The sequence below is a fragment of the Sebastes umbrosus genome, chromosome 18 (genome assembly GCF_015220745.1).
Source record: "Sebastes umbrosus isolate fSebUmb1 chromosome 18, fSebUmb1.pri, whole genome shotgun sequence".
In the NCBI taxonomy this organism is placed as follows: Eukaryota; Metazoa; Chordata; class Actinopteri; order Perciformes; family Sebastidae; genus Sebastes; species Sebastes umbrosus.
Genome location: NC_051286.1, coordinates 20788816 through 20853664, shown reverse-complemented (window position 1 = coordinate 20853664; position 64849 = coordinate 20788816). Strand labels below are relative to the sequence as shown.

The window sequence follows — 64849 nt, the reverse complement described above, 5'->3', positions numbered from 1 at the left end:
CACATGTGCTGGGGTTACATTTTTGGATTTACCTTTTTCTCTGCTGTATTAATTTATTCAGCCTAACCTAATCCTGCTACTAGAAAACCCCAAGCAAGATATTACGTGAGAAAAATTTATATTTTCTTGGTAAGTATGATGTGTGTATGTGTAAGTATGCACCCTCAGCCTGGATTTGCTCCAAAATGACCTAAAAAATCAAGGAGCTGGTATCATTAAATATTTTTAAATCTAAAATGAACTCTTTAGAAGCAGACTAAGATTTTTAGCCCCCTTGTTGTACAGCTGACTCCCAGAAAAATTCATTTTTGTCCCCCCCATTTGTCTTTAGATAGATCTCTTTTAATGCAAATTTTAGTGTTTTTAGTGTTTGTGAATTGTATTTTATCTCTATTTGTGTCTGCAACTTTGTGTTCTTGCTGCTGACCGTCTTGGCCAGCTCTCCCTTGGAAAAGAAGTTCTTAATCTCAATGGGACTCACCTGGTTAAATAAAGGTTAAATAAAAAAAATTAAAAAATGATGAAAATATGCTATCCCCTATAATATCCACTAGAGGGAGACAATGATTTACTCTTGGACCTGCATGGGCAACCACGACTGGATTTTTTTTTACACAGCAGTTTGACCAAATGATTCAATTGAACAATCAGTACAATGTCTATAAAAAGCATTCTTCTGAACAAGGCTTAACATCACAAACAACACGTACACACATTCTATGAATAGTTTAAGATACTATCTTGAATGTGCACTTCATAGGCTACTGGATTTGTCACATACCTGTTTAAAAAGACTATGTGGGTCCTATGTGGGTCATGGCTTCAGGCTTCAGGGCTGTATTGCACTCAAATGGTTTGAGCAGGTAGCTCTATAAATGAATAGAAATGTGCCCTAAATATATAGAAGCATATAATTATTATTACACACATATGCAGAGGTGCTTAATTATTTGTGGAAGGATGCAAAAACAGAGGGAGTGAGATTAGAGAGTGATATATTACACAAGCAGCAGCACTACAAATAAATCAAAATAAGTCACAGAATGTTTATTTGTTTTATGTTAGAGAGGTCTATTTTTTTAATTTTTTTTTAGATCTGTTATAGCCTATATCATTTGGGAAACTATGTAATGTAAGGTCTTTGTTAAAAGGGAAAAAAAGTTTCTGGAGCAACAGATTTCCTACGCTCTTTGAATACTCCTACATATATAAATAGAAGCAATTTCTTCTTTTTTAATCTTTATAAATTAAATAAATCAGACTTTCTAATCATTTCTGAGCCTCATAGTGCAAGGTGCTATAGTTAGAATGAGACTGACGCAATACCATAGGGTTTTCTTTTTGGTCTAATATCTTAAGATACACATTTGTGTCACTCCAAAAATCAGATGAATGTGACTGAGAGTTCAACATAAAAGGAATACCACGAAAACATTGCCTCGTTTTACAAGTACATTTAACATGTTACAGCCAGTTGTGACCATGAATTAGACTTTGAGCTAACTAAAAGAGGAATAATTAGTCTAAATCATTATTATCTATATGCATGTAGGCTATGAAATGCAGAAAACCTACAAGTGTAGCATCTTTTGCAGAGCAAGGTCGCAATACAGTGCAATAATCTTGTAAAAACATGAATTTAATGGTTGCAATTTATGATTAAAAAAAAAAAAAAAGAAGAAAAATATCACATTTCTTCCTTCACTCATTTTAGTCTTTTAAACTCGATATGAACAAGAGCTCATGGTAATCATCATCATCGCCGGCTTCAAATGTTCCAGCATTAAGAGCAGACTACAAGTAGCCTGTAACATCTTGTGCCCTCTTCATTCCCCTCCCATGCAGTCTCACTTCTGAGGAAAGCCAGCATTGAATCATTTACTTGGTCCAAATTAAAATTTGGAATCTGCATGCATTATATATTCGCCCGTGCTCGGACAAATCCTCTTAACTGTGGGAGAAATTGTCAGGATGTGTCCTGTAGAAAAGTAAGAGCCTTGTCTAGTTGTATTGCCCGTAGCAAGGGAGCATCTCAATCTGTCACTCAAGTCCACACACACACACACACACACACCAACCACAGTAAATCAGCTTATGAATAATATATACTTGTACTTTCTTTATTAATATTAAACATTGCATAATGAAGCGCCGACTATAAGCAAATCCCAAAGCAATATTCATATTACCGTGAGCTGTCCTGGAGTGGACCTCTCATTGTTTATGTCAGTCCTGTTGTGCTTAAACACATCAAAAATGGCTACTACTTAACCTCAACACTTAATCCTTTCTTTGTTCTTAAAAACTCTATTATGTTCAGTGCTGTTTTTTTCCTTGTATATGTTGGTCCATTTTAAAGACATTAAGGCAGTTTTGAGTAAAGAGGTGTGAAAAACGGAAGTTGTGATGAAGGTTGTGACCAAGAATTAAGGCCAGTTAAGTTGCATGTATTGTCCACTGATGTGCAAGACCTTTGTCCCTGGGCTCATTTTTATGATTTAACATAAATTATAGGTGCCTGGAATTTTCTTAAATCCTGAGTCATCTTGGGAAAAAGACCTAAAATGTCAACATAATGTTTCTTGCTGCACCCGATTTGACTGTTATCAGGCCATTGAATAGGCGTTACCGGTCGCTATAAGCACCATAGATGTGAGTCATTAGGGGATCTATTACACCTACTACGTTGTTAAAGTGAAAGTGAAACTTAAAAGCAACACGTTATAACACATGTTATAAAACTGAATGAAATTTCACGTTTTTAACACAAACAAAAAGGCTTCTTTAGGTTTAGGCAACAAAACTGCAACTTCTTTAGGTTTACGCAAATAAACAGTTAGGTTTAGGCAACAAAACTACAACTTCTTTAGGTTTACACAAATAGGATAAGGCAACAAAACTATGATTTCTTAGGTTTAGGCAACAAAACTGAAACTTCTTTAGGTTTACGCAAATAAACATTTAGGGTTAGGCAATAAAACTACAACTTTTTTAGGTTTAGGCAATAAAACTACAACTTCTTTAGGTATAGGCAACAAAACTACTACATCTTTAGGATTACGCAAATAGGTTTAGGCAAAAAAAAACGCTTAGTTAAGTTTAGGGAAAATCTTTGTGTTTTGGGTTAAAATAACACAGACAACTACACATTGTTGGTTTCACACGGGATGGGTCATGTTCTTTTATACCTTCTTTTGGTGATCTACCATGTGAATTGATGATAAAACCCACCAGTGGGTATAATAGGCGATAGCCTGGATAGCCTGACAACAGTCTAACCGGCTGCTTGTTGGGGACAAAACTTTAATTTCTCCTCATCTCTTTGTGTATGTGTTGCCCTGCGGTGTGTTCAGGTATCTCTGATTCAGCGGTACCACTTAACCACGCGAGATACATGTCTCCTCAGAGGCAACACTTTGGACTTAAAACCTTTCCTGTGTCCACAAGCGGGGGCATTTGTGGTGTATTGGCCCCGTGCAACCCAGTTTAAACTGCCTTTGCCCGCAGCCAGCGGATACAAGCTATAATGGAGACGTTGATGTATTATTGAGAAACCCATGGGTGAGGATCAAGGAGCTGCTCGCAGCCAGCAGGGACAGCAAGAGAGTGCGTGAACTCGGGAATGTAATGTTTTCCTTCAGCATCCGACGTGTCCACGACTGCTGTTGCTCTCTTAGCCCTTTGCAGAAAACCGAGACATTTCATGTAATATCACATGCCGAATTTATGCGCCCCAGTCAAAGCAATATGCTCGACAACATGCTCGGGCCTATCGGTGAAAGATAGCTGTTGTGCCGTAGTGTTTCCATGCGGAGTCTGCCGAGGTTATGTCTACTTGAGCCAGAGCCGAGATGACATTTCATTTATATAAATAATTACTGTCCTGAAAGTCCCCTAGGCCTGCCCCGAAGCAATCAAACTTCTAATGCTCTTAAAATTGCCCACCATGTTTTATTAATGGCGGACTATAAAATGCATTGCTATATAGCTGCACACTTCCCCGCTGATCCACGAGGAAACAGTGTCAACTTTAAATGGCCGCTTTTTATATTTGTATTCGACAATGTATTTCAACCAAATTATAGCACGGGAAAAGGGTTTGAATTGTACGGCGAGGTAAGGGGGGGGGGGGAGAAACTTGAGTGTGTTCTTAGCCGAGCTCCACAAAGCACTTATCTGTGCATACACTGATCTAAATGAATACAGTGAATTATGCGCGGAATGATTGCCCATTAGTGCCATTAATTGCCTCCGAGTGAACCTGAGCTGCTCTTCAAGGACTCTCTCGGATTTTTGAATTGTACAAATGGCAAATTAAGGAGGCTTCATTCTAAAAATAAAGTATAAGCAAGGAAGGCAGCGTTAAGGTATCACCCCACATCTAAACAGGTTTAATAATGTGCCCTGACTGTGCCAACAGAGGGTACTGTTGCCTCACAACATGCTTAAATGAGCCCCAACAACAAAAGATGCAGCCATGCTGTTTGGGGAGGAATGTGAGGAAATAAGTGTTTTTATATATTTATAACCATCATGTTCTTTACGCATTATTAGATCATTTTACACAGCTTAGAATATGCCACATTAATTTAAATTAAAGGTGACCTATAATTTCATAAATTAAAGGTGACCTTTGAACCCAGCTTGACCTATATGGTTTATTTAATCTGATCTAGGTGTGGGTGGTCCTGGATGTTGGTCTGGTATTCCAGCTGGCATTATATGAGAGGAAAAAAATGTAATTATAACAATCAGTGAACTGATTTAAACATGCAGGAAGAAAGGGGAAAGACTCTTGGACATCTTTAGGATGTAATGACCATTCGAGGTGACACATGTGAAGGTGAGATGGAGTGATTTTGGGTTGGTAACTTCACTGATTCCAAAGGCAGTGTCTGCAACAACTGATGAATGATAGTGACTTTGTGTATGGAGCCCATCAGCAGCAGAGCTCCTGTTAGTGTCCATGCTTGTTGTGTTGTCCGGCGCCTTTTACGCGTCTGTGGTGTCGTCACGGACGCACTTGAACTTGAATCCCCATCCCACTCCACTGGAGGCAACCCAAAACCACACACACAAGAAAAAAAACACAGGCTGCTGCTGCTGATCACACACACACACACACACACACACACAAAAGCGAGGTCCTCCCAAGCAGAGCGGCTTTTCATCGTGTGAGTCAACAAGAAGAAGAAGTAGCCTCGACACACTGTAGGAAACTAGGAAACATTGGACCTCTGCTTGTTGGACGAGGAAGGAGGAGGAGGTGTCTTGTCTGCCCGCCTGCTCTCTCTCTCTCTCCCCCCTCTCTCTCTCTCTCTCTCTCTCTCAATCAACGAGGCTTTCTGCCACCAAGAGCCAAGAGTTGCCGTTCCGCGCACCGATGCCAAAACGCGCAGGAGGAGTCAGTGCCAAAGGGTCATTTTTAGCGCACCACTGCTGAAAATGGAAGGACTGTAGGGAAATCCTAGAATAAAAACAGCAGCCCGTTTGACCCCCCACAGATGATATAATCATATCATTAAAACTAAAGAGAAAAAAGGAGAAAAGAGCCAGTGGAGTGCTTCATCATCTGTCACCACCGCGGTCGCTGCTGCAGAAGGTGTGCATGGGCACTCCAGGATTTTTCTTTTTTTTTTAATCTGCAAAACAAAAGGTCATTTGCAACAACAAAAAAAAACATATACCTGCGCACATAATCAAGCTCAAGCCGCTTCCTAAAAAAAAAAAAAACTAGCTTCCTCAATCCAGGTGTTGCTGCAGGACATTGTGGACAAACTGGTCTTCCATCCTTTATTATTGCGTCCGACTCCTCACCTTTCCGAGCGCGCTTCCAGCAGAAGAAGTTGCAGCCGAAGACTGTGAGCAGCATATAGAGGGATTAGGAGGAGGAGGAGGAGGAGGAGAGAGGAAAAGTTGTTCACCTGCGAGCCAGAGAGGACCGACACCACGGTCCAAGCCGCCGACTCCTCCAAGTGCCGTTCACCGGGCGATGCCAGAGTAGATGCCGCGGCGATGTCCCGCCGCAAGCAGGTGAACCCGCAGCACTTCTCGTTGACGCACCGGGAGACAGTACGAGGTGAGTTCACTTTGCAACACTTCTCACTTCATATGACATGACGTTTTTTTTTTACTTGTTTTTATTAAATGATTGATAGTTTATGATTATTATTATTATTCATTCTAAATTTCTAAATTCTAAATTCTAATTCTAAATGTTTTTTGAGTCTTAAATGCGCCGAATGAACAATGGGAGCTGATTACTGACAATAAGTCTGATTTATGAGAATACATGTTATCATGTGATAACACTTGTGCACATTGTAACACTTATTAGACTCAATTTGAGTAATTATATAGGTTGATAATAAGTTGTTTTACACCTTTTAAATTTCATTCACACAATTCTGTGATATTACAAATGACTCTAGAGATGATCTTATGACATCTCCATTTGGACTGTCTGGCTCAGTGTGTGTGTGTGTGTGTGTGTGTGTGTGTGTCTGTGTGTGTGTCTGCATGTGCACGTGCGAGTGTGTAATGCATTTTATCAGAACAGAATTTAGATTTTTATTCTCCAGCATATTTCAACGTGGCACATTGTGTATATTTATGTGCACTTTGTTAAATACTTTGTTTCATATTTTTTTTTCATTTTATACAGTTGTTTGTTTTATGACTTTGCTCCAGGTCACTTGTTTCTTAATTTAAGTGTATTTTTAATTATAATTATTGAGTAATAATTTAATTAACTTTCTCTCCCGTTCTTATTCTCTCTATAACACACACACACACACACACACACACACACACACACACAGTCTCTTAAAATTATTTTCCCTGACGCATAAAGGCCTTTCTTGCACTTTAAGTTAACCTTTGAAACAACAACTCTAATTCTGTACACACATAAATTCAGTTTGCAGTCATACCAAAAACGCCACACACGAGGCAACGACAATGTCAACATACTAATTACAAAAAAAAACAAAAAGGGGTCATAACTTTGAAGTTGTTCAGAGCTGCGACCAAAATAAAAAAAAAATATTGTGATTAAATTGCGCAGATTTAATCTGAGGCAATATTTTTTTTCTTCTTCTTTGTGATTAAAAAGTCGCATAATCCAATTTCAAATCAATTATATCAATCTAACCTTCATCTCCCCAGCGCTCTGCTTTGCCTAAATCCAATTTCATAGAGGCCTAATCTGGCTAATTCATTGCAGAAGTTCATGATGTAATCTTTGGCCAATCTGTTTTGTGTTGAAAAGGAGGTTAGACACATTCCGTCCCACCCGACACATTTAGCATTTAGACTAATCATTCACCCCTCTCACTTTGTCTCTCTATCTCTCATGTCGCTGGCTGTCCTGTTGATCTTTCACTTCATATAATGATGGTAATTTTAAACCTAAAGAGCAATCTCAAACCTAAATGTTTGCTTTAAGCAGTGTTTTTTTTCTAATTGACAAAGTGTGGTGCATCCTCAGCAGAATTTATGGCACATATTGACCCAGCTTGAATATTGATCTGACAGTTTATTCTCTCTGCTGCTGTCACAGTCAGTTCATTAAGGTTGTTACCCCTCGATACCTTTACAAAATTCCACCTCAGGCAAAGTGTGTGTCTGTTCAACATTTACCTGCATGAATTATGACACATAATTGCAACATTTTGCACATTTTCATTTGTCCTCAGGGGACTAGTACAAATTTGGACTAACTGTCAAATATTTGCCTTCTTCCCTCCTTCCAGTCATGGGTCACTTTGTTTGACATCTTTTTTTTTTTTTTTTTTACATATTAGTTACATAAAAACTGGCAGCACCTGCTGCTGTACAGTCAGCACAAACTGAAGGTGTTGAATGGAGATCATTCTTGCATAATTAGACTGATAATTACGTAGGTGTCACAGATTACCTTTTAAATTCTTTAATTTACTCGTCCGAGCTGAAGTGCATACTGTTCTCGCCTGAAGCTTTTTAATGACTGCTTTTATAAGAGATCCCTTTTTAATCGCCGCTGACCTGTCAGCAGAGACGTTCAAAGTGTCAAAACTTAAGTTGTCAATTGCTGACAAATGTTTGGTGTTGGGCTCGATCATTCGTGAGGTCAACGCCGTGCCAAAGTGGCTATTAGAGCAAGTGCAGTAGGATGCTACAAACGCTGGGGCCGCCATCTGGGCCTGAATCTCGTCCTACCTGTTCTTTCACATGATACACACACACCGTCTCCTGCTTGCTGAGTTTGGCCTCAGTGACCTGAGAGGCACAAGTGCAAGATTAATGAAGGACTGGAATAGCAGGAATTTTTTTTTTGATGCTATCACGGAGATCAAATGCAACGGCGAAACTGGACTTTGAACAGATGAGCAAAAAAAAAAAGATTATTTCTATCCAATTGTTCTCTCACCCCAAGAACAATGTGTTCTCGTAGTCAGTGTGTGTGCACAGATGCACTCCTATTTGCATAAAGCGCCTGAGCCTTGTTTACCATACGTACATATCTTAATAATGATACCACTCCTCTTGCCTGTGATGGACGGAAGGCTATTTATTGTACCTATCATTCAATGGCTGGAGGCTGCGTGTCGCTGTGGGCTGTTTCCTTAAGCTGGGTGTGGGTCAGGAGAGGACCAGGATCACACCTCAGGCTGAAGGGAAAACCAAACTGTAATTTGATAAAGTCAACACATATATTGAGAGCTTTTTGCATAATACATGTACGGCGTTATTGTCGGAGGACGCTTCACAAATAAGTGGACTTTAATATTTTTTTTTAACATGACCTCGTCAGACATGTCAGCTATCCACACCGGTCACGAGGCAGCACAAGTAATAATGTGAAGTTTGTGCAGGTGTGCCAGCATACATCAAGCACATGTCAGATCAGGGGTTATCCACTGTAACTATACACAGCCTTGTGCCCTGCAGCCACGGAGCTCATAGGTCACACTCCGAGAACCTGAATATCAGCATATTTCTGGATAGGCTTTTAGTGGAAGACTATGTCCTGGAGATCTACTTGCCAGGCCAGATGTCAAGAGGGATGTACAAAGTGACTGTACCTGCAGCGAACGCACACAATGCACAAGTATGCGCCAAAGAAAGCAGGCACACACACACACACACAGCATACAGTTTATGTGCACTTATCACCCTCAAAATGCATGACCACATATGCAAACTATGCTCACACACGAACAAATCACATGTAACGAGCTGTCTAAGTTGAGTTTGACCTTCAGTTTACAGCTCGTCCTTTGTTTTCTTAAGAGTCTTGCAGACAAAAAGGCAAACAATCCCCTCTGGGCTTTATTTTTTTTTTCAGTCAATGCTTCAGTTTGGAGTCAAAATCCATGACAAAAGATCACTGGAATATGCTTATGAATTACTCACACTTGGTGTTTTTAGTATCACAGGCCTTCCCTTGTTCAGTATTTTTCTATTATCAGAATTATTCCAGAGTTTTTCTGGACGCAGCCGTGGAAATGCCTCGCGATAACTGTTTACTCACAGAATTGGCATGCTACTTGTGAAACAGTTTATGTTTTCGTCTTTATTCGCACCATATGGCTTGTCAAACGCTGGGGTGGGGGGAGTGGGGGGGAAGAAACCCACCGTACGCACTGCAACGCCACAGTAAATACTCACACACATTGTGGTAACCGGATGATAATCTCACAGGAGATGATTGGTGAGCGACGTGTGATTTACTGCGAGACAGCTTGTTCTCAGATTTTCTTTCTATATTTCAATATTATTGAGCACGTTTAACCAATTTTGCAACGCTATAAAGCTCCTTCATTTTTATTATTATTATATCTCCTAAAATTGTTTGGCAAAATTTGATTTATATCCCCCCATCCCCCCCCGAATGTCACGCCTCATAGCGATTTGGTGACAGTCAGCCTGCAGAGTCGTATTTTTGCTCACTTTCAGGCTGATAATCTAAGATTTACGATAAGAAATGAGACTGCTACAGATTAAATGGTGATAAGATAATGAAACACACAGGCCCGGCCTTACACAACGCACACTGTTGCAGCTCTCCTTGGCAATCGCGAGCCAAGGGGGAAAAAAAAAAAAAAGGGATAGGCTAAGCGAGGCCGCTTGTTGTTTGAATTTTTGATTGCAACCATCTGCAACGTTGCTGGTGTCATTTATTTTCGATGACAGCGTGAATCTTACCCCGACTTTCCCTGTGGGGCTTACACGTGTGAGTGTGTGTGTGTTTTTAGCTCAGCAAATGGAAAGGGGGGAAAACAAAGAAAGGGATACAGGTCTGAACCCATACAGTATATGGTTGAGTGTCATATGAGCGCCCCTGGCCTTTACTCTGCCTTCACCAGCAGAACACAGTGTGCAGCTTGTGTTTAAAAAACGTTGTGTAAGGTCAGACGTCAACGGAAATTAGTTTGACAGTTTTAACGCATCAAATTATTAAATAAAAACAAATGTTTCACATGCAGCAAAATTACATTTCTCTGCAGTTTCTTATTGGGCAGAGCAGAACTTGTCAAGCCACGTTGGACACTTTAATTTTAATCTTCACCTTCAGGCAACAATGAAAACAAAAACACATGTATAAAAGCGTACAAGGACGAACACAGTAATTAGAGATTAGTGGGTAATTAATGTTAAGAGGACATGAGAGGCATGTTTCACTTTACCTGGCTGGCTTTACCTGGTCACTCACAGACGAGGGCGTCACATTTAACGCATCATATACCAACTTTGACACTAAAAATTACAACTCTAACCCAACCGTCTGGGAAACATTTAAATATTTGCAACAAAAAAAAATCCCAGCTACAAATGAAACAATTCCTGACAACAGTGTTTTTTGGCCAAGGCATTTGAATATATTTTGCGACCTTTTTACACAACTGGAAATATTGGTGAAAGAGGCCCATTGTCTTCAGCTGTGTCTCCCATCTGGTACATATTGTGCAGCGGCAGCAGCAGCAGCAGCAGCAGAGTGACTGACTGACTCTCTCCTCATCAAACTGATAGGGGGTGCTCTAAGGCTGCCTGACTTAACTCACACTTGATAAGGCAGAGTAGCAGCACTGTCATTGGGTGAATATAGCTCCCTGTGTGTGTGTGTGTGTGTGTGTGTGTGTGTGTGAGAAAGACAGAGACAGAGAGAAATAAAGTATGTGTGGTATCACGTTAGACAGCTGGGTTTCACCGCTATCATCACGCCTTCTCGACGGCGGCATGTTTGACAGTGCGTCTGCTATGCTCCCTTACCTATCAAGCATGTTCCTCTCACATAGGAGTTTATACAGAGAGAATTAGACACTGTCTGTCACGATGATAGGCTACATTAGTGTGTTATTCTTCTAGTGTGTTTGTGTCCACGGTGGATTTTTTTTTTTTTTTCCCCCTGCGAGCATTCCATGTTCAGTTCCTTCTTGCACCTGGTTTTTTTTCTCACACAGGTGAGCCTCGGGATAGACGGGTGAGCGGGTTTCAGAGAGGGGTGCGGCTATTAGAAGATGTCCAACTGATATTCCAGTGGCACGATGACAATGCCAACGCCTATTGATTTACTGCCTTCTGCCCCCAGGCCATGTTACCCAACCATATGTTAACAAACAGGGCCTTTCTCTATTTGTCTCTGGCAGAGATAAAGCCTAATCCAACTGCCCATGGTGTCTGTGGTCTCATTGACTCCATGTTGTCTTTTAACTCCTTTACACAACACGAGGATCTTACGCCACCTGTCTTTGTTTTCGGCGTCAGAAAACGAGAGCGCCATATTGTCAGCACAGATCTCCTGCGCAGTCCTACTTATATGCGTCGCACATAACGCACACACGCACGCACGCACGCACGGTTTCTCGGCTCTGTGTGAACACTGCGGAACATCGCTTCATGTGAATCGTGGTCACAAGCTGTGAACTGTAGGTAAATATGTGTTTGTGTTCCTTCCTTTGCCGCCAAAGATTATGAGATGGAAATTATTTGGCAGGCATCCAGGAACCCATCTCCATTTAGAGAAAAGATATTTGGCATCGGATCATCACTCCAGGGCGAAGAGAGGGGACTGGAACGTGTGTGTGTTGGGTGTTCTTAAGCAAGGGGAGGTGTGGAGGGGGGGGTGATTCATAGTTGCGAAGAAATATTTGAAATAATGAAAATAGTGTGCAACATTCAGCCGGAACTCTGCCCGAGTTTAACGGTTACGACTGGGAATTTGGAGGAGCAACGGCAGTTTGAGATGGATGATAAGAGAGTTTAGGATCTCTGCTCTGATAACTGCACACCGACACACACACCAGCGCACACCCTCTTTGTCTAATCTTTGCAATTATTAGGGTGTCATGTGTGGAGAAAGAGAGAGAAGAAGAAGAGAGGCAAAGAGGAGGGGGAGGGCTGCGGGGGGACGGGGGGGGGACAGGGGGGGGGGGATGCGGGTGCTAGAAGTGGAGGAGCAGCAAAGACAGGCAGGCGCTAGCTGTGCTCCTCTCCCCAGGCATCAACACCTCTCCCTGGGCACCCGCTCGCTCAGACACCCCTAGAGTCTCTGGAGCTTCCTCCGGGCTTTTTAGAAGAGGACACATTTTCATACCGGTACATCGGGGTAGTGTTTAAAAAAAGTGGAGGTTGTCCATGAGGGATTTACGTTAAGCTGAGGGACTCAGTCTACGCCATAGGGGAGGTGGTGGTGGTGGTGGTGGGGAGAATGTGTAATGGTTATTAATGACCGTGTCAGATGTGTGAAGAATGAGATTTACTCTCTTAACAGGACCCCGGGTTTGGCTTTATAGATTTTCTGTCTGTGGAGAATACCGTGTTCGAACTCACCTGTGTGCTGCTCCATTCACACACACTGAGACATCTTTTTTTTCCTTTTCTCTTCTGTCTTATTCTGTGATAACATGAACACACACACACACACACACACACACACATGCTGGTGTATGTGGCCTCTGCTCCGCTCCACTTTGTTCTGCACAAGCTGGGGCTCCCACGTGGTGAAGGCAGCCGTCTAAGCTATGACAGCTCAGTGTAGCGAAAGGCCCTCACCGGAAACCCAGCCTGCACTGTGAGATGAATAGCTTCCTGGCCACACACACACACACACACACACACACACACACACACACAGAAGAAGCACAGACACACATATATATACAGAGTATGTGCTGCGTCCCACCCACGCAGATCTCTCCTGGATAAGCTGTGCAGGTGTTTGTCTAGGCGAAGCGGCATCGCAGCACCGTTGTTTTATGCCATGAATGTGACACAATTGTGAATGTAATGATCATCTCGTGTGGTGGGGAGAGGTGGCTTTCATCAGGTAACGTTATCAGGCTTAACTAAACCTCGCTGTGTTTTTTTTTTTGTCTCTCGCTGTCTTTCGTTTTGCTTTATTTAACTCTAAACACAACTGATTTGCATCTTTCTCTTCTCTTTTTCTGCAGCAGAGGCCAATCATGACTCAGGGGCGGGATCTCCATCTCCGGAGCCGTCCACCCCTAGCCCTCGGAGGGTGGGCCCCGGGGAGCACGACATGCTGACCTGCGGCCAGTGCCAGACCAACTTCCCTCTGGGCGACATCCTGGTCTTCATCGAGCACAAGCGCCGCCTGTGCCGGGGGCCCCGAAGTGGACCGGGGTCCTTCTCCAAGCCCGGGGAGGCTGGCGGCATCCCGGGCATCCCCATCTCCCCCAGGGTTGGGTCGCTGCAGCTGGGTAGAGGGTCCATCCCGGTGGAGGTGGGCATCCAGGTGACCCCCGGCAGAGAGGAGGATCTGGAGAGGAGGCTGACGCCGGCCAGGGGGATCTGCCCCAAACGGGAGAGCGGAGGTACGGAAACCGGAACACACTCCACATTTAAATGAGGATGCAGTTAGAAGCAGCTCAATTCTAAGTTTTGAATAGAGCTCTTGTCAGTATAGATGCACATGTCTTAAACACACACACACACACACACACATCTCTCACCTGTCCAAGACAGATAGCTCTCTTTAAAGAATCCCAGCTGCTTGTTATTTTGACAGTGGCCTTCAGGAGGGATTAATGTAGCCTGGGATGATTTCATTAGAGTGAGCGAGAGGCGCGCTGTACGTCTATTCTGTTCCGTTCTAAGTAAAACATCACACACACACACACACACACACACACACACACACACACACGTACACAAAATCACACACACCAAACAAACTGGCAGGCCTGAAGGACTTCTTCAGCTGAAACCAATTGTGAAAGGCGAGGAAGAAGGTGATAGAGGAGCCGCCCCCAGTGTGTGTGTGTGTGTGCGTGTGTGTGTGTGTGTGTGTGTGTGTGTGTGCGTGTGTTTGTGTTTTTTTTTTAAGTGCACATCACGTGTCTGAGCGTTTGTAAAGAAATCCTGCAGCATATGAAAAAAAAAGAGGTTAAGAAAGCTGATTAAAATTCATCTGTGTGCGTGGTGAGGAGAAGGGGATTAATAAAGCAGCAAGGCCGTTCTATGAGGGTGGTGGGGGGTGGGAGGGGGTGAGGCCTGTAGACTGCCAGCGCTGCAGGGAAACCAGTTCAAAGTTATCAGAGGAGACAGTCACCATCACACCCGAGAGCTGGGAAGGCTATCCAGGATTACACCGACTCCAGTAGACTAAGAGGGACTCGGTTAAGAGGAGGGAGACGGCAGCGTTGTAGAAGTTACCAGAATTACATGTAAAAAAGATTATAGAGTTAACACAGAAACTGGTCACCACAGTGTCATCAAACTGGTATGGAAAGTAGAGACGCAACGATTAATCGATTAGTTGTCACCTATTAAATTAACCGCCATGTATTTCGATAATCGATTTGAGTCATTTTTTAAGAAAAAACAGTCATAAATCTCTGATTCCAGCTTCTTAAACGTGAATATTTTCTGGTTTCTTTACTCCTCTATGACAGTAAACTGAATAACTTTGAGTTGCGGACAAAATAAGACATTTGAGGACGTCATCTTGGGCTTTGACATTTCTACATTTTTCATAATTTTCTGACATTTTATAGACCAAACAATGAATCGAGAAAACAATCGACAGATTAATCGACAAGGAAAACAGTAGTTATTTACTTAGACTTAACAGTAAAGGGTAGACTTTTATATGCATTATACCATGTATGTACATATAATGCATTATGAAAGTCTTAAAAGGTCTTTAAAATGAGTAGTACTTAAAAAAAATGAATGCTATAAAACAGTAAACATTGTTATGCTGGATTAGTTGTAGTACAGTACTGGAGACCTGTAAAATTCACACATTAGAGAGAGTTTTCATGATATTCTAGTTATTAGAAACATAAGAGAGAAGCTTTATACGTTAGATATACTGGTGCATTAGGATAAACTCTTAAATTTAGTTTATTTGAATGTAGTTTTGTATGTCACACATGTGGGTTTCTATAAGATTAAGCTGCTCTGTGAAATATTGTTAAAAAAAATCTACAAAGTTTCTGGGACACAGAACATTATAGACTTGAACATTTTGTTGATTTCAGAATCAGAGGTTACGAGGACATCTCTTGTCATCACTACAGAAAGTCAGCACATATTGCATGCACGGTTTCTGTGTGTGGCCGGCAGCTGTGTGTGGTCACCATCTTTTGCAGTGGGGAAAGATTTATTGCAGGAGATCACAACCAGCATGTGACAGACAGCACCGTTTTGGATGTCACAGCTGATATTTGAAAATAAAAAGATTTTTTTTGCAGAAATCCTTCAAGTAATTTCTTTAAATCAAAAATAATCAAAATTTTCAGTTGTATTTTGGGAATTTAACGAGCGTTTAACAGCCATTTTTTGCAGCATGGAACTCATTTGGAAGCTTATGCAATGAAAAAGACTCGACACATTTTATGTGGCAGTTTTGTCTGTTAGCTGGTCGGAGGGAAAACATTTAGAGTTGGTGAGTGAGTCAGCCTGTTAGAGCGCCACTCAGTTAGTCACTCAGACAGACAGACCGTCTTATCACTAAGAGAACAGGACATGAAAGCACTCCAAGCCCCAAATGAAAGAGAGGAGGAGAGCTTTGTTCAACACATTAGATTGCCACTCAAGGCAGTCTCAAGTTTCAACCAAATTAGATTACATTATTAGGTCTAATTAAGTCCAACGTGTTAGCGGCACACACCCTCACACACACACACCCATAAGGAAATATCATCACATTGTAGCCAGAACACACGCACAAATATTTGCAGCACAGGTAACACAAACCCACACACACCTAATGTACTCTTGCGTGCATGAAATGTGCTGTATGCATAACCCTTAACCCTCTCCTCCCCTGGATTTTTTTATTTTTTTTCTCTCACCTGGTGGTGTTTTATAACATCCTGTCTGGCCTCTTTGTCTGTCAGCCTGCTTGCTTAAACTGCAAACATGCTGCAAGGCTAGCAGATTCAACCCCGAAAGGTGCAAACACACATGCATGCACACACGGTGTAGATGAAAAATGGCCCTTCTGTGCCCTATTTTTTTTTTTTTTTTTTGCCTTGAGTTTCTCTTGCTGATGCATGCACTCTGCTGTGTACCGGCTTTGTCAGAGTATGTTAATACGTGCGTGCGTCTCGTATGAATTTGTGCATGTGTGTGTGAAGAATGACGCGTGTCACCGGGCATAGCGAGAGGTTGTCGCAGGGGGAGCGTTAGCATGCTAAGACGACCCTGGCCCCGCTTTGAACCCCCCTCCCAGGACGGCCGCCGGGGCCCCCTCGGAGCACTTTAAGACATCCGGTACATGAGGGGCGAAGTCGCATCATGACAACCTCTCTGTCTGTCTCTCTTTCTTTCGCACTCGCAAACACAGTGTATAGAGATCACACGGTAAATATTTCATGAGACGGATGTGAGCGACAGCGACAAACATCTCTCTCTCTCTCTCTCTCTCTCTGTCTTTATCTCTCTGGCCACCTCTGATCTCCCTGCTGTCACTTTTACGGGCGTATCACTATATTAGGCGGAGGATTCTGCATCCGTTTCGTTTGGTGGAGAAGAAGAAGCGCGATTTGATACCGACGCTGCAACGAATTTATGTAATTAAAACGAGATACCCGCCACATTCAAACGGTCACACCTACATGTATTTATTTTTTTGCGGGTGTGAAAGTATGTTAAAGAGCAGGGTTTTTTTCTTGAGCCAATGGGCAAAGAGGGATTTTTTTTCACACCTGAAATGAGTCATGGTGGTTTCTGGATGAAAACCTGCGGTGTAACCTACAAAACGTATCACCTTTGCACCGAAAGAGGTCAAATCCGCAATGTTCGACACTTGTTTCACTGCTGCATGTCACTGAATTACATTCCACACCTCAACACCGGTGTGGATTTGATGGTGTCTCTCTCCTCTCTTCTCCTCTCCCCACCCCGCCATCTTTTTTTTTCTTCTTTTTGCCCCACCACCCAATGCTCCTTTAATCACCTGGCTTGCTCTCATTTCCATATTAAATAGGCTTTAATCATGAAAAGCAATCAGGCTTTTGCATATTCATACCTTCCCCTGTACGCCGGCTTCCCTGTCTCGCTCCAGTGCCAAGCAGCCAGTAATCAGTAGGCAGGCGGCGTAATGCCATAGCCCCGGCCCATCGCATGAAAACACACACACTGTGTGAGTTAGAAATAACTTCACATGCTACTTACGCATTATCTCTACTCCAAGAGAGAGAGAGAGAGATAGAGGGAGAGGGAGAGGGGTAAAAGATAAAAAAAGGAAAGATGGCGAGACTGATCCCCTGATTTGAGCTGCGAATATTTGTACAGAGGCTCAAGGAAAAGTCGATTTGCATAATGACTTTGTAGTTTTGCATTAATCACATTTGCATATGAAAATGCGTTAATTACTCCTGATGATTTTTTTTTTTTTTTTTTTAAACTTGCTTCATTTGATGTCCAAGCTCTGGGGTTGTGATTAGGGGTTACATGGTGGCAGTTGTGTAAGTGGTGTGTGTGTGTGTGTATGGTGTGTGTATGTGTGTGTGCCTGCAAGTGTGTTCATGCTTTTTGCATTTCTGCTGCAGTGTGTGCGCGTTTGTGTTTATGTGTTCTTACATGAGTGTTTTGAATGCTTGCCAGGGAATTTATCTTGTGTCTGCTGTAAGGCATGTGTGTCTATTTTCATTTTCTCATGTGTGTGTGTGTGGGTGCATTTTTTCCTGTTTCTGTGAGTGGCAAATATTTCCTAATTCCTCTGTGGGAAAAAAAAACAGGAGCACATGCCTTCCTCCATTTGAATACACAACTCTTTTTTTTAAATAACATGAACACACACTCATTCATAATACCGTATCTGCTTCTCGTGTCTTTGCACTTTTAAGCTGCAACAGTGGAAAAGAAAAAGAGAAAGTGAAAGACAAGATATGGTGATGTTGAAGGTATTTAAATATGTTTGATAATGTCAACATTTTACTGGACTTCATAGACAATACCGTTGCTTGATAAATAGAATAGTTCACACATTCTTCTTAAATTAGCAAATTAACACATATTTTACTTTCAATTTGCACAGCAGAGACATATCTTTAATTCTATTGTTATTGTATATGTTTTCTTTTATCTAGTTTAAAGTAGTAGTTGGTATCTATCTATCTATCTATCTATCTATCTATCTATCTATCTAGAGGATGCTCCTTTTAAAGGTTTATATTTAATACTTTTTCCTACTGCAATGCCATATACAAACCAGGCTGAATTTTATTTTTGAAACATTTTTCTGCAGTTTAAACAAAAAGAAAACGAGTTAATTACATCCAAGAACAGTCATTTCCATTTTATGCATTTTGTTTTTGTGTATTTGCATGCACATAATTGCACGTGCTTTTGCAGGATGCTGCATGTGACTCGCTCTGTGTAAACAGCTGCAGTCACCTCTGCACAGCCACTTGTAGGCACTGGTTGAAGCAAAAAAAGTGACTAATTCACTGCACGTAAATATTAACCTTATTTGTCATTTTGCAATTTCTAAAGTGAAAGAGCAAGATTTCCTGAGATTAGCACATCAGCAGTGATGGTCATCCTGCGGAAATACACAGCAAAAGAAAGCTTAGGCCTTAAAAATGAAGGTCAAATTTAAAATAAATGTCTGTTTGCAGTCATTAATTCACCAATTGTATGTCTCTGAGCATCTATGAGCATTTGGGTTTACATACACGTCTCTCTGTGTGTGTGTGTGTGCGTGTGTGCGTGTGCGTGTGCGTGTGCGTGTGCGCGTGTGTGTGTGTGTGTGTGTGTGTGTGTGTGTGTGCAATTACAGTATACGTGTCCCTGCCTGTGTATGGGCCCCTAGAGTTGTTGGCCCATAACACCGCGCCTCAGACAGGACCACCCCAGGGGCCGTCTGACTCTGCTTGTGTCTGTCTGTCTGCTATATCCAGCAGGGTCAACTGGGTCTATAAGAGCTGCTAAAATGGCACAGCTGCACATGCACACCGCCACAGCCACCTGACACACACACACACATATATAAAAAAAAAAAGTACATTTATGCAGAAATGCATGCACACACAGATAAGAGCCACACACACAAAAACATGTGTGCATGCCGGAATGCATACAATGACTCCCATCTCACATTTAAGGCCTGCATCTCCCACCACTCGTGCGCACACACACACACACACACACACACACACACACACACAGCTTAAAGGCTCCCACATGAAGGCATCAAACGCTCCACAGCCAGCTTTATGGCACTCATATGGCAGCAGATTTGATATTTTCCTACCACAGCGGGGGAATAAAACTCGCCACTAATTTGGACTGCGAGCGCCACCGCTAACTTTCAGCATGTGCCGACTGACTGTGTCTTCCAGATGTGTGGACTCTTTGCTCCTTAACAGCCTTACTTAAGAGGCATTAGAAACCTCACACCCCGTCCCCGCTGTACGCATGGCGAGTGGTGATGGCGCTTCGGTATTCAAACACAAACACGCACGCTTTGTGTCGAAGCGCTGATGTGAACTTCATGGTCTCGCTGCCATGGACCATAAGTTGTCTTGTGTCAGTGGGGAATCTGTTGAATGTGTTTATGTTCTTTGCATAAATAGCTATAATCAAGGTAATTTGATTGCTTGCACTGTAGTTATTCAAGTTTCCCCTTCGCTTCTCCTCTCTGGCAGTGACATTTGATAACAGGTGTGCTGTCATCAGTGCTGAGTAATGCTGTGCATTTTATAAAGAACCTACTGTAATTACATGTGTATGTACATTTTCTGAATGCACATGCATGCAAGACCAAAGGAGAACCTGCTCAGCAACATGCACACCTTTCTCCCCCTCTCTCCTTCAATGACGGCGGTGCAGATAAAATCCTCATGTGTCTGCGTGTGTTCAGCTATTACGCTGTCTGCCAGACATTAGTGCATAACATATAATACGCCCCTTTCAGGAGTAAATGGGGAGATTTTCTGACCGGGGCGTTCACTCACATTTTTCCATTGAAAAGTAACGCGTGTTTGCCTTTGGGAGGGGAAAAGGGCTACCATTAGTATTTGTGAAAAGGAAAAGAGATGGCGCTTGTTAGCAAGTCAGACACGGGTAATCCTACTTGCTACACTGTTGTTGTTCCTTTTCCTCTTATCTTATTAGCGTCCCGCTCTGATTGGGTGGGATTGTGGGAGAGGAAAATGAGGAGACGGCGTTTATGGCTGTATTTTTTCCTTTTTTACTGGCTGCTTCACCGCAAGAGATATTGAAAGCCTTTCATGGTACACTTACGATTGCCCTTATTTCATCCACTTATTTGTCTCCGGCAATTACTCCGAGAGGGAACACTAGACACAAACACATGATGAACGTAAGCTGCCTTTATGTCGGTTCGTCACTTAGATGTAAGTCAGGGATGTGCCAGGGACAATATTTAGTGTACAAACAACATATTGTATATTGGTACACAATATAGTATTCTGTTATACACGGTGGCTTTTTCCTGTAAGTGGTTAAAGTTGAATGAAGGGTGGAAAAAAAATGGAATATTAAAGGATCACTTCAACCAAAAAATTTGAGGTTTGGTTTACCTCCACAACAATACAAGGCATTTAAAAAACATTTTCAAATTGAAATAGCCACATCTCTTTCCAGAAACAGCGTCACTGTTCAATTTACACAGGAACTTTGTTTTTTTGGTAGTTCCATTTGCAGTGTAAACTGTTAACAGCGAGGTCAGCCTGTGGAGCGCCAGGGACATTTTATTTGGAAAGACACATTGATGTTGAATATTTCCAACATGTTTTTTCAATGCTGTTAGCACCACAGAAATGCATGGATGGGTGGAGACAGAAATATTACACGAAAATCTCAAAACCTGGGTAAAAAAAAGCCAAACTATTTGCATGGATGGATTTTTGATATATGTGTAAACAGTGCACTTTAAATGAAAGGATGCTGACAATGTCCTCCTGGCTTTATTCACTAGAAATATGTTTTTTGGGGTTTTTTTTACTCACTTTAGCTAAAAACAAAAACACACTGTCATGTATGAGAAAAGGGAAGAAACATCTGCTCTGGTCTGCTCCTCGGATGAAAGAGGGCTTGCACTGTCATGTCCATAGATGGCATTGCAGACAGGGGAGTTAACTGCTCAAGGTTAAGGGGCTACACTCTCCCCGTATATACTGCTGTAATTCATATTTTCCAGAAAGCCCTCTTCTCAGTGTCTTTCCCAGAGCCGAACACAGCGAGCCAAAATGAAATAAAGCCTGAGATGTTATCAGGGTGATTGGTGCCAGCGGAGCTTGTCTGGGCCTGTGGTCTGGCGGGGCAGCGCCGGCCCGTACCAGTGCTTGGATGTGTGTGTGTGTGTGTGTGAGAGAGAGAGAGAGAGTGGGTGTGAGTGTGTTTGTGTGTGTATCCTAAAGGCACTGGATAGATGAAAGCTTTCTTTAACCATAAGCTATGCAGGAGCCGTGCCAGGAGCAGGAAATGTATCAGCGTGATAACAGCCAGAAAGACAGAGAGAGAACAAGAAAGAAATGACATAGAGAGAGAGAGAAAGACAGAGAGAGAGGGGGAGAGAGAGAGAGAGAGAGAGAGAGGCCACACGGAACCTACAGGGGGAGGCCTGAGGCCAAAGTCAGTCCCATCACACACACACACACACACACACGTATATGCTGGGTGTGTATGTTGAAAGATGAATCTATGTTCATGTCTGCATTTGTGTGTGTGTGTGTGTGTGTGTGTGTTGGGGGAGGGAGGGGTTAGATGTTCCAGGTTAGATGTTCGAGACAAGCCAAGAGACGGTTTGAGACACACCTGAGTATGTTTCAGGACACATGAGAGGGAACAGAATTCACCCGGAGACATGACCGTTGCAATGTTAATAATGTTGCGCCGCCGGCCTTCACCGGATCACAACAGGCGCTTATAGATGAGAGAGAGAGAGGAATAGATAGACGGAGGGGAAACACAAAGAGAGTCTCATGTCACACCTTATCGTATATAAAAGCTCAAATTGATTCTGTGGATTCATTTGATCATATATGATCATAGTTTCTTTATTATTAGTGGGAAGAGACGGTAAATTAATTTCCATGCGTCTTTCTTTTTAATAGTTTGAGCGTCTCACAGATAGCATCGCTACATGCTACATGAAGGTGGAACTTGAGCCTTTTAGCCTACAGATGAAATGATTCAAAGTTTGACATTTTGTGAAATATTCCCTTTCTTGCCGAGAGTTAGATTTAAAGATTGATCCCACTCTCATGTCTGTGAGGTAAATATGACGCTACAGCCAGCAGTTAGCTAGCTTAACACAAAGACTGGAAACGGGGAAACAGCTAGCATGGCTCTGTTCAAAGGAAACAAAATCCACCTACCATCATCTCTAAAGCTCACTGATAACAACATATACTAACATATATCTACTTGTATTTAGGGCTGTCAAAGTTAAAAGCCACTAATTTCTTAAACGCTTTAACGCAATTTGCGATTTTTATTTTAGGTTGTAGTGGACTCAAGATACTGGCATCATATGAAAGTAGAAAACCTAAAGAATCCATTGGTACCAACCATGTCATACTAGCTTGTCGCGAAAGAGGGTAAATAAAGCTCCAAACTTACTCTAAATCTTGTTTAGAAAAACTATCATGACCATTTTCAAAGGTGTCCCTTGACCTCTGACCTCAAGATGTGTGAATGAAAATGGGTTTTACGGGTACCCATGAGTCTCCCCTTTACAGACATGCCCACTTTATGATAATCACATGCAGTTTTGGGCAAGTCATAGTCAAGTCAACACACTGACACACTGACAGCAGTTGTTGCATGTTTGGCTGCAGTTTGCCATGTTGGGATTTGAGCATATGTTTTATGCTAAATGCAGTACCTGTGAGGGTTTCTGGACAATGTTTGTCATTTTTTTGTGCTGTTAATTGATTTCCAATTATAAATATATACACATGTTTGCATAAAGCAAGCATTTTTACCCACTCCCATACCCTTTTGAAGAGTATTAAATAAAAGAGTATTAAATACTTCCTTTAAGGTACATTTTGAACTGATAAAAAGATGTACAATTAATCACGATTAACTATGGACAATCATGCGATTAATCACGATTAAATATTTTAATGGCGTGACAGCCCTCTTGTTTGTTAAACACGTGCAAAAACTGAGTTGTAAAAACAACGGAACAAGGCTCCAGGAAGTCACCGCTCCGTTGCAAGAAACAGTCCGGTGCACGAAACCCCTGTAAAACCACAACGTCCCGTCTTTACACTTCGGCTACCAGTTTCCCGGATATAGCCTTACATTCAACGGACAAACATCAGAGAGAAAGAGGCAAGCGAATAAACATTTTCACCAAAACATCGAACGGTTGCTTCGAGAGTTCCAAGCATATCACATACCCACATCCTGCTTTTCAAAATGAGCTCCACAGCCTCTTTTCCAAGATCGAGCACAGCAGAGACCTAAATATCTGTGGTCCGTTTTTATTTTTTAACACTCTTCCCTTTTGTGACTCCTGTTTAGGGAAGGTAACACTAATTAGATAGCTTGTATACTGGTGTCAAATGATGCAACACTCCTGCACCCTCTCACAGCCGCTGCTTTGTGTTCAAACGTGAGGAAAATAGCCTCTCATAGCCTTAAGTAGCCACAGCTACATATTAAACTGGAGAAAATGTGGGATAATGGTGAATTAGATCATGAATGTTCGGCCTCTCTTTCCCAATCACTGGAATGCACTCTACGCCATGTCTGAAGCATGTGAGGGGCAAGTTTTATAGCGGGCTGATTGGGTTGGAAGGGCCTGTGTGCTTCATTCAGGGCCGCGGTGGTATTTTCCTGTGGGCTGCTAGTTAAGTGGGACTGGCTGCTTGGCTCCAGTGGGCAAAAGCCAGCTGGGGACCATTACTACTGCTGAAAGAATATAGCGCCCTGTCACAGAATGGTAGATACACACAATGAGCATACAGTAGGCACATACATGCAAACAAATGCATTCACATACATCACAAACAGAGACACAAAATAACTGTCAGGTCTTGTTTTCGTCTTGCATTTATTTGCATATTCTTGCACACAGACGAAAGGTAAACTGATCGTGCATGTGACCTGTCACTGCAGGACATACAGCCTTGGAGGAATTTGCAAAAGGACACATGCTTATAACAGGTTGAGATGAGCACTGCACCTCCATGCTTTTGTTCCATCTAATTCAGTTTGGTTTAGTTGACCATTCGAGGCAAAAACATTCAAAAGAATAACACAATACATTTTACCCGCTGTTTGCATAAAATGATTGATCCGATGAAAAATTTAATAAACCCACAAAACAGAATTCACTCACATGTCAAAGTCGAATTTCCTATTCACTGCCAGCGAATAGGAAATTGACTTTCTGGACAAAGTGAGAGCTCCCGAGGGGTATGACTGGAGCTCATTTGGATGTAAAACCTCGAACAAACACTGTGTGAGTCCACAAAGTCAGGCCTCCATTTCATTGTCAAAGCAGCTTGAGTTTTTGTCTTTCGACGCCATCACCTATCCAAACATTTTGGTGTTTTCGCGGTCGTGTGTTGCATCGGCGGGGACCTTTTCTCTCAAATATTTCACCTTGTATTTATTCTGTTTATAAATGGTGGATTTATCCTTTAATTCAGCATGCTTGTACCCCTACAGTTCTATCAAGTGGTGACTAGGGGTGTAAGAAAATATTGAAAATATCAAGTATTGCGATATTACGTTTTGTGATACTGTATCAATTCTCAAAAACACTGTCGATTTTTAATTAGTAGTTTACATGCAAAGATGAACTCAGTCAATATGTGCCCTCTCAGTGCATGTGTCCTCTCAAAGTAGTGCTATGATGTTGGATTTTACAGCGACTGTGCATATGGTGGTGTGTTCTTTATACTATGACAGTTTTCCTAAAATTAGATTTAAAAAATCCCAATATATCACCTTGCTTACAGTATCGCAATATATTGCAATATATTGCAATATATTGAATCGGAACCCCTGTGTCATGATATCGTATCGTCAGATTCTTGCCAATACACAGCCCTAGTGGTGACGCCATTGCCTCCTTTTTTTCCCCAATATGGCGTCTGTTTTCCCTGCTGCTGCGTCATGGTAAAGTGATGGAATGAGAAATTAAAATGTAATTCTATTGGAAATGTAAATGCAGGCGATGACGAAAAACAAAGTGCAATTCTTCTTCTGTTTCCCATACCGCCTGCCATTTTCCACTTTTTCTGCTTTCCCCTTTTTTCTCTCACCGCCCTCCCCTTTTCTACCCTCTTTCATCCTCTCCTCCATCTTGCTCCTCTCGCTTACATCTTCTCGCAACCACAGGCACGATTGAGTGTCATCCATTTGTCAGCGTCACATGACAGACAGCAGACCCCACAAGTGTGCGCACATATACCCCAAAACACACACACACACACACAAATACAGGCGCTGGGACCAGTTAGGAGCTGATGGCGATGAGTCAGGCTTAGAGAAATGCCACAGAGAGCTTAGCTAATGCACTTTATGGAGCTCCCTTTTTCTTTTCATTCTCTCTCTCCTTCTTTTTTGTCTCCCTCTCTCTCCCTCCCTCTTTGTCCTAGAAGCCGAGCCAAAAGTCATAGCTCTTCACTGACAGAGAGGTCTTTCCAGTTATTTTTTCACAACGCGTCCCCTGTGCCCTAGCTGGGATAGCTCGCGGTATAACGTGCTCCCTCGGTACATGAGAGCCTCTTCCACTCATGCATTGTTGTACAGCTGGACTCGCTCAGTGTGTGTGCCATGTGATCAAGTTGTCGGAGATACCTGATCCCTTTTATTGTTCATTTGACCCGCATCCCAGGAGGCATGAGGGTCAGGGTGGAGCACCCAGATACCTTGTACAGGTGTACAGTGTGTACGTGAGAGAAAAGGAAGACAGGGAGAGAGAAATGAAGAGTTAGGGAAAATATATATGTTTTTGTGTCCCGCATTAAGGAGCACTGTTTCTTTAAATCCTCTCTCAGGCATTTCAGCTGGTCATATTGGCTGCAGACGCACGCACACACACACACATCCAGATGTATATGGTTAGCAGGCCAAAGCTGGTTTGAGTTAGCATGGAGCCAGTCACACTGTGTGAGAGCCTTACCCCCCGCCTGCTACTGCCACCCTCCACAGTCTCTTTCCCTCTCTCCGTCCCTCCATCTCTCTCTCTTTCTTTAACTGCATATGTCGGCCGCTGCTCGCCGAGGTCGTAGTTTACCGAGCGAGCTCCCGATGCCCTCTGAAACACACACAGAGGTTGATCTGCATGGCCTCCTGATTAGCCCCCCTTCATGACAAACAAGCCATCAGAGCAGAGGGGGAGCGGAGCACTGAAGGATGAGGAGGAGGAGGAGGAGGAGGAGCAGTAGGGACGGATGGGAGATGTGAGGAGGAGGAGAGGAGCAGAGGTGTAAGGGGTGGCAGCGGTGGTGGTGTTGGGGGGCGAGGTGAGGAGGCTGGGACCCCTGGGGACCCCTAGATCACAGCCATGCTAATGAGGAGCTGCTTTGCCAGCAGCAGAGGTGTCAGCTAACCCCTGACAGGTGCACACACACACACATACTCCCAGGGCTTGTGCCCGCGCGTGCACGTGCGTACGCTTGCGAGAGTGTGTTTGGGAGGGGCTGCAGGGGCAGGTTTGTGTCCCAGTGGCCTAGCCTGCGGGCGGCTTTGTTCTGTATGCAAATCTGTCGCTGTGGCGTTCTGTCGCCCTTGATGGAATGTTGGAGCGGTGCACGGCGAACCTGAACCCCAGGAATGCTGCAGCACACACACACACACACACACGTGACATCTAACTGTAGCACATCATCTACTTCCTCAGTCGCCTCCTTGTTAACAACCTGTCTTCTGTTTAAGGAACATTTATTCTACACACTCCAAACTTGTGCCAAATGAATCCAGAGAAGTTGGCGGGCCGGCGTTCAAATGCTACTTATTTTCAATTATGATTTGAGCTTTTGTGAGAGTTAATTTGGCATTGGCGAGCATTCATTACCATCCCCTCACTGTTCACTGTCAGCTGAGGAGCTCCAGTTCGCCCATCTTCTCGAAGGCTCAGCCTGTGGATTCTTGTTATTCTTCTGTGGTCTTATTATAAGTCCCTCTGGATTAGAGCATCTGATAAAGGCCCCAAATTGTAAGTGTAATGTAAATGGAGGGAGCTCATGCTTCGAAAAAAACATAAATCAAACTCAGGCTGGAGGGGACGGCATATGTGAATTCCTAAATTAAACGCAAATCCACATGTCTGCACCATACGCCTGGTGTCTACTCCAACCCCAGCCAAGCTCACACCAACTTTTCTACACTGGCCATATGCAAACAGTCAATACCGTGGCTCCCCTTCATTCACTGGCATTTTGTTTGTACTTTTTAAGGCAAAATAATGGCTATAAAAGGCAATCTGGAAAGAATAAAATCTGATGTAAAGCTCAGATCTCAGTCCCTGAAGACTGGGTTAATTGGCCCGGTGGTTTAGTAAAAAAAAAAAAACCCAACCCAGGAGAGAAGGAGCGCATTATTACTGGCCCACCTCAGCTCCATGCATGTGCCAATGTTTTAATAACTTCCTCCAGGCCTCCTGGCCCTTAGCCCTTTGTTTTGTTGCACAGGACAAAGAGCTGCCCTCCTAAGCTGGTCTCAAGTCTGCATTGTGTTTGTCTGTTTCATGGGAAAGTCTGCATGCATGGGTGGACACCTGGGTAGAAATATTACCGCTAAGTCAAAGATTCAGACTATTTTGAGTGAACGACATCACGCTATAGCATTTGCAAGCAGCAAAATGATCAACACCGGCAAAATTCACTTCATAATGCAGCACTGTGTTACAGAATCCTGCTGTGACTCCGTTTCATTTAACCTTTCATCTCACTGAACAATGTGTGTGTCAGTGCGCGCGTGTGTCTGTGTGCATATGGCGTGCCAGAGTAAATTGGCCGATTAGGTCCAGCATCAGTGACTGCGCGGAGAGGAGAATGTAACTGTTCTAACTGGTAGTTGACCTTGGCGGTCAGCAGTGGAGGGGTCCCTGCCTGCGTGTCAGGCAGACGACTGTAATTACCACAAACTGAAGCATGACACGGCCCACCGTGATTCTTTAATGAAGGCTTTTATTGGCTGGAGCACCGAGCGGCGACAACATTCACACTCTCCCAGCATGTGTGCAAATGTATGTGTGTGTGTGTGAGAGGAAAAGAATGGAGGATCTATCTATCTATCTCTCTATCTCTCCATCTCTCCATCTATCTATCTATCTATCTATCTATCTGGGCTGTCAATCAATTCAAATATTTAATTGCGATTCATCGGAGAGTAATCATACATATTTTATCTGTTCAAAATGTACCTTAAAGGGAGATTTGTCAAGTATTTAATACTCTTATCAACATGGGAGTGGGCAAATATGCTTGCTTTATGCAAATGTATGTATATATTTATTATTGGAAATCAATCAACAATACAAAACAATGACAAATATTGTCCAGAAACTCTCACAGGTACTGCATTTAGCATAAAAAATATGCTCAAATCATAACATGGCAAACTGCAGCCCAACATGCAACAACAGCTGTCAGTGTGTCAGTGTGCTGACTTGACTATGACTTGCCCAAAACTACATGTGATTATCTATCTATCTATCTATCTATCTATCCCAGTCTCTTTTCTTTCCGTCCCTCTGTTTTCCTCCCCTCCCCCCGCCTGCTTGCTTGTTTGGGAAGTTGATGAAATTTGTCTTTGGCCGTCATTAGGCAGCAGCCATCAGCTGCCACTCTATTAGCCGCCACGCTTCCTTTAACAGCATATGGCACGGCTGTGTAAGATATGACAAGATGCAAATGTGTTGCTGTAGTGGTGACGGTGGGGTGGAAGGTTGTGGGGGTGGTGCTTCATGTATTGATGAGGCCATGTGTGCGGACCAAAATGCAGATAAAGAAGAAAAACACAATTTGATAAATTGAGAGAGATCATCAATCCCTCTCCCGATCTCACATCTTCATTTCATATTGATCCCCGTGTGTTGATGAGATTACACAGCTCCCAAGTCTATAGACCCCTCTTGCTCCCCGGGGGCATGTAAATACTCTCTATGTGTGTGTCACTGTATGTGTGCCCAAGCACGTCTGGCCCTTAAAGTCCCTCCACCTCTCTTCTTACCCCCACTCCTCCTCCTCCTCCTCTTCCCTTCCCTCTTTCGCTCTCTTCTCCCCGTCCAAGCTGTTAAGCTGTCCAGCTCTCCGCTGCCAAGCGGCCGTGTGAAGCCTAGCCAAACTAAACACGGGCAGGCAGCCCGCCACTCGCCCCACACACACACACACAGACACACACACACACACACACACACACACACAGAAAACGCACAGACATACAAGCGCAAAAAATACATCCACATACATGTCCACACATACAGTAGCAGGAGTCAGGTCATGTGCCGCCCCACACAAACCAGCGAGAGTGACGGCTACACCAGAGCGCCGCTAATAGCAGAGAAAAAACAGACAGAATCAGTAAATGAGCCCCTCATTAACTTTTTCTGACCCCGTCTCCCCTGGGGAAAGCCAAACCAATCACACCGCCAAATCAGCTTCCTGTACTAGACACTGATCCAACATCAGCTTTGGCTCATCTGTTCTGCACGGTACAAAGTGTGTGTGTGTGTGTGTGTGTGCCGATGTGTGTGCTGCAGAGAGACAGAGAAGGAAAGTGAAAAGAGAATATTGCCGCACATGTATCCGTGTCTGCATGTGTGTTTTACATTCCCTGACAATGGGTGGCTTTGAGGCAGCCATCTTCCTGTAAGGGCTCTTCTTCTCTTGATCACATAAGACTTTGGGCAAAAGTAACTTCTACTTCGTCTTTGTTTTCCCCCTCCGGGCTCCGAGCTCTGGGACCACCGTACCAGCGTGACTCCGCTTGCGGTAGCCGCCTGATGATAAAGTAGATGCAGATGCCTCGCAAGCAAACACAAGACTGTGTTTGACGCTAGCCTGTGTTGCATTAGATGAGTCCCGACCGAGGCTCTTTTTATGACTCATAAGCGGGCTGACAGGGCCGTGCCATGGTGACGGATAGATTCATTTGGCATTATTAAGTCATGCCATTTAAAGGGGCAATTTGTCAATGAGTGACATAGAGTTTGTGTGTGTGTGTGTGTGTGTGTGCAGTCACACCAAATCCCTTTACTGTAGTTGTTATTACACCAGTGACGTAGAGCTTTATTTCTTGCGGATGCTGTGTTAAGACCGGAGGGGTCTTTACTGTTTACACATCATCTCCATCACCTCTCCTGTCTCTCCTTTTGTGTGTCTCTCTCTTTTTCTCTCTAATGCCACACCTCACCCTCCCTCTCTCCCTCCCTCCCCCTCTTCCATATTTCCTTTTTTCCCCATTGGTGTGCTTTTTTCCACTGCTGCCTCCCCTGTCTCCATATGGAAATGACAGAGTAGACGAGATGGATCTGTATATTAAAGCCTAGCTGACATTAGAATTAGCATAATGTGTCGTGGCCTTAGGGCAGTACCTGCCATCTGCATTAGCCTGTAGACACACACACACTCAAAATTTCATACACACACACGTAGACAAAGCCCTCATACATAGACACAAACAGAGAATTAATATAACTGTATGTTCTCAAATTTTGCTCCACACACGTTCACACAGGTTGTTAATAAACATGAAAGTAAAGTAATATGTTGGTTTGAATTAATTAATAACATGTTGTTTTAGCATATTTTATTTGGATTTTATATCATACTGACAGTGGTTTTCTTTCTCTTGGCCCACAGATAAAGATGAGCCATCCAGCTACATCTGCACTACCTGTAAGCAGACCTTCACTAGCGCCTGGTTCCTGCTTCAGCACGCCCAGCACACCCACGGCATCCGCATCTACCTAGACCACCACCCGATGAACTGCTCCCTCACCCCGCGCATGGCTCTGCCGCCGCCCCCGTGCGGCGACGCCCTGCCCCGCTCCCCTCTCCCCACTTTCCTCGGCGACACCAACAACCCATTCCACCTCCTCCGCATGGCTGCCCCCCTGCTCAGGGAACACCCCCCTCCCCCGGGGTACATGGAGACCCGGCTGCCTGCGACGCCGCCCTTTCTCAGCCCTCCCCCGCCCCCTAGACCCCCTCTAGAGCGGCTGGGCCCAGAGGAGATGGGGCTGCTCTCCCAGCACCCCAGTGCCTTTGAGAGGGTGATGCGGATGACCCCCATGGAGCCTCCTTCAATGGACTTCTCCCGGCGCCTGAGAGAACTGGCGGGCAACACGACCAATAACGGCGGGCCCACGCCTCCACTCTCACCCAATCGCGTGCCACCAATGCACCGCTTGCTGAGTCCCACGCTTTTCCAGCCCGGCGCCAAGCCCCCTGCGTTTCTCACCTACGCCCCGCAGCCGCCCACCTCTCAGGGAGGACACGGTTCTTCCAGCCCTCCCGACTCCCAGAGTCAGAACCAGACCCCGGGGAAATCCAAATCCTGCGAGTTCTGCGGCAAGATTTTCAAGTTCCAGAGCAACCTGATCGTGCACAGACGCAGTCACACGGGAGAGAGGCCGTACAAGTGCCATCTATGTGATCACGCCTGTTCCCAGGCCAGCAAGCTTAAGAGGCACATGAAGACACATATGCACAACAAGTCTGGCTCCATGAGTGGCTCCCCAGAACAGGGGAACAGAGAAGACGGAGGAGAGGGTGAGGAGAAGAGTAGGGAGGGGAATTCAAGAGGATTGGGGATGGACAATGAGGAGGAAGAGGAAGAAGAGGAGGAAGAAGAAGAGGAGGAAGAGGAAGAGGAGGAAGAACTGAGGAATGGCAGTCGGCCAGATTCCAATTTAAGTGAGGACTCCCAGGAGTTCAGCCAGAACAGGGAGAACGGCCCGAGACAGTGTCCCGGGGAGAAAACCCTGAGTGGGGATAGAGTAAGTGACAGTGGCGGGGTGAGCATCATGCACCCGTACAACCATCTGGACAATCACCTTAGACTTAACCCTAACAAGAGAAGCCTGGAGAGACAGCCTAACGGAGACGGCGGAGAGAGGGGTGAAGAAAGAGAGAACGAGAGGGGGCAGGACAGAGAGCGAGACGAGCAGGTGGAGCAGAGGCCTGTGATGAACGGCAGGATCAGCGTATCCGAAGCCGACTCCTTCCCCGGGCTGTTTCAGCGTCGGCCCACCCCCATCACCAGCCCGAACCCCTCCAACAACAAGAGGATCAAGATAGAGAAGGAACAGCTGGAGCTTCCCCCAACCTTACCCCTCATCTCCCCGGAGAACGTCTACTCTCAGCTCCTGGCTGGCTACGCCGCTTCACGCCACTTCATCAGAGAACCCTTCCTGGGATTCACAGACTCCCGCCAGTCGCCGTTTGCCACTTCCTCTGAGCACTCTTCCTCAGAGACAGGAAGCCTTCGTTTTTCAACCCCGCCCGGGGAGCTCATGGAAGGGGGGAGCGCCTCGGGCCGAAGCGGAAGCAGTACCCCTCACCTCATGCGAGGACCCGGACCCGGCAGGCCCCCGAGCTCAAAGGATCGGAGGAACGACACCTGCGAGTACTGTGGCAAGGTGTTCAAGAACTGCAGCAACCTGACGGTGCACCGACGCAGCCACACGGGCGAGCGGCCCTACAAGTGCGACCTCTGCAGCTACGCCTGCGCCCAGAGCTCCAAGCTGACGCGCCACATGAAGACCCACGGGCAGTTCGGGAAGGAGGTGTACCGCTGCGACATCTGCCACATGCCCTTCAGCGTCTACAGCACGCTGGAGAAACACATGAAGAAGTGGCATGGCGAACATTTGATGGCCAGTGAGGTCAAACTGGAGGAAGCGGACAGAGATAAAGCCAGCGACTATTAGTCATACAGTGTACACAAACACTCACACACACCCACACACACACACACACACACAAAAGCAGACACACACACACACACAAAATCCCTATAACCACTCCTTCAGCTATGGGGCTTGGCTGGATAATCTCTCTCTCTTACAAAAAAATTGAGACTGATTGATGTTCATCTTTTTTTCTTGTCACAGAAACTGCCACCTGAGAATATAAACAAAGGGAAACTTTAATGAGAACTTGTCTAGAATGCACAACTCGGTGTTTCTTGGCAAACCGTCTGAGGATTTTATCAGTTAGGAATCCATGGAGCCTTTCTACTGTGCAATAATTTCTGTATTTATTGGATTTTTGTAATGATATTTGGCATGTGCAGGTACATCTTTGTGGGGTTTCATATGGAGTTAGTTTTGAAATGTGCTAAAACATTTTTTTTTTCTAAAATGCGGGAAGAAGTCACAATACAAATTTTCCTTTTTTTTTCTTTTTTTCTCCTTTAAGGAAGCTTATTATCATGTGTGAGTAAAATTGTGCAAAGCAGTTAGCTTTTTAAAGTAATTGTTTTCTATATGAACTGCAGCAGCGGACTACAATCCACTCCCTCATACAGGCCTAAAGCACTGAATGTCAGCCTGACAATAAAACACCGTGCTGGATTTTAAAAATCCAACCATATCTAGACCTGATACTTAAAATTAATTCAGGGAATTTGTCCTTTTTGAATATTGGCATGTGAATAATTTCAAAATGCAGTTACTGTATTGCTGTCCTCGGGTCAGTCAGGACGTAAATAAAGGTTGCACTTAATGGAGGTACCTTTAAACTGATGCTCAGTACATTCCCAATGTAGGATTAAAATACCATATTTAATATGTTGAATAAGTTAAGACTACTTGTGATTAATGTGAGAAGGAGAACAGTCCTGTTTATGGTTTGTAAATATATTTTTTTTGATATGTTAAAGTAGCCCCGACTGTACGTGAAAGACGGCCTAAAACTAAACAATCAGAAGACCAGCTGCTTGCATCATCCACAGTATATGCTAAGTGTAACTACCACTCATTATTGCTTTATCAGACCCCACCTGGTTATCTCCCCCACTCCCCCATCCCACGTGTGCTTACTCAATGGCAATTTGTTAAACTAAAAGCTACTTCAACAATTGTAACACTTTTCTGAATCGTTCTCCATCTCCCTTTTGCGCCGCGGCGTCTCTTTCTCTCTGACCCGGGTCGACTTCCTGCGTCCCCCTCAGGATCCACAAAATGGTTCCAAATGAAACTCATATCAATATGTGTTAGCGTGTGTGTTCTCCTCTCCGCGGCGTGCTCTAAGCCTCGCTCTCCGACGGCGTCTTTTCACAGTTCACTAGCTCAGATTCATGCATTAGAGCGGCTTTTTAAAAGGAAGCCCTGTTCATTCGCCTCACACACACAGCGATACGGGTTTAACTCCCAGTAACAGATTTTGAGACAGTGTGCACGTTCGTGACTTTTGGGGATTACAGCTTTTATTTTCTGCATCGTTCATCCTGAAATGAATCTGCTAGAGAGAAAAATATATGAGTTATGATAATTTTGAGCACAGCTGCAATGGGGGGGATGGCCGGGCGACCTTGAGTAGGGGCTATTCTTATAGCAAGAATGAAAGATTGGAGCTGAGAAATGAAGAAGTGTGAGAAAGAAATGGAGGGAGAGAGAGAGAGCAAGACCTTGGCCAGGGAGAAGAGTCATTCAAATGAAATTGGAAGCATATGAAAAGTGTGTTTTTTTTTTGTACCCAAATCTACCGGCCACATCTTATAACGGACCGTCAGAGTGAGACAGAGCAAGCGTGAGAGGGAGGGAGATGGCGAAGCCACATGAAAGGAGATTGAGAGTACATCTTTCATTTTAGCGCTGCAATTCTCAATCATCTTCACTTGAGAGTTTGACCTGCTGTTCTGCCCTATTGTCAGGTTTTATCTGCGCCATTTTGTTTCGATAGAAAAAAAAAATGATTATACTGTATCTTGAATCCTCCTTTTGTGTTTTTTTAGAAAGGAAATGATGTTGAGGCCACAGCAGCTCTTCATAAGTTAGTGATATCTTAACAATTGACACGAGAAGCTGCTTTTGGCTCGCTTGCACATGTCGATGCATGAGAGCAAAAATCAAGATCCCGTTGCGTATACGCACAGTGTATTCACTCCAAGGAAACTCAGTTCAGTTCAGCCAAATCGAGGCATACAACTATGAAATATATCCCATCCAAACGATGGATATGGGAGCCCTGACAGAGATCCAAATCATTCAGTCTTACAATATGTTTACAGTGTTGAAGTACGCCATTAATGAAATACTCTGTGTAAGTGTTTAAAAATGATAATAAAGTATTGTTTTCTCCAATGTTCTTTCAAATGTTTTTTGAATGCCATAGCAGTTTTGTATGATTATCCTGGTGGAGGGATTTTATCTTCATGTTTCTGTATGATTACTTGTTCACTGTATGGGAAGACAATTTTTTTGAAATGTAATATTGCAGAATCATGCCAGATTATTATTTTTTTCTATCAAGAGTGGTGCCATTATTGACTTTTGGTCTGTTTTTTTTTATTATTTTATTTAATTTTTCTTTTGAAAGAATTTCCTGTTGTTGGTTTGGTGAAGCTATCCTCTATGGATGTAAAACAAAAATGATTTAAAAAAAAAATAAATGCAAGAATGAGATCCTAAAGGAAGAACCTTCGGCAGGGGAATGCATTAATGCATTGTGCGGAAATCCTTTTCCAAATCAATTTTCTGAGACATTCATGAACATTATGTTTTGTTTTTTTCCTCATGGTTGGTTGAAGGTCTTGTGACGGCACTTACAACTGTAATTTTAAATGCATTTTCATATCTCACTTTTCACGACTTTCACTTACACTCTTTGTACAAAAATAGTTTCCTTGTTCTTTTTTGGGGGGAGTGCATCATTGTGGAAAAAAAAGTGATTTCAGAACAGTACACATCTGCTGTTTTGAACATATATGTATTTTTGTAATGTGTTGAAAAATCAATACAAGAAAGCCAACACTTCAATAAATGTTGCAATTGCTCTATGATTGAAGTAACTTTTCATTCTGATTATTTCACCTTCCTTTTCTTCTACCACCACGACTAATAACATCGGAACAGCTCTAGATAGATAATAGCTTTAGTGTACAGCTACAAAACTCTATTGTTGCCATACCACTATTCTTGCCCATTGCTTGTCTGTTAAAACAGATTTTCTTTTAATTAACTTCTCTAAGCAGCTGAGCCAAAATAACTACGAACTTTAGTCAGCATTCCTTGGAAATTTTACATCCCACACAAGTGAATCATGCATTTATATGCTATCAACAAGGTTACATGCAAACCATCAGAAACCGCTGCTAATAATTTAGTATGACTCCTAATCTGATGTTGGCTTTAGGGTGTGGAACCTTGTTTTTACTGCCAGCTACCAGTTGCTGACCCACGCAGGATTTAAACTTAGAATGAATAAATGAATGAATGAAAGACTTTATTTCGAACATAAAAATAAAGAAAAACAGATACAAAAATAATAACAAACAAAACAAGAGTAATAGTGTCCGAAAAGGAGTAGGTAGAAGTAAAACTTATATTTCCCTACCCCTTTCTCACTTTTCCTTTAATAACTCATATATCATAGAATGATAATATAATATAATATATAAACTATCCCAGATTTATTTACATCCCAAATTAAATATATGAACAGCATCCCCAAGTTTATTTACAACCCACATATCCATCTGGAGTTAAAAAGTAGATATAAACCAACCCTTAACGCAACCCTTATCACAACTCTTCCTCAACCATATACCTCCCAAAAGAGGAGGTAGAAAGATATGACATTTATTAAAACTATACCAAACATACACAAACCAAACAGAAACTGTTATATTTTCCCTATTATTTATTTTGTATATTGTGGAATTTAGAGATTATGAAAAGATATTTATCATCCTATACTGTATACAGCGGTGGTTCCCAAACTTTTTCAAGTCAAGAACCCCTAAACCAGGGGTCTGCAACCTGCGGCTCCGGAGACACTCTTTAACCACCTTTCCAGTGGCTCACTGTGGATTTTTTGAAAATATTGTTGAAATCAATAACTGTTTTTTTTAATTACATTTAAATTTGTATTCATCATTGTTGTAGGTCTAAAGGTACGACGGTACGACGGAGTATTAGGGCCACATTGAGGAAAAAAAATAAATCTGAGATTTCAAGAATAAAAGTCGTAATATTATGAGCATAAAGTCAGAAGTTTAAGAGAAAAAAGTCGTAGTATTATGAGATTAAAGTCATAATATTAGTATATATATGTATAATAATATAGTAGTGGTAATTTTACGTGTTGTTTTCTTTTTTTCTCGTAAAGTTATGACTTTATTCTCGTAATATTATGACTTTTTCTCGTAAAGTTGTAACTTTCTTCTGGTAATAAGATGACTTTTTTCCTTGTAATATTATGACTTTTTCTTGTGAAGCTGTGAACTTTATTCTCGAAATCTTAATTTTTTTCCCCTCAATGTGGTCTCATACCTCACTGCAAATGTTTTGACGGCTCCAGACAGATTTATTTATTTATTTTTGCCTAAAATGGCTCTGTTGACGGACACAAATTAGATCGCTGACCTGCGCCTTTAATGATAGTTGCCACCTGCAATTAAACAAAACGTAGAAGAAGAAGAAGCGGCTGCAGGATGCAGCGTTGTCTGCGGCCGCAGGAGGGCAGAGCTCCACGTGGTCCAGGTGACACACCGGAAATAATACGTTATACATGTTTGCAACAGCCGAGTTCAATTAAGTAATGATTAATATAATGTAGCAACCAGCCAGCATGCTAAGTGACACACTGACGATGTTTAGTAGCCTACAGTAGGAGCAGGCAGGGTCTAGCTAGCATGTGATGCTAACATGCTCGTGGATTAGCTACTTCTACCTTCAGCGAGATGCGTGAGGACTTCCTGCTGTTAGAGACGAAACGTTTTGAGTTTGAGGAGGTGCAATGGGACCAGACAGGTCAAGTGGACTGTTTATACTGGGACTACAGCCTGGGGCAGATTGTGGAGGACTTGCAGGGTGCCGTTCAGACACGTGAGTACAACCAAAGAACGTATATCACCAAGAAGTGAAACTCATTTGTTCGCTCCATTGCAACGTCAGTGCGCAGCAGCAAAGCTACGCATCCGCCATTATGGACTGAAAGTGACTACCGGATGCCAGTAAACATCTGGCGAAAAAGTGCTGTACAAAAGTAAAACATTATTTGTATTCTATTGTCATATTCTACCAAAATGGTATAATGGTGGAATATTATTAAATATTATAAATATAATAAGCGTTTTAACAACAGTGTTTTTTTTGACAACAGTGGCTGTTGTCAAAAAAAACAACCACCAGAGTTTCAACTCTGTGCTTCTTTACTCTTTGGTACAACAACACACATCTGCTGAACTCTGCAGATGATAACTTTATTAACCACATCGTTGCCTAGCAATGTAGTTGGATGTGCACCCTTCAGAGTGTAAAAAATCATGTGATATATTATTGTAAAAAAACTGTGCAGTCTCTCCTTTGCTGTGTGTTAGTGGCTCCAGCAGCAGAGTTTATATTGTTTATGCATGTCCATGTTTTGGTTATGTTTTATTCTACTGTTGATTCTAAAAGTTGGAAAAGTTTATCCATAGCTCGTTTTTATTTATTGTTGATCCTTTTTGTTTAATTGTCTGAGTTTGGCCTCTTTTTTCCTGGTTTATATGAGTGAGGCTACACTGAGGAAGGCAGTTGTATAGTTATATAATTGATAAGCAGGTTTATGCACAGACTGCAGAGTGCCTGTCTGTTGGTTTGGACATAAGGAGTCTTGTTGCTGGTGTTGTTCCACCTGTGTTTAAATTGACATTTAATCTAGCCTGTTTTGTAGCCTAAAAATGTTCTTTAATTTAACAGTATCCTATAATACCCCCCCTCCCTTTTGAAATGTAAGGCAGTAACTTTTACTCTCAGAGTATTTTAAACTAGGCCTACCTACTTTTTACTTTTACTCAGTGTTGGGGAAGCTATTGAAAGCTACCAATTAGCCTACTTTACCCTGGAAGAGGTTGAAATACAGCAACACTACTAGAAATCTAGTTTGGTTAATTAAAGCTACTTAGGAAAAAAATGATCAAATTGACTATGCACATGCCACATTATAACAAAATATAATAAAAAAAAGTCACATGCCAGCAAAAAATGCCACTGAATAGATGATAATAAGTAAATATAATAATACAAATAATAATAATAACAATAATACACCACTACATTTTTTTTTAACTTGCGCCTTTTTAGAACGTTTAACTGCCTTGAGCACTGGTCTAAAAAAATGGGCCTGTTGTCTTACTCGTCAGTTTTGTAACATGTGACTTGTAAATCAACAACAACAACTAAAACAGTCTTCAACTTGCTGAAGATGATGGCGCTGTCGCTGTGTGAGCTCAGAGCAATGCCCGCCCTTTTGCACATGCAGGCACTACCCAAAGGTGAAAGGTCAAGTGTGTGGCGGTGGCTGCCTGACGAATGCATTGAAAGAAAAAGCGGGCAGGGCTGGTCAAGGAACTGCCAGCAAGCTACTGCAAAATGTAGTTAAACTATAGTTTGTTCACTACTCCCCAACACAAGTACTTTCTCTTTTACTTGAGTAAAATGTCTTTAAAGTAACTTTTAAGTTCTGTTTTTAGTACTTTTATTTGAGTACAATAATCTAGTACTCTTTCCACCTCAGTATGTTATAAGAGGCATAGCTCAGTGCGTAGTGTGAGTGTGTGGTCGAACTAGTGAGAGTGACAGTGGATGCGATCGTAGCAGAGAAGAAATTAGCAGTAAAGTTGTCGTGTGGTAGTAAATGAACAGTGTAGGTGTCAGTTTGTCTATGATTAGGCTACCGTAGGTCCTCAAGACCAACAGAGGTTTCCCGTGTCTTGTTTCCACCGACTGAGTGGAGTGACGAGGTTTAACTCCGGAGCGAGTAACGACTATGTCCCAAGCAGGAATAGTTAACACAGTGGTTCTCTTTTAGTGCATGTTCGTGCATGTGAGCATGCCCCACTGGCTAGCTCGCAGCTGACGCTCTGCACTGATCTCATACGGCGGTTACAGCTGATAACGCCTTCCCTACTGACAGCGTCGTTGTGAAAGCGTAGCACCCACCCTCTGCTTCCCCCCCAGGTAATCACTGTAAGCGCTGTTAGCTGTGAGCCACTGGCTCACTGTTACCATGCTGAGGTAAGAGAAATGCTCACAATTCTGTATTTAGCACCTTTAACCATGTCATATGACACGCTACACTGTAGTACACTTTAAGAACAAATATTACTGGGACCAATACAGAAATATGCAGATGAAGATTTAATATCCAGTAATTCACATTATAGACACTACAACTGACTATACCTGTAACTATTTGGCCACAATTTAGCACATTGACCAAACACCAGCCATAGTTTTTCCACCTAGTCTTGTTCAGTCATAAGAGGGAATGCAAACTGGAGTTGGAGTGTGATGTCTAAAGGTCTCTGAGTTGATGTTTTTATGGTTGAAATTCAAGAAATACCTATCATGTTGTCAGTGAGGAATCTCTCTAGCTTGCAGTTAACGTTCTCGGGGCAAGACAAGACACAGATAGATGGTAGGCGCTGAATCTTGATCCGAATCTGACAAATAACATTTTCACATTGTGCTACTATACCAGTGCATTGATTAAAAACTCCTTCCAAAATGTTACTTCAGAGATGACTGCTAGTACCACACAATACATAGTTACAAAACAATATAAATGAGAGTGTGACTCCCAGCTTTTATTTCTGAAGGTAGCTGTTGACAGCCTCATGCTTCATAAATGAGTCCTGGCATGAGTGTGGGGACCCATCAGGTATTTCTTGATATCAGGCCAACAGTAGTCAAGCCTGTCCTCGCTTGAGCCTCCAGGCCATTGGATAGCATAACAGAAACAGTGCATGCACAGTGTGTGTGTGTGTGTGTGTGTGTGCGCTAGCTTGAAGAGAAAGCAGGAGAAGAGTAACAATAGAGTGGAGATAGAGGAGTGAAGAAAGGAAAGAAGGCCTGCGCAGGCAGGGCGGGTTTGTGTGAGAAAGTCAAATCAGGAGGAATTCTCGATGGTTGCCAGCTCTTGCCACACACAAGGACCCGTGAAGTGTCTCTGTGTCACAACATTATGCATGGTTCAGTGTATAAATGTAATTATTACGTCAAAATATTCTGAAAATAATCAAATTTGCTTACACAGATGGTGTTTGGAGGATTTGCAGGAGAGATTGTGACTTTTCCCAACTCTGTGTGTGTGTGTGTGTTTGTGCCTGGAGGCTGACATCTGGGTGCCATGTTGATGATTCTGGTCTTCTGGTCAGCAGAAATGTGCATGTTGAGAAGATGTCACATTCCCACAGCTCTTATCCTAGCAATGGCACAACTATTGACATAACAATTGCAATAGCATGACTTCCTGCAAACGGTTAGCGGCTGCAGATGTCTTTAATGATTCCAAAAAAAGGTAAAAGAAAAAAGGATTAAAGCTCATAAATTTAAAGTGAACTTCTCTCTCTCTTTCCATATATCTATTTAAAACACAACACAACATAAGATAAACGAGGTAATTCGTATGGCATTACACATATTTTTCTTATCAAATTGACATGTTGCAGAACAAAGTTGTTTATTTGTCTTGAGAAAATTGTAAATCATATCACAACCCCAAGCGTCTTATTATAAAACTTATTCTGGCAAAACCTTACACCCACACTGAGCTGTGTATTTTTTTAAAGGGCCACTCTCCTTATAATCAGAGGCCGCACAAATGTGTGCTCACAGACGAATTCCGGCCACTTCTCCGCCACCAGCCCATCTTGCACAGTTCACATGTGACATGAGGTTAAGAAGCTCTCTTTTAAGGCTTGTTTAGGAGAAGGCCCCCCTCCTGTGTGCCCAGCTCCGTGGGAGAAAAGTGGCCCAGAGCGCCAGCGGCGAGGAGGTGCCGTATCCTCTTCACCAGAAAGCACTGGGCAGAGGCCCTATAGTCACAGACAGAGAGTCGCGGAGCGGGAGATGGGAAATCATGGTTTGGAGTAAAACCACGTCCTCGGGGAACAGGGTGTCAGCAGGGATTGCGGTTCACGTCCTGGGCCACACAGAACCACAAGGCCACCGCAGAGACCTGACTTTCCACTGGATCACAGGGCTCAGGCCCCACTGGCCTCTCTGTAGATATCCAGTTACTAATCTACTGGCCCTGACCAGTACCCAGTCAAACGGCGCTGCCCGCCCAGCAAGCAGACTGGGCTTCGCCCTGCGACACAGAGTAAATCCAGCCCAGCTGGCTGCTCTTGGGAAAAAAAAGGGGGGAAAAAGGAGGGAGGAATGGATGGATAGGGGGGGAGAGCAGGGAGAGCAATTTAGAAGGGTGGTCAGGAGACTGAGAGCAGTGTGGTCGAGCGTGGTCACTCAACAGCTGTGGCTTGGGAAGATTCTCTCTTCTGGGAGAGTCTGACCCAAAGGAACAAAGGCTTTGCGGTCGTGTCGAGCGTGTAACTAAAGGACAGGAAATGCAGACTTTTTTCAGAGGGAGGAAAAACACTAAAGCCACTCGGTGGGAGGTTTTGGTCGTTTACGGCGCAATCATGTCGTCAAGTATCAAAACGGCACTCATCTCAAAACAGAAATGACAACTCATGGTTGCTATAATTGCCTCCTTTATAGTATATTCACAGAATTCCATAACTACGAAAACAAGAAACTTCCTTTAACTCACGTTCACTTAATTATTATTCTGTATGTAGCTCATGTTATGTACCACAGACATCTCACATACAACTGTATTGTAAAATGACTTCTAAAAGATCCAATAAAAGGAATCCATTGTTTGACAATTAGACATTATATTTTCCTTTTAAACTCTTCTACATTGCAAACGGCAAGACGGACGAGGGAATCATATACTGTATATATGAAGTGGACGTAGTCACCGTGACGTCACCCATTGGCTTGTGGACGACTGTTTCGAAGCGTCGAGTTTCGCATTTTGGCCGTCGCCATCTTGGTATTTGGCCGTCGCCATGTTTTTTTTTTGCAATCAGAAGTGACTCGAGAGGGTGGAGATAAGTACAACCAAGAGAGCTAAGAATTTCCCCTGCGGTGACAATGATTTGCTCAACAGCGCGATATTATTGCCTTTTTTTTTGCAAATAACTTAATTATGATTTTAGTGTGATTGTTGGTGCCTTCAAATGGGGTCGTGTTTACCTTGTTCACGAGAAGAGTCCATATGAACACCCACCCTCTTTTTCTGAAGTTTCTGAAAGCTCAGAGTTCACGATTTGTGATGCATTTTTTGACGTTGTCAGGAATGGCGGAGGCCATAGAAGTTAATTTTTGGGTGCATAATAACTTAATATTTTAAAATGTTAGTCGTTTTTTGTTTTTCTTCATAATTTCATATGTCTGAGGAGAGTGTTGATATTCCCAACGGCTTCATCTTTTGCCTCTGTCATTGTTGTTGCACTGGTCTGTGTGGTATTTGTCCCGCCCCTCCTCCTTTGTGATTGGACGGCATGGGTAAAAAGTGACAGTGACGCAGTGCGCAGCATTTTAGCCAAAGTTGAGCATTTTTCAACTCTCGGCCACCAAAAAAAAACACCAAACATGCAGTGCTCAGCGCAGGATGAACGCTCAGAGCCTCGTCACGCTGCTGCCGTTTGTAGCATAATGTAAATACGCAACACTCCCATAGCAAAGAGTTAAAAAAAGACAAAAATGTGAACATAACGGTTGTGGTGGTTGCTTGCCATCCCTTGCGGTTGGCTTGTCAATGGGGCAGTATTGCGATATTGCAAAATTTCATAATTTACTAAATGAACATCATGCTGTATCGAAGAAGACTTGCAACTAGTGATTTAGCCCATAAACTCATGTTTACAATGTATTCTGAGGTAATAAATCAAGTGAGAAGTAGGCTCATTTTCTCATAGACTTCTATAGAATCAGACTTCTTTTTGCAACCAGAGGAGTCGCCCCCTGGTGGCTGTTAGAAAGAATGCAACTTTAAGGCTTCACTTCTCAGACCCGGAGGTAGTCCACTGGAGTGAACGGACATGACTGGTGTGATCCACTTTAACACTGATTTGCCTTCAACCAATCCTGTTGTCATCACTAAAACAACTCAGTGGGTTATGACTGCACAAGCCCTCCTAAATGCCGGCCGTCACCCCGCTATGAAGACACACAGTCAAGCGAAACGTTTATTTATCTTTGCGCTCCAGCCACACCCTTCGCTGTCTGCGTATTAAGTCTGCTGCTCATCACTCACTCCGACTGTCATAACCTCACTTGTATCTATTTTCATTTCTCAGTTCTTTGTTCTCGGTTTCCTCTCCCCTCGCCCCTCGCCTGCTTCTACTTGATTGTTTCCTTCCAGATGAACTTTCTCTCCTCATAGCCCCCGTCTCCTCTTCACCTCCCCTCCCCTTTTTTTTATTTCAGAGACTTTTCTCTCTTGTCCCACTGTCAGCGTAATTCCACTGGTGTCAGACCTCCCAGAGGGGCCCAGACACAGGTAGCTACCGCGGTGGGGAAGCTCCTCTGCTGTCGGCTTCCTGACGCCCGACCTGCCCCCCCCCTCCCTCTGCACACACACACACTCATGCACACCTTGCCTCAGGGGGGTCAGTGTCATTGTTGGCATTGGGCACATGCTCGTCGTGGTGCAATATTAAATCTTCTCATTTGATTTGGACTGTAATTATGTCGTAAAAACAAACTGGCTGTGAAGCCGTAGCCCGCCAGTGTGATCTACTTTCATCAAGTGCAGACTGGCTTAATTATAGAGTGCGCACATACACCCATCTTTCACTGGGCAGCTTTTCCTGCTGCTCCTTTAAGCCATCACATTCTTTTATTGTGCGTTAATCACAAGGCAATTGGGCCGTTCGCAATGGCTGGGGGTAGATTTTTAACACTGGTCTGTACACATCCTGCGAATTGTGGGGGGAAAAAAAGAAAGTTAAGCAGTTGTACACGGTAATGGAATCTGATGCCTCCTCTATTTCTGCGGTGTACTTAATGATATGGTTTTCATACCACAAAGGTATTCAAATGTGAGGGATCTCTGCTGAGAATAAAGGATTCGCTGTTCTTTGTGCACTTCAAATTGAGCGTGTGAGGTTAGACAGATAAATACGTAAATTTGACAATAAATGACCAAATCTCATCAAAGGGAAATCACACTGATGTGAACGACTGTAAATAAAACTTAGATCTTTTCCCCATGGGACTTTATTTCTGTTTCATTATCTTAAGAGGGAGCCATAAAACACTTGAAGGAATAACACTCAAGTACGAAGATCTATGAATTTTATGAGCAAATTATTTCCTCATATAGCCATTGCTTTTTATCTGTTCCTTTTTCTTTTTTTTCTTTTTTACGGCCAGACATCTGAAATACATGTTTGTTTAGGCCTGTATGTGCCACATGGTTAAGTCAAACCAGATTCCACCTTCACATCAACTTGCACAGGAGGACGCCAGATGCCAAATCGCAACATATGGCAATATGTATATTCATTTTTTTTTTTGCTGCGCTTCATGCAATATGTTTTGAAGCGCTGCTTCAAATCACTCAAACGATTAAGTGATTTTGTTATATGTTTCAAACTGATCTTCCGTTTATAGGATTTCTGTAAAATTATTTATGGTTATTATGAAGTGAGTTATCAGTAAGGACTTATAATTGATTATTAACCAGTGTGTGTGTGGACCAGTGTGTAACAATGAGGGGGATCTATTGGCAGAAATGGAATATAATATTAATAAGTACGTTTTCTTTAGTGTATAATCACCTGAAAATAAGAGTCGTTGGGTTTTCGTTACCTTTGAATGGGCCATTTATATACATAGGAAGTAGGGCTGCACTATTATGGCCAAAATGCTAATCACGATTATTTTGATCGATATTGAGATCATGATTATTTATCACGATTATTCATAGATTAGGTACAAAATATTTTTATTGCAATTTCACATTTAAATAAACAAAGCGCTGCTTTCACTTCCATGTTGTGCTTCATTACAACCGTCAGTATTGAATTTTTATTTAAATATTTGCTTTGATTAAAAAAAATCTTGGCATTAGTAGTTCTAATTGTATATTATAAGCTGCTTTTAGCTAGTGTACGGAAGTTAAACAGGTCATAATTCTCTCTCTATTATCTATTTTATATTGCTGTTAAATCATCTCATTCAAACAACTGGATTTATTACATTTTCTCACCAAAAACTACATTTTACGAGATTACGTTTGAACGCATCATGATAGCGTTATAATTTACAATCGCCCAAAACTCATTTGTACTGAGTAGAGCTTGAACGCACCATAATATAACTCAATGAGATAAGCCGTTCACTGTGATTACTCTGTACAGCATCATGGGAATGAAAAAGTTCTCCATTTTGTCTGCCCATCCACGTCCGCATGGCTAGAATAATTTAGATATGGTGCGGACAGGCAAAAACCCACCACGCGTAACCCCCACGAAGTGACGTGTCTGATGGTGTGACGTCACTTTAACCGTGTGGACACTTGCGGCCATCGCGGATGCGGCAAGCATAAATCTAGCTTTACTCGCTCCCCTCACCGCTGCTCTCTCTCTTGCTTCACCACTCACCTCCGTCCCTCTAGAGAGGGCCATTTGCGTTTTCGCATCGGCCACTGTAGCAATCCTACTTGTAATCTGCTACCTCACCTCTACCGCCAGATCCTACACTCTGTACCTTTTAAGATAATAATTAAAAAAAGGAAAATCACAAAACAAATGATAATTGACAAAAATCTGGAAGCAGTTATTGTCTCAGACTAAAACCCAGGCTACAATTATAATCTTCATGCTCAGTGGCTAGTAATAAGAGAGCACAGCAAGAGTTTATGTGAGAGATGAGTGTGTGAGGGAGGGATAAAGGATGGAGCTGTCTGGGGACTGACCCCTTTATGTCTTAATAGTTGAGCTGAAAAAGAGGGGAGACTATGAAAGCTGAAGGGTCACCGAGGGAGAACTCCCTCGTCTTTGTCCCTCTCCACCGGCCTTTTATGATGGGTTCATCTGCGTTGTGACAGGTGTGTGAAGTGGGCACCTTACTAGAGGTAATTGCCATTTCTCTCCTGTGGGTCATTGTTTGTCCCTATGCCTGAAAAGACCATTAGAAAAAAAAGAGGATTTTTCGGTTGTTACAGAGCCAGAGTTAAGAGATGAAGACTTTATAATTCTCGTGTTCTCTCAGGAATAAATTGAATAAAAATCACAATTATAAAATATTCCGAGTGTATCCATTAACGGCGTGGTGTGCTGTACATAAACACACCCTGCTGATGCTGCTGTTCTTTAGCTGGAACAGACTGCTGTGGCTCCGCTGCAGAAACCATTACGGTGCCACCGAGGAGAGTCATAAAGGTGATTAACAGCTGCTTCTAATTAAAGATCAATGGAGACTCTTTCGGAGGTGATTTGTTATATGAATTAGGATGCCCACTGTCCATTAATGACATCAGGCAATGTCACTGTAACAGATTGGCTATTGATTCACCCTTGTTTGAGACACAGCTCAAGCCAAACTATAGATCATCACGATGAGATTTGTTTATGAATGCCCCTTTATTCACAGTGTGGTTAAAAAGTCAGACACCCAACCCCCCATGTGCTTGAAAATGCATGGCTTTTATTTAATGTATACATTGCATCAGAAGATGGATACGTGGCATACGTCCTTATAATGCCAGAGCTGAGTTGGATTTGACGCTCCCACAGCCTGATTCAGTAATCAGACATTACAGATCAGCAATGCATCACAGGGGGTAAGAGGGCCACAAAAGCACCAAGTTGTAGAGTTGATTTCATATGAGCATTATTCTAAACACACGCAAGGTAATTTAATGCACTTTAAATTTTAATGTTCTGAGCTACTTACAGTTAAACTAAAGATCGTTCTCACAGTGCAAATATTGATTTGTCGTAGCAGGAAAAGCACAGGTATAATATTTATTTTGTGCCATTGTGTGCCAGAATATCCGATACCAGAGCCCTGGAGCTGGCTCTCCTAAAATGGAATTAGTAGAAGAAGATACCTTTGTTACACATTAGGGTTTATTTATCCTTGCTGATAGCATCAACATTGTGCCTGGACAGGCAATAAACACTTATTTTGGTAACATGTTAGGGCAGGCCATATTTATGAACCCAAGTTGCGTTCTTGAAACCAGGCATTTAAAAAGCAGAGTGGACAATCGAGTGTGGATAAAGCCAGAGCCCCTCTAGTTTTAGTCACCTGCAAGTGCAAACAACTTATGATGAAAATCATAGTGCAGTTAGGGTCATCCAATATAGATAGTTAATAGTTAAGTGTGACATGCTCTGCTGTAGATTTCAGACAACGCCTTTCTATTAAACTGCATACATCATCAATGTTCAGCTATTTGTGAGGACTGACGACCTTGAGGCCAAGATAAACCATTGCACGCTGCATTTAGTGTGCAAGGCAACGTCAGGGACAGCCGGCATGGCAGGACTACACGCACACACTAGACGCTAATGCTGTTGTCCTTCACATTACCATGAGTGAGCCTGCGACTTGCTGCAAGTTGCTTTATACGGAAGCTAGCCCGCTACGTTCTTTGCAAGGCACACAAAAATGGCTGCTCTGACCAATTGATCTGAATGTCCGTTCTACTCCATTTCAAAGTATTGCATTTGTTATTGCCCTGTCAGTGCCTCTTGGCTGGACTAAACATTGAAAACCAGGCCAAACATATAAGTTTAGAGATTTATTTTTATTGACTTGAGAAGACTAGGTCTGCAGGAATTCACCTAGTATCCAACCTGAAAGATAATAAAGTTAATCTCAAGCTGTGAAAATATTCTGGTTGCTGAAGCACATAACCTACCTTGCTTGGGCTTCCCTGGCGGTGTAACCAGCCAGGCTCCAAGTAAGTACCTTGTGCACCAACTCCTCTGTATAGGGCTGGTTTTGTCCATTCGCTGAACCACTCTGACCATAGTTTGTGCTCCCAACACTCTGCGTTATAGGTTGGCTGGGCTGCTCGACGGTCTGAGGTTGAAAAGCTGGGATGTCTCGACCTCCTGAGCGCTGGGATAGTAGGACTTTATGTAGTGAATGTCTTGCAGGCAAATGAATCCTGATGAAGGTGAATCTCCCATGCGTAAACTTCAACAGTGAGTGTATCAAAGTTGGTCCACTTGTCTAGTTTCCTGCAAATGTTATGTCGGACATTGCTTCAGTAGGAGCATTAGATTACACAGTTTTGTACCCATAGTACAACATTCTTAGTCCTTAGTCATCCACCTTAGTTTATGTTTTTGATGTCTGTGTATTCCTTGTTATTCTGGCGTTTCACTTTTCCATGTAGGAATCTCATTGAACATGCCTACGCAAGATCCAAACACAAATTTCTATGTTTCTGAACAGTTAGAAATGATTCACTTTTTGTCAAATAGTATAATACCTACCCATAACGGGAGGCGGCTGTGGTTCAGGGGTCGAGCGGGTTGTCCACCATTTGGAAGGTCGGCGGTTTAATCCCCGGCTCCTCCAGTCCACATGATCCTGATAGACAGGTTGGCGCCTTTATGACAGCCTCTGACATCAGTGTATGAATGTGTGTGTGAATGGGTGAATGAAGACATGTAGTGTAAAGCGCTATTTAAATGCAAGTCCATTTACCATTTACCATACTGTAATACAGGTATTGGGGTAGATCGTTTTAAACCTGCAATAATTAATTGATAAGTTGTCTACTATTAAATTAATCGCTAAGTATGTTGATAATCTATTAATCGGTTTGAGTATTTTTTTAAGAAGAAAAAGAAAAAAAATCTCTGATTCCAGCTTCTTAAATGTGAATATTTACTGGTTTGTTTACTCCTCTATGACAGTAAACTGAATATATTTTAGTTGTGGACAAAACAAGATATTTGAGTACGTCATCTGGGGCTTTGGGAAACACTGATCGACATTTTCTGACATCTTATAGCAAAACAACAAATTGATTAATGGAAAAAATAATCGTCAGATTAATCGACAATGAAAGTAGTTGTTAGTTGCAGCCCTAGATCATTTTACTACATCTTTTAATACATCTTTGTTTCATTTAATACTTCAGCAGTTTTTTTCAAGTTTTTTAGTTTGTTAAAAAGACAGAAAATCTAGCAGAATCTTAACAAGTTAAAACATAAAGGAAAGATGTAATCTCAAAACCATTTTAACTACAAACAGACATGATGAAATCATCAGTGCAAACCTGAAACTACAGTTATTTTGTCACATAAAGAAGAAAACTTTGACCCAACCCATGACCTGAAGAATATATCCTGAAGAAACCGATAGACTGCACAGCTATATAAGACATCTAAATGTGTTTGATAGTGGCACATCCCTTCATTAACATCCCACTCCTCCGTACCCAGCTTGAGACTGTGCCAAATGTGCCGTGGTTCTGCATTGTGACAATTTCCGGCACTTCAGATGTGTATTTCCTGGCTTTCTAATCAGAATGCTATTTTGTATCTCAAAAGGGGCTCCATTCAGCCCGACATTAACAGCCCTCGTCTGTGATAATGTGGAGGCTTCGGGCCATAGGCCACCAGCTGCATCCACTTGTCAGTCTTTGGTACGGATGCCCTGTCTGTCTGCTGTGGCGAATGGAACTCGTGGACTAAATTGGCACTTATTGTGCAAAATGATTTTATGTACGCGTTTTTAATGTGCCTCATCCAATTCCTTAACATGGTTTAATTATATCTGCTGACAGCTATCTCAAATTTTCAAATGATTTAAATGGAACGCTCCTGTCCCTCTTGTAATTTATGTCTTTGAGTGGCCAGCGGAGACCAAATGGAAAAGGCTATAGATCTTTGTATCAAACACCGAACACTCGCAGGCAATTTATCCAAATCTGCCGGATTTTTCTGTGCATCATATTAGTTTTCTCATACAAATCAAATGAAGAGAACTCAATTATGATGGATCAATAATTCAGCATTCTCAATTATGCTTTAATTGTAAGAAGCAATATCAGCCAATCTTATTGTGTGGCTAGGTGTTGTTGCTCTGCAGAGCTTTAGCTGATTGTTTATATGAGATTAGAGCTGTGCATCAAGGAAAAGATCAGGCAATGTCACAGAGCCTTGGATAGCCAGCAAGTGACACACTCCCGCACACACACTCAGATACTCCCGAATACACACACACACTCTTAATGACACAAACACGTAACATAAAGCCAAATGCTGCCACTAAAATTTGCATGGTGCTCAGTAATGCATTAGTGAACATCACTTGGCAATCTGTTCATACGGGCTTAATTGGATTTTAATACCGCCTCTGATCTTGTTTTCTAATTAACGGCGGTGGCTGGCAACCAAGCAGAACCATGCACCCAGCAACACCTTTGATCCCGGCCATATGGAGTTCCTCCAAGCACGCCGGGGATGTAAAAATCCCTCACCTAGACGTGGGCGAACAACAGGCCCCCGAATCAAAATGGATGGGGTGAGGAAAATGAAGGAGGGTGGAGAATGGAGGAGTGTGGCAAGGGGTGTTGAAGGAGGAGGGGGCGGCACAAGGTGGCGGTGGGGGTGGGCAGTGGCATGTGTCATCCACACATCCCGGCGGCATTGTTATTGATTAATTTCTCTCACGATCAGTTGTGATCACAGATACATAAAACATGAGAGGGGGGACCGAATGCCTGTACACCTTATCATCCTTGCCGCCATTCGACACCCCTTCCTTGCTACGAGGAAATGTCAATAGCTTCTCTAATCTGTTTACTTCTCCCCTTGTGGCCACTGCTTTATGCTTTTGATGAAGGGCTGCCAAAAATGTGTCCTTTTCTACCCTTGCTTTTCCCCGTTTTGGCAGACAGAGTGCGGGTATTAAAACTTTACATCTGCATAGTCACCCCGGCTCCCTCGCTGTTATTTAAGTTGTTTAAGAGGATATCGCTGAAATACCCAGAGCAGTTTGTAAAATCCAGATTATTTAATAGATATTAAGACAGCTTTGGGGCTCATTTCTGTATCGTCAGCCAGTTTTGGGAGGCTTGATGTGGCATCAGCATATTGACCAAAGCCCACCCTGCAGCCTCAGCACCACAGGTTTTATGTCAGGCAACATATCATAAGTGGAAGCATCTAATTAATTAATGTTCATGGTGCAATCAATGCTGGAGAAATTCTTTCTGGAAAAAAATATATAGTATTGAATATTTTCAAATGAAATTACATATCTTTTAAGCTTTAACCTTCCTCCTCCTCTTGACATGTCTGTAGTTAATGTGCATGAATCAGTCAGACAGGGTTGTGTAAAAAGGTCTTATCAATACACCAGTATCTCATTAAAGGTCTTATTGGATACATTTTTATGTAGATGAATATAAAAAATACATCCACAGAGCTTTTAGAAAGGTGTCGAATAAAAATATGGCCTTTCCTAAAGAATATATATTATAATGGTGAATTAATCATTTAAAAAATGTTTGACGGGTCCGAAATTAATGTTTTGTTTATCTCTGTGAAAGATATCTGACGTTTGGTTCGCACCTGTCAAGGCTTGTGAGTCAATAGTAAAAAGACGTTGGTATCACGTGGTATCTCTGTGTCGACTCGTCAGTGATCAAGTTGCCAGTTAGTGTGAAAAGAAACTGGCTGAGTTTGACGTTAAGTGCCTGGCAATCACTTGTTGTGAAGTGAATGCAATGGAATAGGGGAGGGAGAATGCGACATCTAGTGGCTGAATGTTATCAATGTTGTCAATAGCACCTTTTAAAGGAATAGTTTGACGTTTTAGGAAAAACACTTGTATGAGAAGATTGACACCACTCTAATGTGTGTAAGATAAATAAGAAACTACTGCAAGCGTCCAGTTAGCTTAGCTTAGCACAAAAACTGGAAAACGGGGAATCTGCTAGCCTGGCTCTGTGTAACAAAATCTGCCTACCAGCTCCTCGAAAGCACATTAATCAACACGTTGGTTATTTAATCTTTACGAAAACCAAAGTGTAAAAACCACAGGTTGTGGTTTTATCGGAGGTTATGTGCACGACCATTTCCTGGCTGGGAGCAGTTACTTCTGCAGGTTGCCCGGCAACCTCCTGGTGACGCCAAGACTCCTGCAGAGTAAACAAAATATGATATGATGTCATAATTAGTGAGCTTTAGAGGTGATGGCAGGCAGATTTTGTTACCTTTGGAGCCAGGCTAACTATTTCCCCGTTTCCAGTCTTTAAGCTAAGCCAATCTAACCAGCTGTTGCCCATAGCTTCATATTTATCGTAAAGACATGAGTGGTGTCAGTATTCTCATCTAACTCTCGGAAAGAAAGCGAATAAGCATAAAGTAAGATCAAAAATCTTATTTCCGGGGGCCAAATCCAAGATCGCCGCTGGCGCCATCTTGAAAAATTCACTTTTGAACCAGAGTACGTGTTTGAAGACAATTATTCGGGATTCTGATTTCGACATTAGCTCAATGTTATGACATCATTTTGACCCAGAAATCCAAGATGGCCGCCATCCGGTAGAGTGAAAATGTAACTTTTTAACGGAAAGATGTTTTTCAGTGAAGATTGTCTGTAAAAGACACCTTCTAAAGTACATTTTAATTTTAAAACTTTATTTGATCATTTATTCTGGTAGATCTGGTCATCATCTACCAAGATCTGGTCTTATTCTACCCAGATCTGGTCTTATTCTACCCAGATCTGGTCATCTTCAACACAGATCTTGTCTTATTCTACCCAGATTTGGTCTTATTCTACCCAGATCTGGTCATCTTCTACCCAGATCTGGTCTTATTCTACCCAGATCTGGTCGTCTTCTACTCAGATCTGGTCGTCTTCTACCCAGATTTGGGCTTATTCTACCCAGATCTGGGCGTCTTCTACCCCGATCTTGTCTTATTCTACCCAGATTTGGACTTATTCTACCGAGATCTGATCTTATTCTACCCAGATCTGGTCATCTTCTACTAATGTAATGGCATGATCTACCAGAAAGTACCATGTACTTTAGAAGGTGTCTTTTATAGACAATTTTCATCAAAACATCTTTCCGTTCAAAAGACTTACTAGAAGAAGTGTCTTCATACATGATTCTAGTTCCTCTGGTTCAAAAGTTAATTTTTCAATATGCTATCTTAGATTTGGATTTCTTTTAATTTTTTTTTTAAAAAGGTCCATAGAAGTCAAATCAATCATCAAAACATCGAGGTGTATTGAATCGAGGTTTTTGACCCTACTAATTTTTCCCAAAATGTCAAACAATTTCTTTTAGACCCAGTCTGTGTTCTTTGGTTGACTTGTTTTTGTGTCACCTTTATGCAGACAGTGAAAGTTGGAGGCCGTGGAAATTCCTGAGCATCTTACATGAGTTAAAAACAGTGTGCAGCATATCTGTGAGGATGATGTCATGTCAAGTCAAGGCAGCTGTGTATTCTTGAAGATATTTCACAAGTCATCCTAAAGGCTTTAGCAGTTCTACTGATTGGTTGGGGGAGGCCACCAGTATTTAACCTCTATGGGTGGTTAGAACCTTGACTTCAAGTGAGCGTAATGATAATACACAAGACAATATGGCAGTCATCCATGCGTGGTGATTTTATTTAGTTCAGCAAGCTGCCATTTCACTGCTGTCTGACAGAAAGCAGCTCATTAACTATGCACATCAATTAAAAAAACCTGAGCAAATGTGACAAATTTCATATCTGCAACCGTTTGATTGACAGCCAGAAGGATGGTGTTATTTTTTCCCACTACTGACGGATACAATGTTTTGGGTATGTTTACATTAACACGCCCTGTATGAAACAATATCATCACTCCAGGGATTCTTATAGTAGTGTATCTTAAAGTGTTGATCATGGCAGCAGCAGCAGCTCTGATTAAAGAGTGTTTAAGTCCACACAAACATGCTGCTGTTTGGCAAATCTCTCCGTCTTTAATTCTTACTTTCATAGAGAGGCACTCTGACATCATATGGCCTTCTACAACAACAGCAAAGACGAGGGAAGGCCTTAAAGTCCCCGCTAGTGATTGCACCTGAATAATGATGCCTTTTTACATGCTGGCTGTTTGTCCTTCACGGGGCAATTATTTGAACAATGTGTATATACTCTTTTGAAGAGGACTGTGACATATTGTGCCCTGGCTAATGACTAGAAATGCATCAAAACTAAAGTGGGGTTTCTAATGAAGATGGTTGACAAGGCCTGAAGGCCTTCTTTTTCTTTTATATGGAACTCTTTCTTTTTATGAAAACAGAAATCCTTGCCCTCCTTAAATTATCAAATTGTCTTTCGACCTTAGCGTGTCACGAAGTTTCTCATCTTTCTATCAAAGGCACTTTCAAGCACATTGAACGCTATGTTTATTTAAGTGGTGTACTTGATTTTGGAGTCCTTTCTTTTACAACTTAATGGATGACAGAAATGGCCTTAGATGATGTTTGAAACAATCACATGCTAATGACTAACTCAATTCCTGCCATGCTAACGCTGCTGTATACCTGCCATGTCTACATATTAAACATGAATAGAAAAAGTTAATTGCAAACATTGCTCGAGTCTGAAAAGATTCAGCATCTGCTTAGTTTTTAATTAATCATGTTTTAGCATCATATACATTACTGTAGGTCTCAACACCTTCTGCAGCACCAACATATGTAAGTACGCCAATATTTACATCATTTGTTTAAGAGCCTTTGTGGAAAATAGAGAATTTTTTTTTTTTTAAATCTTCCTCTGATGTTTATACACGTTGTAACATTATTGTCTGCTAAAGTATACCTCTCTCATGTCTTACGGTGTGTTACAGTACGTTAGTCCATTCCCACGTCAGCTGGCCTGTGGCACTAAAGCTGCTCCACCAGTTTGTCTGTCAGTGACACACAGGCCTGTTATTCAAACTGTTAGCACAGACAAAAGGTTACAGTACATACCAACCCCTGCTCTGACATAATTTTAACAGCAACTAAAGAAGTTGCAGTGGAAACCTCTTATATAATGCTATATATAATAGTGATCACGTCTGTCCGGGTCAAATTAATCATATAAGAGAATGATCATTATAATCGTTTTTTCCCCCCTTTTTCTTTATTTCTCATGCAGACTACCATCTATTAACATTTCAAAATACAGTACAGTTATTTAAAATGTGGTTTCAGCTGTTTCAATTGCGGCTACAACCACAGGTGCTTTCCCCGTGCACATTCGTGTTCCGCCTCCCGTCACTAGCAGCCATGACTGTTTCTCGTTGTTTGAGTATAGACTACACGAGGTAGCCTGAGGAACAACCAAGTTTCGCCGTTGCATCTCGTTGCCTCGTTTTTGGCAGTTTGTCATAAGCTACGTTTTTCATTAAGAGAAAAATAACTTTCTTATTCCCGTCATGATTTCAGTGTGCCCGCAGCACCAGCCTCAGGTAGCCAACCGGAAGCAGACGGGTTACCGCTAGGCAAAGCATCATGGGAGTAAAGTAAAAAACCCGCGTGAGTAAGACTGTATTTCCCCGCTGGAAGAATTGATAGTCATGTGTAACAATAAAAACGTTACCGCCAGCAAAATAACTCCTAATGCTACTTAAATCCATGCTCTATTTTATAACCACGGTGGTTATGTCAAAGCAAGCCACTAATACGCCTATTTGGAAATTGCCTCCGCTAAGTGTATTTCACTGTGTTTTTCAGGGGCGGATTTAGTGATTTGAGGGCCATCTTGCTTTACTTTTCACCCTCACTAACTGGGAATGTTGGGATTGGCATGTTTATAGTAATTTCACTATTTATAGTAAAACTATTAATACCGCACAATAAAAGTCCCGCATTCAAATGTTTACTTAAAGTGAACAGTGAAAGAGAGGCATTATCAGACACAATATACTTAAATGTACTTAACATCTGTTCAATTCTAAGATGATGCAGGAGAGTTTAATGAATAATAACGCATCATATTTGAATTATTATATTTTGTGAGTCAAATCTGAATCTGCAACATAAAACAGTAACATTTCTCTGTCAGGTAAATGTAGTACAACAATGTTTTCATCTGAAGTTGAAGTACACATTAAGTAGTTTTCAGTTGAGTTGCATATTATATTTTTGAAGTGCTTTGGGTGCCTTTTGTGATTAAGTTATTTTGGTGTGTAAAGAGTTAGAAAAGTAACATGATTCAATATTTTCATATCTATCTAAACATCATAATAAATCTATAGCTGTTTGGATCCCTTTCAGTTGGGGCCCCAGGCCCAGGTTGCCTACCTTGCCTAACGGTAAAGTGACTAATGTCTGCCCCTGTTGTTTTTTCCCCTTACACTACAGTGTATACTGGTGTTTCTAACTGTGAGCCGTGACTTGTGTGTGTGACGCAACTGTGTCATGGCAGGTCTATTGTTCAGGACGCTCGGTGTTGTGTGAAGTTGTTTGTATGAGCGGTTCTAGAGAAATCTGCAAGCAGCAACACCACAGGCGAAGCATTCTGCCTGTTCTGTTAAGGCATGTTTTGAACGGGCACTAGTGATATTTAATTCAAGTTTGGAAAGGGATCGACAACGAGGTTTGGCTACGCCAGAATTGTCATCTCAAGGGGATCAAGGTTTTAGCCATCAAATGCGTGGCGGCTGCACTTTACAGTAAATGGAATAAAAGTTGCACCTTTAAGCTGACTTGGCCCCTCAACAACAAAGCTCAGTTTGTAAATCAAGATGATAATTTGACCATAACATGATAATTGCCGGATACTGAGATGAAACAAGAGAAGATTTAAATTGATCCTGGGCTTATTCGCGAAGAGAGAGACAGTAATAGAGAGATGAAAACACCCACATGGGATCATCTTTGTATGTCATCTCAAGGTAAATGTAATCTACAGTACATGTTCTGTGTACATTATGTGCACATACGGCAAATATGCATTTGGCCAGGAGTGGAGGTCTAATTATGGGTTCCACAGACAAAAAAAAATATTGCTCTCTTCTCTTCTCACAGTCACACGTACACATCATACACATTGCAACGTCCACAGCGGTGTACACGCCCAGTGTACTTAGCCCAGGGTGATTCTGGCACGGATACAGAAACCAAAAGACAAGTCATATCAGCAATGCAAACCATCCCTCGGGTCAAAAGTGATCAGTGGAATACCACAGCGAGTTAGAGAACGAGGAGCACCTCAGTTCAAGCGCTGGAATGAGCCACCTTGCTCAATCGGAGTTATGAAACAGACGGTACAAACAAGATGCGAGTTTGATTTATAAAGTGTGGCTTTTATTAGCTGTGTGAGTCGAGCTAGAATTTCATGTTGTGTCTCTATCTGTCTTGCCATAAAAATACTCGCACAGTCAAGAGACAAATATAGATTTGAAAATAAGTTTCAGCCACTGATTGCATAGAAATGATGATAATAAACAAGTCAAAACTCTACGAGTCTTACGGGAGCACCGGCATGTTTATGCTGGAGCATAAAGGACATGAAAACAGGTCGTCTCCCATACCAGAGGAAGGAATTTCAAAAGAATATGGTCAAGTCAGAAGCCTTTTGTCACATGGCAATTCACTCCTTTTCTGCCTGCCGTCAAAGAGGAGATTAAGTTGTCAAAATGTGGGTCCCGGTCCAGACTGGTCTTTTGAGTGGATATTCACGAGTCTGATCTCCACCACTGCTAATAGACAGAGCTCAAAGGCGAGCAGGGAGAACAGAGGAGGGAGAGGGGTAAGGAGGCTTTAGGATCACTTTACCTGGATTCGGCAGTGTGGCGCTGGTGGATTAGTGCCCCGGGCCTCGTGGCACGCTAGTCTGCAAACACCCCCATAACGCTGTTCTACAGGTACAAACACACATGCACACACACGCTCATTTATAGCAGTGGCCAGTAAACACTTGAATTCCAGGTTCATTTTGCACAAGCGCATGTGTTTTTTTGCCCTTACATCCAAACACATGCTTTTAAATGTACCTGCAAACATGCCGACACACATCTATATAGCTGCACGCACAACCAAATGCCCAGTGATCGCCACAGTTTCACAACATCTCTCAGGTCTACGCAGCCGCAGCCCAGATGGAATAGCACCAGATAAACAACCACTCTTAACTCCAGTGGCTTAGAAAACTTCGGCACTGATTTCTGGCTCCCGTACAGTTGGGATGCCTCGCGACAAACTTTCTTCGACATCCTAGAAGCTTGCAGAAGTCTGTTCCTGGTCTGATACCACTCTGTAAGGTCACTCACTCATCCAGAACTGCAAAACCATAACCCATAAAGGAGAAAATACAGGTTGTTCTTGGCAGGGAGGAAGAGTAGCTCCATCCCTCTCTGCCGCCTCTGCCTGCTCTCCCCCCCCAGTCACTACCTGATGACTTCTCCATCCGTTTTAATTGGTAATTATTTTGCGGGGTTTAATGCCTTTATTCAGACTGTCAGTGTGGAGTCAGGAGAGGAGGATTAGGTGCCCCAGGGGGACGAGACACTGGCACGGCCAGGACAGCTCATTTTTACACGGGCAGGGGAGGAGGACAGCTCATCTTTGATCCGGTTGGGGCTTCGCAGGCCAGAGGGGTGACAGCTGCACTTTCTTTAGCCCACATTTGAATTTGAATTCTATCTTAGGATGCAGCGCGCCGCGGACTTGGCAGGGCAGTGGGGTAATCTGCTCGGCACAAACGCCCGGGCCTTTTCTTCCTGTGTGCCCTCGCAGAGATTGGAGTAATTAAAGTTAAATGGAATGCATTAAAAACTCACTTGTGCCGAGGCTGTGGCGGCCGTGCCAACAGTGAATGGGCTGGGGCTGTCCTTTTACGCCGCTCTAATCCTGCAGAATATATGTGTGCCCCGTGACTTTGATGCTACGCTACCAAAGCGTCGGAAACGGCTAGCGGTGGAGCTACAACTGACTGCTGGCTTTCACCTCAGAAGAACATCTTGGAGAGCAAATTCAGCTGGATTCTGACATTGGCAGGATGGTTGGATGGAATCAGCTTCGGGAAGGCTATTAGCACTTTCCAGACTCACATGTCGCTCTCAAATTGCCACGCTTTGATACACGGTCTATTTAAATACCACACGCCGCCTTTTCACCTGACCTGTGGTAATATTTTGAGTGAATCCGGACTAGCTGTCCGTAACACATTAAGAACTTGTACTTCCAAATGTTCTACAAAACGTTGGCCTATAGATGAAGAACAGCTTTCCGTGCCAACAAATGCTGGCTCTCTACTAATGCGGAAGAGATTGGCGCTCCCAGTTTTGTTAGCCATCTTGACGTGGACAGTAATTACAGCAAAAAGACAAACCTGCTCCTATAGCCATAGACTGGGAACGAAACCTGCTCTTCAAAGTGTATATGTCAAGAGACTTGAGGCATCAGACACTACAGTAATTGTTGTCGTCTTTCATTTTAAAGGAATGTGGACAGAGACAAAGGGGGCAGGCTACAAAACTATCATCATAATCTCTCCCTGGCTTTGTGTGTGATCCTCGAGCCCTTCTAATGAGAGGAGATAGGACGGGGAGGAACGTAAGGGTGTGGGAGGACGGGGAAAAAAGTGTGTCATGAGAGACATCAGAACAGAGCAAGTGGTAAGGGAGAAACTACAGGCTGGTCCAACCTAAAAGATTTTTCAAATCTTAACAGATTTTGAAAATGTGAGAGACCCCACACATAACATGCTGTGTTAAATTTAACAGTTCTGTTGCTACAGTGTGTGGTGAGCACATTTTGTCCGAAACAGCACGCCACACACTAACAGATTCTTTTCATGAACAACGAAGAGTCCCGACTAAAAAAAATGGAAATTTCGCAAAACCTCTTGCGATCAAAGGTGACTTTAGTGAAAACAAACATGGATGACGACAGGCAGGAAGAATAAGCATCAGTTTTTACACTACTTTGTAATGATAATTCACAAAGGATGGATGGATGGATGAAGTCATGGAGACACGTTAAATAAACACTCACATTGTTGCCACAAATCAACAAGTTGGTCCTCCATTTCTGAGGTCCATCTTACTACTACTTATTACTTTCCCTTTTTACATTAGCTCATGCATTAGCCACGGCTGCCATGATGGCATTGGTTGTCCTTCCGCTTCAGTCAGCTCGGTTCTCAATTGGCTATCGTTCGTTTCCACGTGACTGCGTCATCGGCTGTCCTCAGGGTTCCCCCCCTCACAACAGGATATCCGATTGTAAATATTGAACATGTTTGTTACAATTTTAAATCGGTGCAGCCAGGATGGACTTCTGAGCAGATCGGGGGATGTAAAAAACACTCTTAACATACCTCACCCCACAGGAATATCTGGAAAGATAATCTTTAGAACCATCAAAAAATCGTAGCTTTGCTGATGATTGTCGGGAAGGGAGAATTGGGCCCAAAATCGGCTTGATTCTCGTGTGTACCCGGCTTAAGATGCAAATCAGGATGGAAAAAAAACCTTGCGCACTCACTGATGCTATCTATGTGGTTTACTAGAATATTTAGACCAATTAACAACCACACAAATCAATAAATCAGCCAGTGATTAGCCTTCCAGTCTGGTACACCTCACAAACAACTCTTTATCCAGAAAAAGTGAAAAGAAAGGCTTGAGCCAGCAACACGTTTCCCAGGTGTCACAGTAAATGCTTACTACAGCCAAAAGCATGCACAAATTTGTCTGATCGCGCTGCATGATACCACCAAATATTTCCCTTCAGGCCCAGGTGTATAAACATGGCGACCACCTGGTTGGACACCGCTATTTGACATTTTGCATTACATCAATTACTTTTTCATACCAGACAATATTTTGTCCAAAACACACCAAGATAAGACATGCCAAATGTTTCAGTAAGCCAAATGTGGTCTGTGTTGCATTCTTGGAAGGGCATAAAGTCTAAATGACACTGACCTCTCCACAGTTCTTGAGATTTCCTTGAATGCCCTTTTCCTTCCCGTAGCTTACCCATTATGCCCTGCCCTGGTTACATCAGACATTCGCCTGCTCCTTCTACTGCTATTCTTCTTTGTGTTTGCTGTGACAAAAGCTAAAATCCCAATCATACTGGTCAAGGTATCATCACTACCTGTATGATACATTTTAGATCTGCGCTATCCAGCCCACTATCCTGCCTCCCAGCACAAGCAAAGCTCACTAAATAATAGTGTTGTTAAAAGTATTGAAGTATCAAAACCAGGGCTGTCAATCGATTCAAATATTTAATCACGATTAATCGCAAATTAGTCACACATTTTTTATCTGTTCAAAATGTACCTTAATGGGAGCTTTGTCAAGTATTTATTACTCTCATCAACCTGGGAGTGGGCAAATATGCTTGCTTTATGCAAATGTATGTATATGTGTATTACTGGAAATCCATTAACAACACAAAACATTGACAAATATTGTCCAGAAACCCTCACAGGTACTGCATTTAGCATAAAAAATATGCTCAAATCATAACATGGCAAACTGCAGCCCAACAGGCAACAACAGCTGTCAGTGTGTCAGTGTGCTGACTTGACTATGACTTGCCCCAAACTGCATGTGGTTATCATAAAGTGGGCATGTCTGTAAAGGGGAGACTCGTGGGTACCCATAGAACCCATTTTCATTCACATATCTTGAGGTCAGAGGTCAAGGGACCCCTTTGAAAATGGCCATGACAGTTTTTCTTGCCAAAATTTAGTGTAAGTTTAGAGCGTTATTTAGCCTCCTTCGCGACAAGCTAGTATGACATGGTTGGTATCAATGGTTTTCTAGTTTCATACGATGCCAGTATCTTCACTCTAGCTTTAAAACTGAGCCTACTACCATCATTAAATCACAAGTTGCGTTAATGCGTCAAAGAAATTAGTGGCGTTAAAACTAATTTGCATTAACGCGTTATTATCGTGTCGTCTTTGACAGCCCTAATCGATACTGAATATTTGAAACGGTTTCAATACTGATTTTCCGCAGTATCGATAAACGAGCACAAACTGCGCTTTCTGCTCTCTCTTCTCTCTGACAGCGAGTTGACTCACACACCACTATTTATCTTTTCATAAAAATCTAAAATGTTATGCCCTCAATGTTCCCTGTTGTATCAAAAATGGTATCGAATATCGATAAGGTATTGTGTCCAAGTTAGAAATTACAGTATCGTGACAACGCTACTAAATATGTTTTATCTCTTTTTTTTATCTGTAAATAAACTGAGGTGTAAAAACGGCGGACTATTTCTTGGCTAAGCGGAGTGATTTTTCACAGGCCATGAGGCATGTAATTCTGCAATATACATATTTTACATGATGAGTCTGTCTCCTTTCTTGTTGCCAGGGCAATATTTTGTATCTAGCACCTAAATTGGATTTTGAAGACAGCTGATGTGACAGGCAGATTAGATGAAAGACCAGGAAGGAATGGGGAGACAGACGGTGTGAACCCACAAACCAGACAGAGTAGAATGATGGGGCCGAACAGACAGACAACTATTCCTCTCATGTACTGTTCCAGCTTATCGATACGTACACTCGTGCATCTGGACATTACACCTGCAGGTCACGATTCAAGTATATCTGCAATGCATACATCCTCTCTTTAAGTGCAAAATCAGAGGAAAGTGCCGTGATTACAATCACACTACTATTGTCTGTAATAAACAGGCAAGCTGGTGCTTCTGTGGAGGAGGGATTCAAGTGCTTGTTCACTTAAAAGTGAAAAGAATCCCTGAATAACTAATTACAAAGCATCTGAATACCAATATAAGACCTTGGTTTATACTTTTGTGGACTTGATTAGTGGTGATTTGTCTATTCGCTGACAGACGCTTGATGTTGGCGAGATAAGGGGGGGGAAAAAGCCTGAGCTTTTGGCTGGGAAGCCCTATTATTCATGGGCAGCAGTTGAGTGTGTGTTTCCATTAGATGTGTGAAGGCCTCTAAGGTCTAAGAATGCACTTTAATAGATACCTGTCAAATGTAATTAACTATGTTTTTCCTATATCATACGCTTCCCATCGCCTCCAGCCAGAGGCTCCACGGTGTGTTTGTGTGTGTGTGTACACAAGTACACATGTGTCTGTGTGTGAGAGAGACAAGAGTCTGTCTCAGCGCCTTTTGCCACCCAGCGATTGGAGACAGTTTTAATTGCAGCATGACAACCACAAGAAAGGACCAGAAGCCCCATAAAAGCCAAAGCAAGCTGGCAGCCGTCCCACAGTGGAAAGCTAGCCATGCCATAATTACAGGTAAAAAGACCTCTAGCACTGTAGCTCAGCACCGTGTTTATTTGACACCAATCATGCAACTATGCAGGTATCCCAACAATAACGCGCTCTGTCCCGACAGGACCGAGGTGCCTCTGAGAAACACTTGGACATCGCCGGTAATCAAGGAATGTCTCGTGGCTCGGAGACTGAACCCTTGT

At 42.6% G+C, this 64849-nt stretch overlaps 1 protein-coding gene across 3 annotated transcripts; it reads left to right on the top strand.

The window, feature by feature from the left end:
• The first annotated feature begins 4139 nt into the window (after window positions 1-4139).
• bcl11bb (BAF chromatin remodeling complex subunit BCL11B b) lies at window positions 4140-36407 on the top strand. 3 transcript variants are annotated; one of them, XM_037751030.1, is made up of 3 exons: window positions 4140-6079; window positions 13437-13817; window positions 31257-36407. In XM_037751030.1, the coding sequence occupies exons 1-3, from the start codon at window positions 6016-6018 to the stop codon at window positions 33326-33328; spliced, it is 2517 nt and encodes an 838-aa protein (XP_037606958.1). In that variant the 5' UTR covers window positions 4140-6015; the 3' UTR covers window positions 33329-36407. The 3 variants fall into 3 exon arrangements, with proteins under 3 accessions (XP_037606958.1, XP_037606957.1, XP_037606959.1); XM_037751029.1 differs by having other exon boundaries at window positions 4143-6079; window positions 13434-13817; XM_037751031.1 differs by lacking the exon at window positions 4140-6079 and adding an exon at window positions 13152-13309 and having other exon boundaries at window positions 13434-13817.
• The last annotated feature ends 28442 nt before the right edge of the window (window positions 36408-64849 follow it).

Bases quoted from the DNA above. Each gene is read 5' to 3' on its own strand.
- bcl11bb (XM_037751029.1), top strand. From the start codon at position 6,016: ATGTCCCGCCGCAAGCAGGTGAACCCGCAGCACTTCTCGTTGACGCAC. The intron at 6,080-13,433 runs GTGAGTTCACTT...CTTTTTCTGCAG, and splicing joins GCACCGGGAGACAGTACGAG to CAGAGGCCAATCATGACTCA. The intron at 13,818-31,256 runs GTACGGAAACCG...CTTGGCCCACAG, and splicing joins CCCCAAACGGGAGAGCGGAG to ATAAAGATGAGCCATCCAGC.